This window comes from Pezoporus occidentalis, unplaced genomic scaffold (assembly GCF_034315485.1).
Source record: "Pezoporus occidentalis ecotype Australia unplaced genomic scaffold, CSIRO_AGI_Poc_V1 ctg87, whole genome shotgun sequence".
Classification (NCBI taxonomy): Eukaryota; Metazoa; Chordata; class Aves; order Psittaciformes; family Psittacidae; genus Pezoporus; species Pezoporus occidentalis.
Genome location: NW_026916231.1, coordinates 3,509,622 through 3,581,710, shown reverse-complemented (window position 1 = coordinate 3,581,710; position 72,089 = coordinate 3,509,622).

The following is a 72,089-nucleotide window of genomic DNA, read 5'->3' as shown; positions in this document are numbered from 1 at the left end:
TAGCTTTTTTTAGGTCCTCCCCTGTACCCTGGAGTATTGATGAAAAGACCACCTGAGCTCCAGAGCCCCTAGCCACCTCCGCCAGGGCTCTGTAGTCCTCCTTTATGTTCCCCAGGCTACTACTATCTATATCCCTAGCACCCACATGTATCACCAGGAGTGGGTAACAGTCCATGGGACTTACTAGCGCAGGCAGCCTCTCTGCCACATCCCTGATCCGAACCCCTGGTAGGCAACACACCTCTTGAGATGGGGTCTGGCTGGCAGACGAGTGCTTCTGTCCCTTTCAGTGTAGAGTCCCCTACTACTACAACCTGCCGCTTTTTCCTGGCAGCACCAGTAGAGATCTTTACCAGGACATCAGCCGGCTGTTTCTGGTTTGAGTGTGTTTCCTCATTAGCGCCCTGCAGGACAGCAGAACGGTTCTGCGTGGGGACAGGGGATTTAGGGAGAAGACCCTTGCTTTTGGTTGTCTTTTTTCTTCTTTTTTTTTTTTTTGTTGTTTTTTTTTTGTCACTAATTCCCAGTTTCCCAGGTTAACGGCCTCCTTCTTTCCTTCATGAGGTAGAGGTGAAGCTCGAGGCCCCTGCACAGTTTGGGCCAGGAGCAAGCATTCCTGCTTCCTCTCGGCTTCCCTGACATCTCGCACCCTATTGACCGCATCCCGCAGCTCAGCCCCTGCTGCAGGAGGACCTCCACCAGGGAGCACCGAGTGCAGCCCTGCCCATTGCGCACCCTCCCCTCACCAGACCAGTGCAGGCACTCTCTACACCCCGAGCTCTGCACTGCAGCCTCCCCTCTCATCGGCTCTGTCTGGGTGCCTACGCTGGCCACCGCCGGGGCAGCCAGAGCAGAGCTCCCGGACCGGGCCCTGCTCATACGACGAGTGTTCACCGTCCCGCCCGCCTGCCCGCGCGAACTGCCCCGCCGCGCTCCTGGTCTCCCGCTCCCTGGGGCAGGTTTTTAACCAGTCAGGGCTGGTGCCGCTGCTTCAGGCTCCGCCCCCTGTGAGTCAGCTGCCCACGTCAGCTGAGCTGCCGGCTCCTGGGCAGGTCCTGTTGAGGACTTGAGGCTCCCTCGGTGGCTCTTGCTGCTCTGAGTTGAGGCTCCTGGATGCTGATTTCCCCCCTGCTCCGGTGTTGAAGGGGTCCTCTCTCGAGCTACTCACCTCAGCAATTCAATTGAAGGTATGTCCATTTCAGGAGAAAAAAAAATAAAAATTAAAGTGTTTCTTATATTTCTGTAGTAAGACTTAGTTCCGTGTATTTCAGGTGCTGACTATGAAGGGATATTTATTTTCTTTCTTTTGGAACAAAAAGAAGGGTGATAGCAGTAGGCAGACTGAAATGGCCCAAACCTAATCATTGTATGCAGACCAGAGTAGCAAGAACTTTAGCATCTTCCTTAAGAAAATAATTACATGTTGCAAATGATAAAAATCAAAGTTGTTACAAGCTATTTATCTTCAACCAAGAATCTAATAATGCAATTATGTCAGGTATTGACTTTACCTGTCACTGAACAGCTGAGCCTGTAATTTATTTGTCACATCTCTAAGAAAAATATATGATTTCAGAATTCAATGAATAGTGAAGAAAGAAAAAAACTATCAGAATTTAGTAATGCTCAACATGATAGACTATAAAAAAAGGTGCTGAAATACCTGTTTTCTTACAAGTATTGGCATACGTGCTTTTTCTACAGACAAATCACAATTCTGTAGTGAAAGGAGTGTTCATTTGCCATAGCCAACAAGCTCAAGACCTATAAAAACATTTACCAAACGGAAAGTAACTATTGCAGATTATTTTTCTTTACTTTATCTAGTAATCCCATGCTACTTACAAATGTCTTTCACTTCTCTTCTTTATAAAAGATTCTCACTTATACATGTCTTGATGAAATGTCATTCTCTTTATAACTAGAAACTATCTGTGACTGAAAAAATAAAATTCTGGCTTCCAGTTATGTGTTAAAATCCACTTGGAATAAAAATAGGCCTATGTAATACAGCCAAAATGATGATTAGCAAACAGCATTTGCAGTTATTTTGTCATGAAATACATAAAGGGAAACCATAATCTGTAAATATTTATTCAAATACAATATTTAGGAAGAGACCCTTTGCTTCCTGTATTTCTAATGCTTAAAAAAATCTGGTTCATAACCTTTATTCCAATAATTTGATTTTGAACCTCAAAACTGTAATATTTTTTAGATGAGGAAAATGTTCTTGCTTATTATGACATTTTAAAAATAATGTATATGTCTCTAAGTATTACTAATGGCAGTGCTTAAATCTTGAATTACACATCCAATACGTGGTGTCTTAACTACTTCTGAACTTGTTAAAGCCTGATTCTATTTGAGGGAATTATCAGTCGAAAGTCTTAAATCTTTTTTTGTAGTCAAAAGTGCTACTGGAGTAGTCCAGAAACTACCAATATGAGTGTAAAAGAGTTTTTATGTCATTCTGAATTCTCTTACTCTGAGCAAAGATCTGACTTGCATTATGAGCATGGACAATAGAAGCAAGAACAATGACTGTTTAAAATAAATGTTAACACTGAAGATTCGAATCAATGACATGAACAATTGTATGTCTTGTGATAGTTCAAGTAGTGTCTTTTACTTTTTGGGAGAGTAACATTAAATGATATGTCAAAGTGGATATGAGCAGTCATATGAGCAGTCTTATCATCTTTAAGATCACTTCGAATGAATTTGTCAGTTTTATTGTTTACAGTTGCATTGTATTTCATGTATTTTTGCTTTCTGAAGCAGTTTGTTACATGCATGGTCAGCATTTCTGGGCGGTTAGAGTGATGTATAAATAAAACTAGTGCAGTGACGTCTAATGGATGTTGTAGTCCTACTGTAGACAATCCTTGTTTTAGATGCTGGCTTACCTGTCTCTGAAGAGCCATTTTTTTATTCTCTGTTATTAAATTTATTTAGATCAGTAATAGTGTCATGAAAGTAAAAAGTAAAACATATGATACTAATAATTTGCTTGTTTCCTGTAACTTTGTTTTGATTTGTGTCCCAGATTTTGTCTATGGTGGGAGAAGTAAAAATAGCTCTTGAGAACTTTTATGGAAATTTTGAGAAATGCATCTAGTTAGAACTTGGAAGATTTTAAGACTGTAACTTGTCCAATTGTGGCTAATGTGATAAAGCAGCAAAAAGGCAGAGACAACTGTTACCAGAACACCCACAAAACCACCAAAGCCAAAAAAACCCCAAACCCAAGCAACCAAGAGGATAGAGAATTGTTTAACATTTCTGGTACCCTTTAATACCCTGTTTCAAATATTAACTGTTAACAGTAAAAAGGTAGTGGGATGTGGTCTGAAAGGAACAGTTTTGCCTGCTGTACCCTACACCTCACTGCAGTTTCTTGTCCCTTCACAGACTTGAATAGCTCCATACCCTTCATTGGTGATCTTGGACAAGCTGAAAGCAGCATGACTTTTTGCATTTACTGTGACAGAAACAGCATTACATCCTTAGACTGTGATAGGCATTCATGCCTTGAATATAACTAGTTCTGGAAAACTTAACAGCCACCTCATAGCTGATTAAGAAACAGCATCATCCATTTCTTCACTGAAAATGAAGACAAAAATCTTAGTGCTGACAAAAATCATTGAGGTAGGTTTAAATCAGGCATATCAGGCTTCCATTAAGTACACATGCTACTTCCTAAAAAAGAAAATAAGACCACTGAACTGGTAAACAGGAAATACTGAAGGACTTCTGACAGGACAGCTCAAGGACATTCAGTTAGAAAGTTCAGCAATCTGTTCCAACTGAAACACCCTCTCACTGAACAGAATAATGGAATTATCAAAACTTTCTCTCTAGCTAAAGATCTTCTGTGAAGAAAAACTTCAGGAACAGAAGCCTGGGGAATAAATTACAAAAACATGTTTCTGAGCAGGATGAAAGAACAAATTAGCCTCCAAATCCGACAGTGTCAGAGACAGGAGCATGATCTAGGCTGATCTTCAGTCTGGCCTAGGATGGTGGCTTCAGCCTTCTCATGGAAGAAAAAAGTGGAATTTTGTAGAAAAATAACAATGCAGAAAAATGTTGCTATCATGAAGAGTGCCCTTGGAAATCAGCTTCCACATGTGTGTGTCCTTATTGCTTTTGACACAACACAAAGCTGCTGCCTTTTGCAACAGGGAGCTCCTTATTAATTTTATAAACTTGCCATAGGGACAACATGCCACTTTGCTTCCGAGAGAGCAGGAAATTCTGTCATCTCAGTGGAACAGTACTAGGAGACTTGAGCACTGGTAGGCATATACTTCCTTAGTGCTGTGTCCCTACCCAGGAATTTAATATTTCACCCCAAACAGTCTTATTGACTGTAAATAATGGTACTTTCTGTGATTGTCTATCTTGCCTGAATTTTCCTGGGTTGTGTTCATGTATTTATGAACTGGTGGTTGTCTTTTGTGGGAGATAAAAAATGAGAAATAAACAAAACTTCTGTATACTTCATTCACCTTCAATGTAAGCAGTGGCAGACTGCTTTCCAAGGATACTGAAACAGTGAGTAATTTAGATGCCAAGTAGCAAAAGTTGTCAAGAACATTTCATAAAGGTTGGCTGACTTTGAATTATAATGTTGTGTTTAATTGGTTTCATTACATAACCACTTCAGGAACACCTTTTATTTTGAACCTCCCTTGCATATTATCCATCTCTACATTTTTTTGGTAGAAATTTAGTAAAGGTAGGATATTTGTGCTAGCTAAACCAATAAGAAGTTCAAAAAAACTCAGTCTTTAAAAGCTATTTTCATTGCATAATTCCTGAAACAGAACTGCTTTTTTTTTCTTATTAAACTTTGATAATCTTAACTTATTTTTCTTCACAGAAAGTGAGTTTTCTTACACAGAATGTCTGGTTTTCAGAACACAGCCCTTAGGTTAATGGAAAATCTCATGAACGGTCGTATATTTCTTTAAAGTCAATAAATTGTGCATGTTCTATTGTTTATGGAAAAGCAATTGTTTGATGTTTCCCTGTGCAGTTTAGGACGGCATATGCTTCTGCTGCATTTTCACCTTCACAGTGGAGGAAAATGTCTTCTACTAAACGTTAGGCATGCAGCCCTCTGTTGTTAATTCAGTTTATGTTCGGGCAACATCTTAGACTCACATTATCGTAAAATTGTCCTTAGTGTACACGAGGCCTAAACACCCCTTCCTGAAAGAAATAAAAATGTAATTAAAGTCTGATATGATCCACTGTTGGAGATGGAGCATTAAACTAAACAGCTATTAGATTTAAGTCTGGTGTTGCCAAGTCTAGTGTAAATCTCATGATTTAACAACCTCACAACTATCTTTCTTTTAATTTTATTTTATGCAAAAAGCTAAACATTAATTTCTTCTTATTTATCTGCTATATTAATATCTTTATTGGTCTCTGGATTCGCATTTGTAACGTTTGCCTGTGGGAGGAGGTTTTTTTGAATGACAACTGAGTTTCTCTAACATAACTCCAGAAGCTGTGACTTGAGAAATATTACAAATCCTATTATCTCAAATTGTGTAAGCTGGTAGTAACTGCTGTAACAATTGCCATTTACTAGTCTGGATCTAGCAAAACGCACTCATGATTAAAGAAATTATGCTAAATTCTAGTAAAAGATTTTATTATTATGGTGCTCCTCTCAAAATTCCTCTGTGAATTTCTGGAGCACTTATTTATAATTCTAGCCAAGATAAAAGTCACTTTTGTGATAGCAATCCTTGACAACTTACCATGTGGATGAGGAAAAAAAAGTAATTCAAGGAAAAGGCACAAACATTCTGATACAATAAATTTCACCTGGAAATGCTAAACATCTAGAATTAATGGAGAAAAAAATAGATGTTTTGATATATTTTTCTTACATTAGGGAAAAATTCTTGAGAGAATAAAACATTTCTTATCTGCTTCACAAATTGTGGACCCATCACAATAATGCAGACACTAGTAGATTTGATATTAACTTATTTAAATGCAGTTTTCTAACTACAAAACTTTACATAGGAGCTTGGTGTTCACTACCTTACTGCAGCTAGTGGAGATCTGGGACTTGGTTTGGTTGCCCATTGAGACTGATTTGAGATCCCTATGGGAGTCCTGCCTGGCCTGCAGCCTTTGCTGTAGGGCATACCTCCTGTGTCATCTCTTGGCAGACCCGTGAGGATATTTGTGATACTGTAAGACATTTAAAACGACACCAGATGCTTATATTTTGGCACTTGAGCACTGTTTATCTGTGACATCACAACTGAGAGGATGAAGGAAAAAAGTTTTCATACCAGATGCTTGCTGAGCTTTTCTTTTTGCTTTCTTCTGCTTCTTCTTTTTCAATGACATTTCTTTTATTTCTTTGGCTTCTCATGCAATTCAAAAATTTAGTGGCACACAGTGCACAGGATATACACCTGGTAAATGTACCTAATTGTGAAATGTTAGTCATTACCAACACTGTTTTCATTTTCCAACACCACTTAGTTAACTGCATGAATAAAAAGATTTTTTTCAGGTACAAAAGTGAATCTTGGATGTGTAGAGATGGTTCATGCAATATATTTGATCCTGGAAAAGAGAATTTGTAAACAATTTGTTGCTGCATTATTTATTAACACTTCTGGAGGAGGGAATTAACTCTAAAAACACAGAAAATAAACAGTAAGGAATGTTCCTGTCACTAATTAATGAACAATGAAAATTTGCTTCGTATGCTTCAGTGCTCATCTTCACTGTATATGAGAAACATAAGAAATATACTTTTCAGCATTTGTTTTACTTTCTTTGGCACTATCCAGTTATTACTAAATGTTGAAAAGTTTACCTTCTGGCTGTATAGGGAAATGTATATACCTTGCATGTTCGGTAAGAGAAAATGACAAAACAGTGGAAAAACTCTATCAAAGACAGTTGTCATCAAATTATATCCCTGTAGAACACTGATGTAAATTTCAAAGCTGTTGTTTATCACTTTATGAAAGCATAGTCTGCCTGTCATCTTGGAAAAGCTGAATCAGAGTAAGGAGACCAAGGAGGAGAGGATATGGAGGGACTCTTCATTAGGGACTGTAGTGATAGGACAAGGGCTAACGGGTTCAAACTTAAACAGGGGAAGTTTAGATTGGATATAAGTAGGAAGATCTTTACTGTGAGGATGTATGAGGCACTGGAATAGATTGCCCAGGGAAGCTGTGAATGCTCCATCCCTGGCAGTGTTCAAGGCCAGGTTGGACAGGGCCTTGGGTGACATGGTTTAGTGTGAGGTGTCCCTCCCCATGGCAGGGAGTTGGAACTAGATGATCTTAAGGTCCTTTCCAACCCTAACTATTCTATGATTCTATGAATAGATGAGGAAACCACTTCTGTACAGTATGTGTTTTCCCATGTTTTTCTTCTGTCGTAAACACTTTTTTTTCCAGTTACTTTACAGAAAAGATCTTGCCATAATGTGTGATGTTTAGAATTATTAACAACTGGTTTCAACCCTCTTTTCTTTCGCTTGTAGAAAAAGTGGGAGATATGTTTTCAATATCAGCATTTCTGTGGGTGTTTCTGGGTCCAGCTAATATGCTTTGCTTCCTCCTCATGCTACCAAGTGACAGCCTCTTTGGGTTCATGTATAGGTGGTTCTGTAAAACGGCCTGTAATGGCTGAAGCCTACAATTTCTGTTAAGTGCTCTCTCAGAAACAGTATGTTCACATGAGCAGTATTTATGTTGGTGGGTCTGTTATCTTTTAACATGGATTATTTCTTAATTTAGTGAATAAAATTTGGAGTTTTACTGAATAAAGGATCTTGTTGCCATTATATAATCATCCTAGATCTCCATTCTTGAAGGATGCTTATACTTTTCAAAGATCATGCCACTGAACAGATTAAGTTATAACTCCTTCCAATGAGCTCTTGGTTGATTTGCGATTAGCATGTGTCACATTTCAGTAATGTCAGTCTGAACTTTTTACTCTAATTACAAGAAGTTAATATGATATGGCTTTTTTTAATAGAATATGCTTTATGGGGTTTTTTTTGCAATGACAGACATTTAACACTGAGCATAACAATGAAAAAGCGCTGTTATTAAAATAAGATAAAAGTAAAATAATATAGAACAGATAAGTCTTACATAATCAAAATAAAATAATGCTGTAAATTAAATAATATAAATATACTATTTTAGCTAATGTATCATGCTCTAATATAATATGACATGCAAGTAGTGTTAATGTCTAATATGAACTGACGTGATGTCTAACACAGAAGAAAAACAAATCTTGAAATGTTGGAATTTCCTGTGCACCAGAAGATCTGACTGCTTGTCTAGTTCCAAAGACAGAAGAATGGGAAGGGTATGAAGGGAAACTGAAAAACAGAAGGAAGGGAAAATTTGAAAGTAAGGGCAAGGTGGGGTGAATCATACTTTGGCAGTACTGAGATTCATCCCCAACAGAAATTTATAGCCATTGGTAAAATCTTTCTGTGTTTCTTTCCCCACTACACTGAGCATATGCTAGACATGCCAGCACCTGCCTGGTGTTGTAACACGCAGGAGCAAGGAGCATGCCTTTTCGCAAAAGCATGTTCTGCCTGCACAGTGCAAATGCTCTGGGCAGCCCCAGTGTCTAAAAACCATTAGAGGGTACCCTGAGACAAATACTTCTGTGCTCATCATTATAAACTCCTGAGAGCTCAGATTATGGGCCATATTTGTTAATGACCTAACTAAATGTGGTGAGCAAAGAAAAAGGAGATTTTCGAATTTCTGTCAGACAGATATCTTTCCCAATATGTCAGAAAAGCAGACCAAAGTGCTTATTTCAAGACTTAGGAGTAACAAGATAAATTTGGATAATCAGTTTGTAAATTCATAGCTCTAGAAATGTGCATATTAATGATATTCTTTACATCTGGGATGAACCTGCTTAAGAGAAATACTACTTAAAAGTAAAGAGGAGATGCTACTTAAGGAAATACTCTGAGGCATGAAAAGAGAGATAAGTTTCTCTGGAAATATAATGTCCAAGGTCTAGACTGTTAATAATCTCAACTTAAAAACGAAGAAGTCACATTTTCTGTCTAAATTATCACTTATGTTTGGTACATAATTTGTTCCAATTCACTTACATTGAGATTGCCTGTCAGTTCTGCAGTATGTAACCCAAGCACAATTACGTCCATTATATGAAAGCAAAATTAAACCTGTGTCCTGGGTTCAGCAGTAGCAGTCATTTTTCCCCTTCTTGGGAAATACTTCATTTTCCTTTCCTTTCCTTTCCTTTCCCTTTTCCTTTCCCTTTTCCTTTCCCTTTTCCTTTCCCTTTTCCTTTCCCTTTTCCTTTCCCTTTTCCTTTCCCTTTTCCTTTCCCTTTTCCTTTCCCTTTTCCTTTCCCTTTTCCTTTCCCTTTTCCTTTCCCTTTTCCTTTCCCTTTTCCTTTCCCTTTTCCTTTCCCTTTTCCTTTCCCTTTTCCTTTCCCTTTTCCTTTCCCTTTTCCTTTCCCTTTTCCTTTCCCTTTTCCTTTCCCTTTTCCTTTCCCTTTTCCTTTCCCTTTTCCTTTCCCTTTTCCTTTCCCTTTTCCTTTCCCTTTTCCTTTCCCTTTTCCTTTCCCTTTTCCTTTCCCTTTTCCTTTCCCTTTTCCTTTCCCTTTTCCTTTCCCTTTTCCTTTCCCTTTTCCTTTCCCTTTTCCTTTCCCTTTTCCTTTCCCTTTTCCTTTCCCTTTTCCTTTCCCTTTTCCTTTCCCTTTTCCTTTCCCTTTTCCTTTCCCTTTTCCTTTCCCTTTTCCTTTCCCTTTTCCTTTCCCTTTTCCTTTCCCTTTTCCTTTCCCTTTTCCTTTCCCTTTTCCTTTCCCTTTCCCTTTCCCTTTCCCTTTCCCTTTCCCTTTCCCTTTCCCTTTCCCTTTTTCTTTTTTTCTTTTCTTTTTTTTCTTTTCTTTTCTTTTTTTCTTTTTTTTTTTTTTTTAATTCCAATATCTTTTATTTTAGATCCTGTAGATCAGGAACATTGTATATATTACATTTTCCAACCAAAATTGCTTTGCTGACATTTTGGAATTGTAAAGATGCTGGGGAGAATTTGGGAATTATAAAGATTCTTTATATTAGGTTGAATTTTTGAGAGATCCTAGTTCCATCAGTATGAAGCTGATACTCTGTCTCTAATAAGAAAATTATCCTTTAAAACTGTTATTTATATATTCATATGTCCCTTTGGGTTATTGATAAATGGGACCACAAAAATTCAAATTAAAAAAAACCCCAAACATTTATTTAACAAAGTAAAGTAATTCACTGCTTGATCAATAGATAATAAAGGAAAAGATGGAAGGCCACGACATCTGAATGTTAAGGGTTTTTGCTAGGGGTTTATTTCTCTTAACAGTATCTCTTTGCACGCCATGACAAGAAGATCTGTAATAACAAATTCAAATGTTCAATGGAAGGCAATGAGCTTATATAGAGGTTGAATTCCAGCCAACAGTACCTACTTTAATGGGGTTTTTTGGTAATTAATTAGAAACCGTCTGATTAAAGTCTTAATTACAGTTGTCATACTTCAAACTATGAAGTAGAAACTTTCTTATTCACATTGTTTCTTAAACTGTAGCCCTTAGAATCTACAAAAAAATACTAAAATTAAAAAAATTTGGTTTTATTCACAAAGTTATATATTATGAATGTAATCCCAGTAGAAAAACTTTAACAGTATTTCATGTTAGTTTTATAACCCATTAAGCACCTAATTTGTAAAGCAGTGCTTGCTGATAGATTACTAGGTTTTGCAGATTATTTTTTTTTTATAGCTTCAGGATTAAAGTAATTAATAATAATAGTAACAACAATAATAAAACCAATAATGTAAGAAATAATATAAAGACTACTTTTTAATTTTAGGACGTATACATTTGTCATGCAGTGAAGCTTGCTCACATAATGAGCCATTAATTAATTCTAATTTACTAGTGTTCAATGTAACTAGTTTGGCTCAAAAAGGCAAAATTTCCAACTCGGAGAATAGAAACTTACATATATAGTTGACATTATTTAATACCCTATTTTCTCAAAGGGTTTCAATTACTGGAAGATATGGGCAGTATTACAAATTATGATGCCTGTATAGGATAATTCAGAGAAAGATAATTCCCTGCTTTTTGTGTTTCATCCAATTGATCCTGTATAAAATTTTTTCCAAGCAGGTGAAGATTTATCACACATTCAGGATTCAGAATCATTATTACCTGTCTCTGCATTACATTTGATTAAGCAGGTCTTTGCACACGTATCACTAAAATGAATTCCTGCTTAATGAACTCTAATGTTCAGGATTTGGTTACAGTTACAGATTCAAGCTGCATGTTAATTTTCATTGGCTTTCTTAAGAATCCATTTTAATATATATTTGATTTCAAAGAGTAATTATTTGAATTTTGTAACTGGCCCTTTCCAGTCAAAAATGTTTTGACAAAAGAAATTTCATGACTGTTTCTTTTGTTTCGTAACTTTTTATTTCTAAATAGAATTGTCTGATGAGTTTCTTTCTCAAAAAAAAAAAAAAAAAGTTACATTAAATTAGAAATTCTTTGAGGTAGAGAAAGTACATATTATGTGCTCAATAATAGCACAAATATTCCAAGTACTGTATAACATTGTTTATTTTGTTTTATATTTCCTCAGATTATTTCAGATGTTAATCTCGTACATGCAGGAAATTAATCTCCTTCTTTAGGTTCTGTTATTCCTGCTCCTACTCTCTGTATATTTTTAAAGAACATCTAATTTTGTATTCGAAGTGGTAACAGTTTTAATGCCTGCATACAGTTTTTCAAAATCGACATTGGGTGAAGTTTAGTAAACCAGAACATTTCCTATTCAATATGAAAACTGAATATTTTTATCTAAATCACTGAAATTTTCTTACCTGCTTTTCATACATCACTTCCAAATAGCATTCTTTTTGGTATAATTTCAGAAATTTTGGAGATGATTCCTTATTGTACAGTAGAACTTTCTGAAAAGTAATTCCCTTTAAATTTCTATAGGTTTTACCCCCAGATCTAGTAAATGAAATTATGCTGTAGTACAATGCCTGCATGATAGCTTTTAGATCTGAGTCACTTTTATGGCAGATGCCTTTATATTGTTTCCACTTTCTGCAGAGATCTGCAAGTTTATTTTCTTCTAATATAGCCCTGTACTGTCAGTACTACCCAGAAATTCTGTGGAAATAAAATACATTCAGCATACATAGTTCTAGTTCTTTCACACACATTTGTCTTCATATTTTAAACATGATACTCCACTAGATATACATCCAGTTAAAAAAAAGCACAACAAAACCAACAACTTATGTACGATTTTGTGAGTTATAAATCACAAAAATTGTTTCCTAAGCAAAACATTACTTTTAAGAGCATTCTTTAGTAAGATTTAAGAGGTTTAGCAAAAAATCAGATAGAAGATCAGTTAAATTAATGTGTTATCAATTATTTTATTGTGGGGGAAAAACAGAATTTAAAAAGAGGTTTGTAAAAATTAAAATACTGTATGCTTAACATATAAATAAACATTTTTTGGAAGGAAATTCCCTCAACTTGCTATGATGTTTCTCCCTCAAAAGAAGGATTGTTAATCTCGGAGGAGAATTGTATCCTGAAATGGTTTTGCTGATGTGTTCCTATCCTGTCCTGCTTTTGGCTGGAATAGAGTTCATTTTCTTTCAAGTGGCCGGTTTGGTCCTGTGTTTTGGAGTTAGTATTAGAATAATGTTGATGACACACTAACGTTTTAATTGTTTCTAAGTAGCACTTACCCGAGTCAAGGAGTTTTCAGTCTCTCATGCTCTGCCTGTGAGGAGGGACACAAGAAACCAGGAGGAAACTGAGACAGGACAGCGCATGATTTGAAATTTAAATACAGATTAAGCTGAATGCAGACCATAGCAGTAGCATCTATCTCAACTATATTAAAACTAGCCTGAACAAACAACACTTTAATTCAGGTATCGTTTATATTGATATCCTCAGCAACGTACTCTATCTGCTCATTCTGTGTTTGAGGGAACAAGTGTTTGCCTGCTTCTTTCTGCCTATTGTGAGTGCTTAGATTTTTAAGGGATATATAGACCAATTAATGTGAGACACAAAGCTATCCTCCATTCTCTGTAAAAATTGGTATTTTCTAAATTAAGTTATGCAAACTTTTTTAAATGACTTGTAGTAACATGTCCCTAAAGGAGAGAAGTTTTTTCAATACTTTGGTAATTTGAATTCTGGTTTTAGCTCTCTTTGTTTAAACACTTTTGTTATGTTGGTTTTTTGTTTGTTTTTTTCCAAAGACTCATAATAATCCTATTTTGGAAGTCCAGTTGGGTATTCTTTTATCTGTTTATTTATCTGTTTTATTGGGATGTAGTGCCAAAAAAAAAAAAAAAAAGGGAGAGAGAAAAATATCAGCTGCAAAATCAACATTTTTTTTCTAAAGCATGGCTTGTGCCTTGCATTTTACAGAATTAAAAAGGAAGAGGCATAATAGCCTTCAGTATTGCTTCAGGTGATAGCAATTCTGTATTCTGATAGCAGGCAACTGGTAATTAGTAGTAGTATTTATTTTCATTACAGCAAGATAAGTGTAGATGGCACATGCAGCTGAAATTCAGTAGCAAAGCTGGTAGGAAAAAGGAGTTAAAATGCCATATCTTTTAGACTACTCTTGTGAAAATTAGTTTGGAGGGTAAATATGATGGAAAATGAAAGAAGGAATACTTTAGCAGAATAAGACTATACAAAATAAGATATCACACACAATATTATGAGACCATCCAGCAGAAGAGGAAAAGAGGAAAGGGGAAAGGAAGGAAATAACACAAATTAGTAATTGGAAAAGAACCATTGAAACTACTGTGAGAAATGAATTCAGGTATAAAGAAAGGAAAAGATGAAAGAAAAAGAAAGAAAATATAGTTTAATTCCTCCATATAGATGATATTTAGTCAGAGCTCTTTACACTCAGCACACTAAGAAGTCGCTGAACCCTATGCCCGTGCTTAAACAGATACCACAGACCCAGTACCCTTTGTCCTCTATTCTCAGCACTCAACACAAAAGTCACCTACCTGCTTCCTTGTCTAACCTGCAGTATTCCTTTGGACACAGAAACCATATCTTTGATGATCTCAACAGTCTTCATGACCTCTGGCAGATATGCTCTCTCTCAAAGAAGTTATTACTTCCATTGCAGGAGTAAAATTTTTAATATTTCACTTTCTAATTGCCTAAACCATGTTAATGATCATCAGTCATTACCGGTAAAAAGGTGGAGGTGGTTGGAATAAAGACTTGGGGAAAAATGTCTCTGAGTGATATGACTCACATTCACCTTCAGAAATTATTTTCTTTCTTCTGAATGTGCCTGATTCCTTTTCTTATTCCTGAAAATGTACTTTTTAGCCACTGTTACAGAGAACAGGAATCCCAAAGGAAGACTCTTTCCGTTTTCCATTGTAATATGTTTTCCTGTTTAGAAACATCACTAGTTGTGTTGAGAACTCGATGTTTGTCTTTCTTTATCCACTTCCCACAGTGGATTACTTGTAGACCTATATATCCGTCTCTGAACTTGCATACCCATCTCATACTTAAAGGAGATGTTTTTAGGATCTAGTGTCACAAGAATTTCTAGAAATTGTCTAGTATGAGGATCTAGTCCTCAAGTGTCACAGAAATTTCTCCCTCAAATTGTAGGTAACAATGCTGAAACAAAATATGAGGAAATACTGCTCAGAACATGTCCAGTACTGACAAATGCATATTGATAAATATAGTAGCCTTATATTATTTCATTTATAAAAAAATCAGAATTAAAAAATTGTACGAGGATTATCAAGAATAATGAATACCGAGTTAATACATATTAATATAAAATTCAGAAAGACAGATTAAATAGTCTGCACATATCACAAACCAGCTGACTTGAGCCATTCTCACAAATAACATTTATGATTTTCAGTAACTCACAGAAGTCGCTTGCAGTGCCTTATACAACATGTAACTTTTTCACCTTTAATGGAGGTTAGTGTGATAAGCAAATGACCTTTTGTCATTGTCATGATGGATATAGAGCAGTGAGATAGTGTAGACATGCTCTTAATCAACTGCTAGATGCTTTTGACACATTTCAATTTGTGTTCAGTGAGTTTGACGGTTGAGATCTGTCAGTGTTTCCCAAAGTAATGCATATGGCTTCTTTTTCATGCAACAGTATCTGTTGATAGTATGACTGTGGTAAAGGTGCCATCACCATGAGGTTCAAAAGCTGCAAATGAAATGACATCTCTTCCTACTAATGAACTTTGAGAATGTATGATCTCCTACCTCCTTAAAATGTCAATATGAAGCCTTATAATTTCTCCTTTTGTATTCTCTAAACAGAGCAAACTCAGTTCTTTCTTCTTTGTCATGTTTACCAGACTTGTATTTATTTTCAGAGCTGTCCATTGGACTCTGTCTTCGTACTGATCAGTATTTTTATTTAATACAATATCCAAGGGTTACTCTTTTAGGGAGAAAATGATACTACATGTGTTATAAAGAAGTATTCCTTTTTATATATCCGTCTATGGTATTCACCTTTTGCCAGACCCGCTTATATATCTGTTCAGACCTTTATGCAGAATTGCTGCCTAGGTATTTATTTCTCATCCTTTGTTTTTCCTAGGATCGATCATTTCTGTCTAAATGAAGAATCATTGCCCTTGCTGATACTGACTGGCAACCTTTCTTCCCTTTTTTAGGTTGGTTTTTTTTTCCTTTTAAGGCTTTTTCTCTACTTTGTGGAGACATTTTTCTTTTTTTTTTTTGTTTTTTTTTTGTTTTCTTTTTTTTTTTTTAATTCTAAACTTTATTCACATTTTCAGCTTTGCAAAAATGGAAGCAGAGGAAATTGTAATCTGAAAAATTTGCTTGACATGAACAGCTATGTTGAAAAGTTAAATGAAACTACGCATCTCTTGGGAAGAGTTTTTAATAATTCATTCTTTTCTTAGAAGGGAAAATGAAGTTTTATTATTTTAGCTTTTATGTGGTTGGGGTGATTGCTAGAATGGTTTTCAGGTAATGAGAAATTTAAGTTGCAATAATAATGTAAATGTAGAGATAAAAATTTGATACAGATCAGTTCATAAATCTGTGTAATCCATGTTATGTGTGTGGTTCTGGGCCTCACAGTTTAAGGATGTTAAGAAACTTGAATGTGTCCAGAAGAGAACAGAGCTGCTGAAAGGGCTGGAAGGGATGCCCAGTGAATAAGGACTTCAGGTTTGTCTAGTCTGGAGAAAAGGAGGGCCATGTCATTGCTCTCTACAGCTTCCTGAGGAGAAGTGGAGAGGGAGGTGCTGATCTCTCCTTCCTGGTATCCAGTGGTAGGATGAATGAGAATATTCAAAGCTTCCCTTCCATTCCCCTTCTTTCTCTTCCCTTCCCCTCCCTAAAATGGTTTATGAATACATAAGGTACACAACTAATTTTATAGTATGGCTTTTTGTAGCTTATATGATGTCAGTTTTAATGTATCGCTTTTTGGACCTTATTTTCAAGATCTACAAGAGTAAAGAAGAGAGCGGTTAACAGATGTATATGTTATTTGCTGAACCGGCTTAATTCTATTTATTTCCACCTGGACTAGAAGACTTTACTCTCTTTTTGATAATGTAGTTCAGAATCCTCAGAACAGAGGGGATTCTAGCTTCCCACAGTGACTACTGAGCTGCAAGCAAATATATATATTTGAATGATAAGAGTTGTTCAATTCAGCATCATGTAATTAAATTTAATCATGCTGTGGACTCTTCCAAAAATGATGAAGCCCCTCTTGGCTTGATCAACTGAAAATTACTAAACCTATTCTGCGTAAGTTTTTAATAAAAAATATCTTAGTTTACTGGAGGTAGCAGACTTCATCTTAATACATCCTACCAGTCTGAGGGTGAAACACTTGTAATTAATATCTGAGTATACTTTACAGATGGTACTGCATTTACGTTAGTAACTTGTTTCATGTTTCCCTAGTACACCTATGAGAGTACAAGATATTGTAAAACATTTTGCTGAAGTGAAGCTGTGTGGCATCTACTCTCTTTTTTACCTACAAGACCCCTCACTCTGTCACTGAAAGAAATTACATTGATCTGAAACTATTTGTCTTTAACAAATAAAGTGGCTATTCCTTACTTACCTTCAATCTTTGCGTTTAAAAATAGTTTAAAATTTTTGCTCTGTTTTTGAAGAATTCAACTTAAATTGACAGATCTGTCGCTGTTTTTCTTTCTCTTCTTTCATCTTTGAAAGGCAGGTGGTATGAGAGATATTCACACTGCATCTCATGTAATTTTAGAATCTCATTTAGATGCCAGAATTGGCTTCAAATCGACTCAATGGAGAAGAGAAAAAAGAACCCAAACAAACAAAAAAACAGTAAACAAACCACAAAACAAAGGAGAGTAGTGCTTGAGAAAGCCTAAGTTTAGACTCCATATCTGCCTAGGAAACCATGTGAAACCATGTCTCTTCTCCTGTGCCTATACATTGCAGCTGGGAAACTAATTACCTGATTTAGACACTGTCCTGGGTTCAGCAGTGGCAGTCATTTTTCCCCTTCTTGGTAGCTGGTGCAGTGCAATGTTTTGACTTTCAGCTCGGGAACAGAGCTGATAACAAGGATGTTTTGGTTTGGCCAAGGACTTTGTGAGCCTCATGCTCTGCCAGGGAGGAGGGGGAGCCAGGAGGAAGCAGAGACAGGACACCTGACCCAAACTGACCAAAGAAGTATTCCATACCACAGCACGTCATGCCCAGGAGGTAACTGGGAGTTAGCCGGAAGGGCTGGGAGACTTAGGTATCCAGAGCTTGGTCGGGCTGGGGGGGGCGAGTTATCGGTCGGCTGGTGGTGAGATGATGTATTCTCTTCCCTTGGTATTTCCTTTATCATTATTGTCGTTGGTGGTGGCAGTGGTGATTTGTGTTATACCTTGGTTGCTGAACTGTTCTTATCTCAACCCGTGGGAGTTGCATTCTTTTCGATTCTCCTCTCCGTCCCTCCGAGAGCGGGGGAGGGCGAGAAGGGGGGGGGAGGTGAGCGAACGAGTTACCTGACTGGGTTTAAACCACGACAGACACCCATATGTATCAATATGCTTCTATATTTTCTATTTGTCAGTTAGCAAGAACCTCACCTGTTCTTGACTTCTCAAAGGTAATTGTGATTATCTTGGAGATCTTTTTGCCATTTTTTTTAAGGTTGCTAAGTAAGATAAAGCTCCTTTGCTTGTGTCTCTTAAAATACATTTTAAAATCTAGTAAGATATATTATTACCCTATGGTAGCCTGTTGCTTGTGTTGATCATGTTGGCTAACTGCGGTTCACCTTTTCAGTGAGGTAGCACAAAACACTTCGGCTTTTTGTTTTCTTTGATGAATAATGAGTCCATACCTCCCTTTGTCTTCCTCTTCTTATTGTATTTTTGTTTTCCTTTCTCTCTTACATGTGGCATGATATCTACCATACAGGAAAATCCTTTGGTCTTTCTGATTTTATTCTCCAGTTCTGATTTTTTTCTATGTTTTTATAAGCATTTTGAGTCAGTTTCCGCTTTCAGTAGACTTATTTTCATATGCAAATCAAAGCAAGACCTATTTGGTCGTGATGGTCTTTTGCAAGTTTTCCTATTCTTTACCCTCCACAACTGAGAAATCGTGCTTTCTGTTGCTTTTTGAGGGATCTAGATGTCCCAAACCTGGTCCTCAGGCAAAAGGAAGCAAACAACAGTGGAAACACATTTGTTTTATTTATACTTACTGTGTGTGACATAAAGACCTCTAACAAGCAAGAACTTATGTAATGTGAAGTGTTATATTAGAATTACATTGCTTTTTGTGTCCTACCTTTTCTACATTCACATTCAATTTTTTAATTTCTGAGTATCCTGTATATATTTACAGTAGGTGAAGGAACAGTTGAAGTGACTCAGCCCTTCTTGAGAGAGATTTTGCAGCTTAGAAAATGGCATCCTCTAACTACAAACTTCCTGTAGTCACAACTGTCTCTGCTTTTACACCTCTAATCTCATAGCTGCTCCTTCAAGATTTAAATAAATAGTACTAATAAATTTTATAAGACCTATACGAAAAACAACTTATCAGGTCATATGGAGAAATTACTTTTGCTAACTAAATCTAAGACTGATTTATAGCTACCATTCCAATATATAACTGATAGGCAGAGGGCACTCAGCCAGGTGTAAAATGATTGGTCATTGCTATGCAGCTCTCACTTGTCAGCCTATGTCAGAGGTCAGATGTGAAAGGAAAAGTGGCGGCTGTTCTACCAAGCAGGTCCCATACATGTATCTCCTGTACAGACGAAGCCCTCAACTGCTTTCTCAAGCTCTGGCTGAGTCTTGCAGAACTTTCAAAGCCGTGTAAACTACTTTCTATTTCATGGATAAACAGATAGCAGACTCAATTTGTTGGGACAAAATTTAGTGTAACTACTTATTATAAGAACAGCAATGATATAAAAATCCAACAGTCATTAAAGCAATGATGAAACCACAAAAAGGTATTATAGCAAGCTTTTAATGTGGTTATTTCTCCTGGAGTCGTCTCTGAAAAGCCTCTACGTTGGCTAGAGCAATTGAAAAAATGGTAGTTTTCTACTGTAGTATAAAAAATATTGGGATGTTATTACTACTATATTAGCTACTAGCATGCATGGTAAAGGAATCAATATGTAAGCACTTAACTGAGGACATGATGTGTGATAAGCAGAACAGTTTTGTAAAGAATATATAACATTAAAGCAATTACAAACCTGTGATAAAATTACTACCTTGGTGAAGAAATTTGTTAAATTTAATGCAGTTTATCTAGACTTTGCTGAAGGCTTTGTAATAGAGTCCAGACCAAACCCATAAAGTTAGGGTGATGCTGCCTTGCTGAGAACACCAAGAAGTGATTCATGAAGTGACAATAAGGAATAAAATCTCACTGGAGAGAGGTTAGAAAGAGGTTAACATGGGGTCTTAGCACTGCTATGGAAAAAGATATTTATCACATTTATTTGATTATCTTATTAAACAGGTAGAAATGGAGATGTGTTCAAATAAAATCAGTGATGTAACACTAACTTGAAAGCAGAAAAGAGAAATCAGGTTTAAGATTCTAGTGTTTTATGGTGCAAGTTGATGATTAGAGGGAAAAAGGAGCCTGTTAAGAAGCAATAAACAAGTCAATAAGGTAGATAATGCCTAAAATGCTGGGAAAAGAACTCACAGGACTTGATTCACAAGAATGTTTTTCTTCCGTGATTTCAGCATAATTGCAGTGTAAAACTAGCTTCGCACAATGCAGCATCAGCTAAATTGCCTCAAAACCAAAAGCAGTTAACTGATTCCCATCAAAGATAAAAAGATATGCATAAGTGAAGGGATTCTGGAACTAGTTTTTGTTGTTGAAATTGGCATTCAAACATCTGAAAACCTTGGGTGTTTATTTTGCATTATTTAACTTGCTCTGTTTTTCTGCCATTAGTTTATTTGCCATATGTTTCATTGTGCTCACTTACCTTTCTCTTATGGAGGAAAGACTAATTCAACTCGAAACTCAAAGTTTTGTGAAGTGAAAACTAATTAGAATAATTATTACTGGCATCAAAGTATTCCTTCCACAAATGTATGCCAGGATATGTATATACTCAGGGAAAGCTCATCTCTATTTCACTCTAGGTAACTTGGTAAATTGTTCAAGGTCCTCTGTAAAGATGAAGCAGTCATCTCATTGAGTTATTTTAACCAATTTGTTTTTAGAATGCTTATGAAAATTCTATACCTAAATAAGCTGGATCCCAGTTTGATTTTGGCCTGCAATTTCCTACGCTTTGCTTCAACTGACCATTGCTGATCCCATCAAGGATTAACTTAATCTTTTTTTATGTGTGCAATAGCAAACAGATTAATAAAAAAGGTCTCATTGCTTATCAGTCTATCCAGAGTGTAGACAGAAAAACCCCTCTCATAACCCTAAATTTATATCTCAAGTATCCTAAACACAGATATTAACTATAATGCTACACATTTATCTGATTAAAATAACTTAGAAAAAGATTACAATAAAGGATTTTTATGCCATTTAGATAGTTATATATCTTTTTATTACAGAGTAATACTAACTTTGAGAGTCTTAGTATTGATGTTTTTATTTTAATATAATTTCTCTAAATCTGTTAATTTAAGGTCAATGCATCTCTCATGTCCTGTTTGAAAAAAGAAAATGGAAGCAGTGAGGCTTAGCTGAAAATGTACTGACTCAGAGGAAATTTTTGGAATCTATACCCCAAGATGAATTTCAATTACACAGCAGGCTTCATTTTTAGAAGTAAAGGTTTTAAGCCAGGCACATCAGACCCAGGGCTTTCTAATTCATTTTAGTTCAGAATTTATAACGCTTAATTGTTGGAAATTTCTAAAAAAAGTGAAATGTCTGTTTGTGTTATGGCTGGTAGCTGTAGCACTGCATATAGTAAGACATACCTTGCATTTTCCATTATTAAAAAAGGAAATTAAATCACAAGAACATATGGCCAAAATTTCAGCCACGGTAGTTATTGTGGAATATCTGCCACACACTAAATTTACTCTTAAAAATCAATAAATGTCAATTTTTGAAAGTAAGTGAGGAGAATAAATTGTTTTTCCATGCTCAGTCATTATTTTAAATAACTATTTCAGTTGCTGTACTTCAGAATGAAAATTTGAATCTATCTTATGAATGGTTGTATGCAAAAAGCTATTAAAATATAGCTAAGTTACAAGACTTGAAAATCTCATATTACACACTATTCAACATGCCGAGTACAGAATTCATCCTTCTGCATCTTCACTCTTCTGACCAGATACCCATATACTCCTCCAAAGAGTAAGCATTGTAACCTCTTTAGCAGCTGTGGCGGATTGACAGTGGCTGGATGTCAGGTGCCCACCAAAACCACTCTATTACACCCCTCCTCAGCTGGACAAGGGAGAGAAAATATAATGAAAAGCTTGTGGATCAAGATAAGGACAGGGAGAGATCACTCACCAAGTACAGTCATGGGCAAAACAGACTCAGTTTGGTGAAATTAGTTTAATTTATTATGAATCAAACCAGAGTAGGAGAGTGAGAAATAAAACTAAATCTTAAAACCACCTTTCCCATACTCCTCCCTTCTTCCTGGGCTCAACTTCACTCCTGAATTTTTTACCTCTTCTCCACATGGATAATGGGGTTTGTGGTCAGTTCATCACACATTGTCTCTGTTGCTCCTTCCTCCTGAGGGAGAGGACTCCTCACACTTTTCCCTGCTCCAGTGTGGGGTCCCATTTGTGAGCTGTTTCTTGTATACTCTCACATACTCTCTTCAGGTGCGGTTTCACAGGTTTTGATTTTTTTTAATCTTTCCTAACTAGGTTATATCATAAGCACTACCACTGTTGCTGAAGAGCTCAGCCTTAGCCAGCAGTGGGTCTGTCTTGGAGCTGGCTGGCATTGGGACACACAGGGGAAGCTTCTGACATCTTCATTTCTACCCCACCAGGCTACAAAAACCTTAGTTAATAAAAAAACACAAAACAAAATCCTGGTCAAAGCAAGGATGCCTGAATTTCCAAAAATCTTCTAGGAGTTTTTATGAGACTTCTTATTCCCAACGTCAAACTGACTTTTCATTTCAACATTTTCCCCTCTTCCATCTAAATCTCCTTCCCTCACCTCTTTCTAGTCACATCAAATCCACTTCCCTACAACAATTTCTCTCCACTTCCTATTTCTTTCTCTGTAGTTTAATTAATCCTTGGATAGTCTCACCTGCAGAAATTATTTCAAATAGTTAATAGTGTGCTGATATCACTGTTGAAAAAAATAAACTAATATTTAAATAGATTTCATTGTCTAGTTAAACTGGAATCTTTTGGGGAAAGAGACTGTTGTATTACAAAGCTATTCCAAAGGGGACAAAAAGTTACAACATGAAAGAAAACTAGAAATTGCAAAGAAATAATGGTAATTCTAAAAATGGCAAAATGATCATTTCCTGTACTATCTTATATGCCTTCCTGTTTACATTCTGATAGACTATACATGATTCCATATGCCTACACCTCTCAAAGGCTGCATAAAAAGAAGTTGTTTTGGTATCTTTGTCTCAAACGGATATGTTAAAAATCAGGCCTCCCTGGCTTTTTGTGTATTTCCTATTAAATGTTCAAATGTTTAGACCCTTTGCAGCATTCTTACACTTTTAATACTACAGACCATGCCCTTCTAAAGCAGTAAGATCTTTAGCAGCTGATGACCTGTGCCGCATCTTTAAGCCCTACACTAACAATAATTTACAAAATATATAATAAAACCAAAATATGCACAAACTTAGACATGTACTACCACTGACGTACATTTAGACAGCTATCAATATTATTACTAGCACTATTGTCTTGTAGCTACTAATATTTAAGGTACTAATACAGTTTAAAAAATATTAACCAACATGATAAATCACTACAGAACTCTCAATTATTACCATGTCATTTTTATTCTTATGTTCAAAAGAATAATGCATAGATATTACAGTACAAGTGTAGGCCACAGCCCCACATCTAGTGTATCTTATGTGAAATCCCATCATCTGTGGGAACTTCCCTGTAAAATGATAAATTTCTTTTCAACTGTTTAAACAGATTTTATTTCTTTTGGCTTACTTTTTTTTTTTTGAAGGCTATTTCTTTCTTTTATTACAATGACTAAACTGAAAGTGGCATTGCTTGCCAGGAGTTGTGGTTTTTTTTTGAGAATAAGACATTCATAAAACATACTGGAAATATATCCTAATATTTTAAATACATTTCAAGGGGGTTTAACAGTTTTCAATGTTTTCTATGCTTTTTTAAAGAAAATCAACAACAAAAATGTTTCTCTTCTTCTCTATCTGGGGAAAAATTAAAATCTTTACCTAAGTAAGTTTTATGTAAGCTTCAGTTTAAGAGAGAAAGCAATTTTACTTTGATTTTTTTTAAACAATGAACATTTCAACAAGGTCTGATGCTGAAGCATATTACAAAGCAGAAAAGAGAATCTTATTCTGCTGCTGTCTGAGCTTCGTTTGTTACAGAAAATAAACCCAATGAGTCTTGTTATCAAGAACTGTGAGATTAACACATTTCTAATAACATAAAAAGACCGTAGACACTAGCACTCTACATTCTTGATGAGATTCTGCTATTATACGCTTGCTTCATAAATTGTCTGTTGGCTCAAAGCCACATTCAGCCTCCACTTGATGCTCTGAGCTTTAAATTGCCAGAAGACCTGAAATACAGGAGGATTCAGCAAGCTGTCTTCTGTTGTCATCCCAGCAGCTAAAGTCTGGCATGATAGCATGGCATTTGATTGGTAGATTGCCACCTAATAAATTAACTTAATAGATAATAGAATTTAATTGCTTGATATTCTCATTTCTGTAGCATCAGCTAACCTCATGAGTAGCTTACATTTTTGCTGACACAGTCAGCAGCTGTGATGGCCTTTACATCACTAATACCACTTTTTGGCCAAGTCAGAAGGAAGTTTTCAAGGGTTTACACCACTTCTCTGTTTCTGGCTCAGCTACCTGTATAGTCTTTGTCCAGGATCTATATCTTATACATGCATTCCTTGTGGAAACTGCTCCTAATTAATCATCAGTAAAAGAAGCAGAAAAACTATTTTTGGATCACTATGATTTGGAAGCCCAGTAGCACTCCTGCTGTTCCAAAACACTGCAAAAACATGACAGGCTCAAAGGGCACCTCTTTTTACAAAAAATGTAACAGATCCTCCTGTCATACTACATTTTGGTACTCTCGAGATGGTGTAAACATATCTTCACATTTTAAAAGGAATTACTTATGTCTTAAAAATTGGACTTTGTAACTTAGAAAGCGTATTATTTTTTCTTTTTTCCCCATTCGATTCCACACTTACCTCACACAAACATTGACACCTTTATATTTGGTCACTCCATCAATAACCTTAAAAAGAAGCTGCATATATGATATATAATACCATAGTCAGGAACCTTGATAAGGAAAAATATTTACCTATGTTTTTGAAAAGGAGCTTCTGGATATAGTTATGTTTGCAAACAACTGCAAGGAAATCTCCCTTTTCTGCTGCTGCCTTGAATATGTTGGCATTTGTCATTGTGCTATTAACCATAGAAGTTCAATTGTCAAGTATGGTACATGGGCACCTGGTACCAGGAGTTTTTGGTCCTAGTGGAGACAGCAGAATTTTCTTAGAAAATGGCATCCTTGTCTCTCCTCATGATATTTTAGACCACAACTCATTGCTGTTGCTCTAGCTATACTACATTTCTGCCCTTCTCTTTATACCCTGAACGCACTACTCTTGTGGTATGTTTGCTAGCTATTTACTAGTAGATGGACCACACACTCTCTTTCTATGGGAACTGGGGTTGTTCTCAGATTAGTGTAGAGAAAAGGCTTTTTCACACTGAAATATGAAATAAAACCAATTTCCAGTCAGGTCTTAAACTAATTCCTTTAAGACATTTTTGTAAGTTAATCAAGTTTTGTTAATCTGAAAAATCTTTAATTTTTGTCAGTGTTACAGGAAGCAGGTCTTTAGCCCAACATCATGTGGAATGGATACAACCTCCTCCTCTAGACATGAGACAAAAAAAATCTACTGAACATTTTTGTCTTCTGGTTTAGAGTTCTTGTACTTAGATTTTTTTCTTGTTTGCTTTTATAAAAGTTCCTTTAACAAAATTTTACCTGTTTACTGCTATTTTCCAAAAAAGTGCAATGAGTTGTAGAAACACCTCTTCTGTTATGTTGATTTCACATCACTTACATGAAAATTTAAACTTTCGTAAGAGTTGTGAGTTAGCCAAGGTAGCATGGACTTTAACACAGAGATCAAATATTGTGACCTTTATGCTTAATGTCAAAAGTTGCAAGCCCTAAATGGCTTTTTTTTTTTTTTAAATATTTATCATAATTATCTCAGTTGTCTGATTATCATCTCCGTATCTGGGGCAAAGGAATCATATCAGTTGTTCAAAGTGGTTACTATTGAAATGCAGCCTTCAAGGCAGGGTTTGTGAATATTGCCTAAGACATTCAGAAAATCATTTTTACCTCTCTGTTCTTCAGTTATCTCATCTGAAAATAATGGATATAATAAATACATTTTCCGCACTTCACAACAGTGCTAGGCAAGATTTAGTCAATAGACTTCTTAGTAGTTTTAGAAGGACAAGGAATATATCATGAAAGGCATAAATAAACCACATCAGTTATTAGTATTCATTTATATTACACATTTAACTTGCATTACACTTTTATTAGCTGTTTTAAAAGAGGAAAACTGTTGTAATTTGATAACCCATCACTTATGTGTTCTTCAGTGAGCCCTATACAGGCTGAAAATGTAGTTTTCTCTTTTTCAGGATTAGAGGTCTATAGGGAAAAAAACAGATAAGTACTGTAAAACTTCACATCAGTGCAGAAAGATGTAGAATTGTGGAAAAACTCACTATACATATATATATATATATATATGAACGTATCTTTGAATTAGTTTTTAAGTTCCCCATATTATAGGTGGAACTGCTTTGTGATGAAGCAATATAGTAATAACCCAACTTTATAAGGAAATAGTAGGAAAGAAACACTCCAGCAGTGTATGGACAATACTGGGACATGGCAATTGCCAGAATCATTTATGGATTCTATTTTTACAATATTCCATAATAAAAGGAAGTAACAATGCTTTTATAACTCAGATGAAAATGTAAAGTGTTACAAGAATTTATATGAACAGAAGCATTATGGTCACATCAAGTCTTAAGAGGAAAATATGATATTATGCTTAACAGTAGGTAATAAAAAAGAAGTCTCCAAGATTTTCTTACATTATATGTTTTTGCTAACAGCTACCAAGAGCTATTTATCACTTTTAAATTACGTTTTTTAATCTTTCTACTGGTGATATTCACATCTTGAATATCTGATATCTTTCTAACTTTTAGTCTGTAAATAAAAGAATGAAGAAGCTTCTATATTTATGGATTACTTAATTTAATCTATCACAGTGTAAGGGCAATTTGAAGCAGTCCTAACAGCTATACAAGAGAAGCCTTGCACTGCAGTGCTGATTACTGCATGAAAGTACAGCAACAATGTGTCAGTCTAGTTCTGAGTTTCATGCTGCTCTAATTTATCCATTTAAAATCACTCAGAGCAAACCCAGCTTTATTTTGAAGGAAAGAAAAAAAAAAACAAATGTTGTCACAGGACTTAAAATTCAGCAGTGGAGTAGGAAATGTAGGGGCATGAGATTCCATCACTAATCAAGAGATGCCATACAATCCATTGACTACTGTAGGACTGAAAAGTTCATCATATTTACCATAGTAGATATTTTGAGTTAATAAGAAGCTTTTTGCTGGACTAGGAAACATGCTTTCTGGAGTTCAGCAGAAGCTACCTAAAGTGCTCTCTGAAATGATGCTGAAATGCTGGTTCAAAGCTAGGACACAGCTGGGCTGCAGGTCATATTAATTTCCCTTGTTATATAATGTCTGTCTTGAAGGACACTGTGGTTATAATGCTCCGTTACAGTCAGAAAGCAGCAGCCTTGTGACCAATATTAGAAGATATAATAGAGAAGTTTTTCCCATATCTGCAGAATAAGCATGAGGTTTTTTTGCAAGAATAATGGAGGCAATTCCACACACTAGCAAGGCCCTTGAGTATCTGCAATTGCATGCAAAGCACACTGAGTGCAAAAGTAGATGAAGTTTTGATCCAAGAGGAATTTTGGAAGTGGCTAAAAGGAGGCAAATACAATTTCTGGTGTTAATTTCTGTTTTAAAAGAACATTAAAATCTCAGTGAAAGCATTGGCTTGGATACTCTTATTTGTTCAATGCATTCTTATGCCATTTAAAACTAAGTAAGTTATATCCAAATAAGAACTCCTAATACTTTCTTAAATGGAATTCTACTTTTTTGCTCTCTGCAGCCTATCCCACAATCATCTAATTTTTACAGATGTTGCTCAGATAGTTCAGACATGAACCTCTGGTTTCCCATGTATATATCAGAATATATGATATAGTTAAACATATATACATGCACACACATATATATAATATTAGAATAAAACAAATTAGACAAAAAACTGCTAATTATGACAGTTTTGTCATCTGCTCCAGGCAGATGATGTGTATTAGAGCCGTTTTGCAATTTTTTAACAGTCAGTGCATGCTGCAGTACCACTACATTGAGGTTTTTTTTCTATAATACCTAAGCATATAAAAATTTCATAGAAAATAAAAATAAATATAAAAATAATCATATAAAATCATATAAAAAATGTAAAAATAATCATATAAAAATTATATAAATAAATGTAAAAATAATCATATAAAAAGGGCATAGACGTGAGGTTCAGAAACTTCAGGCGCTCAGCCCCAACCTATGTCAGAGCACAAAAGGCAACTACAATTGATATAAACTTTATCTCAGACTTTTTGACAGCAAGAGGATCAAATGAGCAGTACTCTTCAACATACATACACTGGAGTTTCTAAATCCTGTACCGGCACTCATCCTCAGACAGAGGAGACACTACTGGTTTAATGGAGCTTGTGCTGCTTCCATTAACATCTGTACTACCTATTAAGGAATAGGAATATGAAGAGAATAAAGCAGGCGAGATAATCTAGCTCAGTACTTAGAAACAAAGGAAACAGAGTGTGATATGGATGCTTTACCACTGACCAGGGGTTGGGGTGGATTTCCTTACTTCAGGTTTCAGATGCATGCATTGGATATGTCCTAAGTCTTTGTAGCTACAGCGATGACAGAGACTCCCTTTTACAAGGAGTCACATGGAAAAGATGTGGGGTAATGGGCACAGGTTACTCCCAGTAAGATTCTGACTGGGTACAAGACAAAATATTTTAACAGTGAGAACATTCAGTCATTGGGATAATCTCCCCAGGGAAATGATAGATTCCCTAATGTTGGATACTTGTAAGATTCGGCTGGACAGAGTGCTGGAATATCTAGTCTAGGTTAGACCAGATGATTCTTCAGGTTTCTTCCAGCCTTCTATGATTGATGTCAGTGCCATGAGGCCACTAACAGGTTCCATAGCCTCTTCCCTTCCTTGATGGGCTTTGGTGAAGCTATATAACCCGGATTGGGCAACTGTGAAAAGACCTCTCTGAGAAAGTTGTGACAGGTATCATCAAGGGTTTTCCCCTTGGCCCATCTAAAAAGTCGTATCTTAACCTCCCCTTCCCTTGCAGAGTAGCTCAGACACCTGAGAAAAAAAAACTGAAAATCTAGAAATATGACAAAATTTCTTGTACCAGAATGTGTACCTTCCTCCATGGTCTGGTGGTTTTCTTAAAGAAAGACATATAGACATATAGCATCAGTTTCTGGCTATTTTTTATTATAGACATTTTTAAGTTTTATCCTGATCTTTTATACTGGTTTTACACATTCAGGCAATCTATTTCCATTATAATGGACTATAATATCTACATAAAACTGTTTCCAAAGAATTCTGCCAATCTGAGGTATTGATCCATCATCAAGTGACAGCTTTAGTGTTCTGAGTCATGTTCAGCATTTTTTTCCCTAATCAAATGCCAGATGCAGGAATTTCAAGACAAGATAGAATTATTTTTTTTACTTTTTTTCCTGGAAGGGAGCTAGACTACTTTGTTCAACATTTTTTGTAAGAATGTGATGATTTCACTGTACAAAAAAGTGAAAAAAGTATTAAAATGATTACAGCTGGACTTTTAAAAGGCTCTGTCATGGAAAGTAAAGTGCCTAGCTGCTTGCTGCTGCATTTAAAATTGCCCACATTATTTAGGTCAAAAACGTTTCTAAATATCAAGTTTTTTCACTATTCAACTGTCTTTCTAAGTCTTCATTCACTAGGCTGCTTTTTAGCTAGCAAATATGAGTGTCTCAAAGATAAGGAAAAAATCCAAACATGAAAACATAAAGATCATTCTGAGGGATAGGACAGGGGGTGATGGGTTCAAACTTAAACAGGGGAAGTTCAGGTCAGATATAAGGAAGAAGTTTTTTACTGTGAGGATGGTGAGTCACTAGAACAGGCTGCCCAGAGAAGTGGTAAATGCACCATCCCTGGCAATGTTCAAGACCAGGTTAGATGAGTCTTGATCATCATGGTGTAGTGTGAGGCGTCCCTGCACATGGCAGGGGGGTTGGAAATTGATGATCTTAAGGTCCTTTCCAACCCTAACTATTCTATTATTCTGATTCTATGATATCATAAAATATATTTTATGTCATTATAAACCAAATGTGATGCTCTTCCGTAACTGTATTTGTCTAAGTTACAAAGGAGTAACAGTAAGAATAAAGATTTACAAAAGACACATAGACTTAACAATCCAGCTGTTGCACAGCTTCAGACTTTGATATAGGTGGCTTATGTTATACAGCCGAGAAAAACAGCAACAATATGTTGAAAACAAAAATGCTATTCACACTGTCCCCATTCCTTCACATTGTCAGCCTTGAACAACACGGGAGTGGTAGGGAATGGGGGATTATGCTCAGTGCAGAACAGTACCTCCTCACAGTTTGCCTTTGCACAAGCGTGTTCCCTCTCCATGGGCTGCAGTCCTTTAGGGTGAACCTCCTCCAGTGCTGGACTCCTGTCTGTGCTGCAGGGAAATATCTGCTCCACTGCGGTCTCCCCTTGGGCTGCAAGTGCTGTCTAGCACTTAAAGCACCTCCTTCTTCTCTGAACCTGGTGGTTGCAGGATTATTTCTCACTGTCTTTCCACACTTCTTACTGCCTGTGCAGAGCTTTTACAGAGGTGCCATCATTTTGGCTGATGGGTTCAGCTGTGCCTTGCAATCGGTCCACTGGGCACTGCTGAATCCAGCTGTAATCAGCTGTGTCCAGCACAGAGCAGCCCCTGGCATCTCCTCACAGAGGCTGCCCTTGCAGCCCTCCTATTGCCAGCACCTGGACACAAGCAGACAGTCACTGTGTGCAGGAGACTTCCACTAAACTCTCTCCATTTTGTTGGTGCCTTTGCCGTATTGAGAAGAGGCCCAAACCTAAAAGATACCTCATTCTTCCCTCCTTTCCAATATTTTTTATTTTGCTTTTCCCTGATTTTCCTACTTTTTTTTTTTTTCTTTGATAATGATCAAGCTGAATGAATATGCTGCAGACCAGGCATGGGAACATTCCAAGTACGAAATGGGACTTTAGCCATCTTCTTTAACACCAGTCAGCTCATATCACTGTACTACAGGACATGGTGGCTATCAAGCTGCTCTGGAGCCCTCACTGGGGTTGATGGCTAAGCAAATACCAAGGAATACTTAAAATACAAGGAATATTTTGTCCTTGGTGCTACATACAAATTAACTAGCATCTCAGCTACCACATCTCTGATGTAGTAGATACATGACAGCCTGTTCAAAGAGTTTCATGCCAGAGCTAAAAGTATTGCCTAAGTCATTGTGCATCTCCATATTTTAGTCCCAATTTTGAGCTAAGAGGAATATTAGTAAAATGACCTGGACTGTTCCTGAAAAGCATTGTTGAAAACAATAGCCACCGAAAATATGCAGGAAGAAATTATCCTAAGCCTCCATTAAACACCTGTTCATGTTTACAAGAGTAAATCAGGACTACATGTAAACAATTCTACTAATATAAGAGCAATTTTATAGCACTTTCCCAGTATTTATTTACTTAGCAAAACAACCTTCCTTTGACTTCAGCAGAAGATTAAAGAATGTGAAACTTCATACTACCATGGAAATATATAAACAGTGCTTTTACTGAGTCTAATAAGACAACAAGGAAGCCCTCCAAATCCCAAACATGCTAATAAACTATTTCTTAAAAAGCCATATTCTTACAGTGACCAAAAAGATAATTCTGAACTGTTTTACTGAGATTGAGCTATTTCAAAAGCAAAAGAAAAAAATTATCATCTTCAAAAACTGGCAAAGATGCAACATTTCAGCTGTGAGGTTGTCTTTTCCCCCCACATCATTCCACTTTGCAACATTGACAACCAAGATGTTTATAGTGCTATTAATATGAAACCTGCATATGCAGAGTGATCTGGGGGTTGTTTTGATTCAAATTCTGTGGAAACAAATGTGCTGAGAGCAGGAAAAATAAAATTGGAAATAAGATGTAATTTTCTAACATTGAGAAAATCTAACCCTTAGAAGAGTACACTAAAGCATGCAATGCATTCTGCAAAACTAAGAATTCTTGTTTAAGAATGGATTTCTTTCAACAAGTACTTTAAAGCTCAGCCATATGTTATTTGCTTTGATAATGTTCATTTACAAACAAGGAAAGAACAGTTGTCTTCACCTCAGAAATTGCTAGGTGAAAATGTTTACTAATCGCCTGTCCTGGGTTCAGCAGTAGCAGTCATTTTTCTCCTTAGTAGCTAGTGCAGTGCTGTGTTTTTGACTTTAGGCCTGGGAACAGCACTGATAACACTGATGTTTTTAGTTGCTGCTCAGTAATGTTTACTCTGACCAGGACTTTCTGAGTCTCATGGTCTGCCAAGGAGGATGGGAATCCAGGAAGAAGCAAGAGACAGGACACCTGACCCAAACTGACCAAAGAGGTATTCCATACTACAGCACGTCATGCCCAGTATATAAACTGGGGGCAGTTACCCAGAAGGGCTTGATCACTGCTCGGGTTTGGCTGGCCATTGGTTGGCAGGTGGTGAGTGGTTGTATTCTCTTTCCTTGTTATTTCCCTTATTATTATTATTATTGGTGGTAGCAGTAGTGATCTGTGTTATACCTTAGTTACTGGACTGTTCTTATCTCAATCTGTGGGAGTTACATTCTTTCGATTCTCCTCCCCATCCCTCTGGGAGCAGGGGGGGAGGAAGGAGGGAGTGAGAGAGAGCGGCTGCGTGGTTCTCAGTTACTGGCTGGACTTAAACCACTACATCGCCTTAGGGAGACAAAGCAAACCCCTCCCTTCTGAATAAAAAGTCACAGCTAGAGGTGATCAACTGTAAATACTGACTTTTCAGCAATCTAAACAAGGACAGTGGGAAGGATAAACATCTCTATCATATCATTAATTGTTGTTTCTATTGTTACTGCTACATATAGTTTGATTCTCTGTAATGAACTTCACACTGTGTTAGACAGAAAAGCAAATACAGACATAGTCCTTGTCCTTGGGAGTTAAAGATCCAAAAATAGCCCACTCAGTGAAATGTTTCTGCCAGGTGAGAGCACTAGTAGGTGGTAGCAGAGAACTATTCTCTGCCATCTCTGAACTGGATCAATGGATAGTAAAGAAACTTCACTCTGCCAGACTGAAGGTCTAGCACAGTTTATGGGCATTAAAATCACACGTGGATATTGCAAATATTTAGACAGCAGGATACTGACTTGCTTTAAAATATCTTTGGTACTGTTTTTTTCAAAAATGAACTGGAGTACATGTGATGCAAAAAAAGTGAGGAACATGAAGACTACTGTTTGGAATTTTATTTTGTGTCAGGAAAACAAAAATAGTAACATTCTAAGTGTCCAATTTCTGCTTTGGTCTTTGCATGCTACACTATTAAATAATGTAAGATATTCCTTTGAGATTTTACTGTGTTTTGGTCTGCTCTTTGTCCTTCTGAGCATTTTTTCACTCACCTTTAATGTGAATTTTTTGTGAAGCTCATTTGGGGAATTTTGTTCTCTCATTTGTCTTTCCAATTCTACTTCTACTTAACTGCTAGAAGAAAAGAAATTTTTCTGCTAGAAAAAAATAAAAATATGGACATCAATTGCTATAGGTTATTGAGAACTCTAGAAGTGTGCACATTTACATATCAAAAATGCATTATATTGTATGGCTCATTTGATAAGAGATTATTTGCTCTTATTCAACAGGTGCTTGCCAGTCATAGAGAAATTTTGATGTTTTTTCTTTGTAGTAATGAAGAAGACAGGGAAAAATCTCCAATCATAATATATCCTAATACTTTTTTCTAACAAAGGAACATACATTCTAAGAATTATTCTGCTTTTGCTTTTACCTATTATCAAGCACAATTATAAAATTACATTGTACAACAAATGCATAAAAATGCTATTGGTTTCATGCAACAGAATTTTATATCCATCTCTTACCAGTGAGAGATAAAAAATATGTGGTCTTTGTTTTCGTTATAGATACCCAAATAACCCAAACAGAGGTATTATAATGGTGCTGAGGAAATTAATGGATTATAAAACCACATTTTTCCTTCTTTGATACCACTGCCAGAATAAGTCAACAAGGTTTCAATATTCAAAAAGCAGGGTAAGAATTGAAAACTGATCAGCTTTGGTTAGTTTAATTACTCATCTTTTCACTATTAAGTATAAAACAATCTTTAAACAAGTATTTTTTTCCCTTAGATTACAATTTATGGCATGAAAGTGGGCTTCTTAAAGACCCATTATAACATAATTATACCTTAGAAAAAAGGCTGTATTTGTTTGTAATGTATCAAGGGTATTTACTTTTATAGAGGAAGACTGCATTCCTAGTGGCCCTATTTTATATGATTGTCCCTATCATATGAATTTATCAAGGTCTTTGAAGTTAAATTCACGGAGATCACAAAGGGAATTATGCAGTCATGTAAAGAGGTTTTGTGTTGATTTTGTGAGAAGCTGAGAAACCAAGTGCAGCACCCACTGGCAGGAGACAAGCAGTATGAATTTGAATGATGCAAGACCCAGAAATGCATCATAGGGAGATATTTAGTAAAAAAAAAAAAGAAAAAGAAACTTTATATGAAGGTACACAAGCAGCTGTGAAGGGAGCCAAGAAAACACTGGAAGGACCCATAAACATAAACAAGGAAGAATATGTCATTATTACCTGCCTTCCTGATTTCATTAGTAAAATTAGTTAAGGCAGTGCTGCAGTTTGCTCATGAAAGTCTCTACCCTGAGTTTACAGCACTCTTTGCAGAAAGTGAGAAGTACAGTCAAATCAGACTCAGATGCAATATTGTCTTTACATAACCAAGCCAAAGAAGATGATCAGCTGTAAAGAAATCAAATCCAAGAACTACCTCTCTCTTCCACACACAGTTACTAGCCCTAAGCATATTTTTATCTTTCACAAAGTGTGAGCATTTCAGCATGTCCTGCAGATCAGGAAATATTAGGAAGCAATTTGCTCGCAATGGAAGTGAATGCAAATCAAACCACTTGAGTAAAAGTACTTTGTGGAGGTGGTGTGGGAAAGAATTTGCCTCCATCTAGAAAAAAACTGAGATGTGGAGGCTTAATTGTGTACTTCTTTTTCTCAGACTGCTCGAGTTTGCAGTTCAAAAGGGGTGGCGCTGCATCCCACACTGCCTCTCCTGCAATCTGTTCATGCAAGGACCGTCCATCTGCTAGGTTTAAACAGACCCCCAGTTGCTTATGTGTTTGTTCACAGATGTAGGTAGGAGGTTTGACTGCAGGTTTCTAAAACTTGAATCCAAGATTATGAGACACATTTGCAAACATACTTGCATATTGCAGTCTTATCTACTTGCTGGGAAATGCTCTATTGTTTGAATTGCAAATCAGTTCCATTTAAATTGAAACATGGTAGTGATATTTATGCATATAAAATTAAATTTGCACAATATCATTTCAGTTTAGTCAAGAACTGTGAAATATACAATGACAGAAAACATTCAAGACAGCAGCCATGAAATTATTATATGTGAAATAGAATTTATTTGAGAGGAGAAAGATTTGCAAGGAGAGATTGTTTCAAAGAAAGCAATTTCTTAAACTGCGGAAAGTGCACCACTTGAAAATAACATTATAATTTCAGCTGATTCCTAAGGGTCCCCTACAAGTAAATCAATTGCTCTATTTTTAACAATGGGCTGAATTTGCCTCTTTATAACAAAATTACAGATTACTGAAGCAGTTTGATTGAAACTGGAAGTCCTTTCTATTTTTTTCAGTCTTTCCTCAGGGATCTGTCTTTCTCCTAAAAGCCAGCTCTTGATATTGGAAAGTAAGTGTGGAATACAACAGAGATGGTACAGAACAAAATGCACCAACACATGACTATCCCATTTGGCAGGAAGATACATTGTAGGAAGATGTTACTATGTTATTTAACAAAATTTAAAGTGGGACTTTCTTCCTACTCTACCAGCTGCAATAGATCACTAGATTACAGTCCACAAAAAAGATCTGGGTTCACTTGCAAATGAAACTTTATGGGATAAAGCTAATACTACTGTTATTATTGGGGCTTATGGTTCATTATTTGACACCCTCTATGAGCACAATTTGGTTTAGAAAAAAACACTTGAGCAGTGAATCACAAATGACCTATGTACATATGGATGATTTCACTTTTGTCCTAAACATATGTTTCTATCTGTGTCTAAAGGAAAAGTTCCTCATCGTATAATGAAAGAGCAGGTTCTCAGTTCTCCCTTTAGTTTTTCATCACATCCAGAGTGATTCAGCTGCTGAGCTGCAGAACAAGCCCTGCCTGGCCAGCATCCCTAGAGCACAGTTATGTACCCAGACACAGTTCTGCAAGATAATGGAACAGGCAAGCTGGAGCACTATTGTGAGTCGATTTTAGGTATATTGGTTGCAAAATAAATATTAGCTTTTGTAAATAGTTTTAAAGGATTCCAGGGAGCACTAATTCTACTTCACACTGTCCTGGTTTTTGCTGGGATCAAGTTAATTTTCTTCCTAGTATCTGGCACAGAGCTGTGTTTTGGCTTTAGTCTGAGAACAATGCTGATAACACACCTATGTTTTATTTGTTGCTAAGTAGCCTTACTCTGACCAAGGACTTTTCAGTCTCTCATGCTCTGCCACTGAGGAAGGGCAAAGGAAACTGGAAGGAAGCAGAGACAGGACATGTGACCCAAACTAGCCAAAGGGTATTCCATACCACAGCACATTATGCCCAGTATAAAAACGGGGGGGGTTACCTGGAAGCCCCACATCACTGCTTGGGTTGGGCTCTGTATCTTTCGGCAACTGGTGAGCAATCGTACTGTGCATCACTTGTGTTTATTGCTGTTTTTTTCCTTTCCCTTTTTAGTTTTATATCCTCTCCCTTTGCTATTTTAAATATCATTATTATTACTATTTTTATTCCTATTATGCTGTACTTTAATTATTAAACTGTTCTTATCTCAATCTGTGGGTTTTACACTCTTTCAATGCTCCTCCCCATCCTGCTCAGAGAGGGGGAAGAGGGAGGTGAGGGAGCCGCTGCATGATGATGAGTTACTGGTTGGGTTTAAACCACAACATCTTAACATCTTCAGGTTTTTACTGATGCATTGTTCTTCATGTGACTGAATTTAAACCAGGATTTAAATCCCAGCATTGCTAGATACTAAGCATACCTGAGAACTGATTAATATCATATCTTACCAATATAGTAGGACCTGGCCCATTTGCAGGTAGAAGGAGGAGCAGAATATATGCAAGATTTATAGCTAAATGCTGCCCATCGATAGCTATCTCTAAGAAAATCCTAGAATTTTGGCTACTGACTTTTCATGGAATCATAGGATGTTTTGGGTTGGAAGGGACTTTTAAAAGTCTTCTATTTCAACACCCCTGCAATGAGCAGGGATATCTTTAACTAGATCAGGTTGCTCAGAGACCTGTTCAGCCTGACTGTTTCCAGGGGTGGGGCATCTACCACCTCTCTAGGAGCCTGTTCCACTGTTTCACCACCCTCATTATAAAAAAGTTCTTCCTTATATCTAGTCTGAACCTACTCTCTTTTAGTTTTAGACCATTACTCCTTGTTTTATCACAACAGGCCCTTTTAAAAAGTCCTTCTTTATCTTTCTTATAAGCCCCCTTAAAGTATTGAAATGATGGAATTAGGTCTCCCTGGAGCCTTCTTTTCTTCGGGCTGAGCAACCACAACTCTCTCAGCCTTTCCTTATAGGAGAGGTGTTCCATCCCTCTGATCATCTTCATGATCCTCCTGTGAATGTGCTTCAACAGTTTCATGTCTTTCCTATATCTCTTGACTCAGTAATCCAGGTGGGGTACTCCAGGAATGGAGTAGAGGGGCAGAATCACCTCCCTTGACCTGCTGCTGGTCATATATCTTTAATGCAGCCCAAGATACGGTTGGCTTTCTGGGCTGTGAGTGCACACTGACAGCTCATTTCCAGCTTTTCATCCACCAGTACCCACAAGTTCTCCACAGGGATGCTCTCAATCCATCATTTCCCAGTCTGTATAGATATTGGGGGTTGCTTCAACCCATGTGCAGGACCTTGCACTTGGCCTTGTTGGACCTCATGAGGTTCACATAGACCCAGTTCTTGGGCTTTTCTCGGTCCCTCTGGATGGCATCTTATTCCTCAGGTGTGTCAAACACACCAATCAGCAAACTTGATGAAGATGCACTCAATCTCTCTATGTTATTGATGAAGATGAGCTTCCTGGATTTGTATCATGACCCTGGGAGCTGTCATTAAGGGGCATGATTAGTAGATTAAGGTTGAGTAGGTGTGGGAGACTGACAGAAAGATAGTTAAAAAATAAGTGAATCCTTGCTCCTAGGAGGACTTCAGAGCAAATTTAACTGCATTTTTGCTTAATCTTGTTTTTGTTTGGCAATTAAAGTATCTATACGGTAGACAAACACATTTGCAACTCATCAGTTGTCCTGTAGAGCCATACAAATATAATTTCAGAGAAGCTGTGCTACATCAAAATCAGGTTACCACCACTTATTTATTCACAATCAACATCACCTTTATTTCTGGGACATTCAAGGCATACTTTAAGTAGGATTTCTCTTTCCTCTACTCTTCTGTTCTCCTCCTGCTCCTCCTTCCCATTACCGTCTACAGTATGGTATCATGTATTTTGGCTTATATCTGGGTGGGTTTTTTTTCAGATTTTAGACATCTGGATCAAGAAGGAAATGCATCTCTGGAATAGGTCCCTACATGCTCACAAGTGCTGATGAAAGAAGTTGTGTTACTTCAGTATTTCTGTGCTTTCTGTGTCAAAATATACAGGAACTGTCTTTCTGAGAGTTCATCTATCAGAATTTTAATTGACTTAATTTCATGAGTGACAAAAACAAATATATTGTCCTTAACAAATTGGCAAATATTATTCCAAATACATTCATAACTCAAATTGTATGTTACCAATTTAATTTCACTTGTACATGGTTTGAAAGACCCTAGTTTGCCTTTACAAGAAAAACTGACATAATCAGAAAAGAGCAGTCACAGAAATAAAAATTAAAATCCTCAAAAAATAAAATCCTTTGGTAAGACCAACATGCCTGAGTTAGAGTCAGAAGAACTACGTGTTTACATGCAATAGTCAGACTTTCTTCACAAAGCTGTTTGCAAACTTATAACGAATCTGTACCAGAGAAGTCAAAAGAGGTGTATGTTTGAAGCATTTTTGAACCTGTAGTTGATTGGATCCAAGAAGATCCTTTGAGGCACTGACTGTTCATAAGCACTGGGTAATTTCTGCCCCTTTCAAATGCATCCTTTGCAAAAATGCTGATGAATATTTTCCTAACTTCCATCTAACTGTCACATATAGTGGAATATTTTGTATTGCTGTAAGCAAAAAAAAAAAAATAAATAAATTGAGGGATGGGATAATTTTCAATATTTTTGATTTAATAAATAGTTTTGAAGAACTTGAAGTTCAGTTAGCATTTTTCAGGGAGCACTGAATATGAGCTGGGTAGCTCTGCATCTACAGGGGAAGAAACACCACACAAAAAAATCCTACTTAGGATGCAGCTAGGTTGTTCACTGTAGAGAACAGCTGTGTAAAATAGCTACTGTGCAGTAAATTCCCATCCTGGCACTCTAACTTTCCTGTGTAGATAACCCCCATAGCCATTCAGGCAGGTCAATGAAGCGCCTGCTTTTATTGCCATTAACGTGAGTTACAGCTGTTTACAATTGCTGCAAGACAGTCTAAATGGAGAAAGCAAACATTAACAACATTAAAGGACGATACCATTATGAAATATGTCTCTGCAAAAATGATATTTGAAGTTCAATGTCTGTCATGTTTTCTAACTTCCCAGTTCAAATATGTTTAGCTTAAAAATTAAAAAGTTTGTTCCATCTGCCAGCCCTGCATATCCAATTTCAAATTTGTAAGTGAGGCTGCTTCTTTTTGGCTCCAATATCACTATGATGTAGATTGCACAAAAGAAATTCTCCTTACATTTCTGTTTATGATGGCTGAATCAGAATACTGCCTCTGTGTGTGTGTTCTGTGTAAAAGGAAGTGAAAATGAAAAGAAAAATGTCATTGCTTAAGTAAGCAGACATGCTTTTTCTCTCTCACAAAAGCTAAGCATTTGCTATCAATAGCCATTTTTTAAGAACAAAGATTTTTGGATGCTTAGCTCATTGTAAATTACTGTGACAAATCCTATTTTAAATCATCTTTGTCAACATCAGACTCTGGATCCCACCCATACACAATCTCTTGAAACAAAAAATCAAGTTTCTGCTTTATTTGACTTCATTGAGAGAAGTTTCCTCAAAATGCAACAATACAACTTTTCAGTTTAGAACTCAGACAATCAACACTAGGGCTAACATTAGGGCTAAGTGTTGTAACTTGTCTTGCAGAAGACAGAAGACCATTTGTAGTTCTTTTGGAAAATCAGAAAAATTGGGCTTTTTGATAATTATATTTCCTTTAAGGAAAAAAGCCTGTTGCTCACAGTAATGAAGAAGATAAAATATTGATGAATAACCCTTATTTTTTGACATAATCTTGTCTTAATGTCATGAACAATACAGTCATGCTACAAGAAAGATTTGGAGATGACTGTTGTGTCAGTAGGATAATGAAAAAAGAAGCAGCGTGTATAGACTGAGTGGCTGAGGTCCACTCTATTATCTTGTTTATTTTCCTTTTGGCTTCAGAGCAATGAAAAAGGTCAATATCTCAGAGGGTTTCATTTCCCCTGCCTCTAACTGGCAACTACAAAAGTCTGAAGAAGTGACTGGGAAACAGTATGTGATTCTGATGAAATGATATAAGAAGACAAAACTGATAAAAAGCAAGCACCTCTCACTAAGTAAAGCTTCAAGAAGACACATTTTCAATTTCATAGCCAAAGAGTGAAAGTCAGGTTATAGTAGTGTCTAGATGTAATAAACACAAGTAGTTAAAAGCAGCATGTACAGTGGTGACACCACTTTACTTTTTAACTAAACAATATATGCTGAAATAACCATCACCTTTCTCCTGTACATACTCAGAAATAAGTGCTGATAACACCAGAAGAAGACAGACTGTGTGAGCAGATTATGAAAAGGGAAGTAATGGTAAAATGGGCTGCCAACTCACTCCCCCACTTCTTCCTTCCCCCACCCCCGCAACCAGAGTGATGGGGAGGAGAATCAAAAGAGTGTAACTCCTATGAGTTGAGATAAGAGCAGTCCAGTAATTAAGGTATAGCACAAACCACTACTGCTACCACCAATAATAACAATAATGATAAGGGAAATAACAAGGGGAGAGAATACAACTGCTCACCACCCGCTGAGTGATACCCAGCCTGATCCGAGCAGTGATCAAGCCTTTCCGGGTAAGCCCTCTCAGTTTATATACTGGGCATGATGCGCTGTGGTATGGAATACCTCTTTGGCTAGTTTGCGTCAGGTGTCCTGTCTCTGCTTCCTCCCAGCTTCCCCTCCTTCCTGGCAGACCATGAGACTCGGAAAGTCCTTGGTCAGAGTAAACATTCCTGAGCAACAACTAAAAACATCGGTGTTATCAGCGTTGTTCCCAGGTTGAAAGTCAACCACAGCACTGCACAGGCTACTAAGAAGGAGAAAAAGGACTTTTACTGCTGATCTCAGGACACTGTTCTAGTCCTGCATCCTAGAAAGCAGGTAATGTATGGGCTGTATGAATGCATCTTAGTTAAAGCTGCCAATCTCTGTTTTCATTTGAGTATCAAATATTTTAAATCCTACAATCCGCAGCCCACGGCCTGTGTTGGCATCATTTTCTGGATAACTTGAAATAAATAATATTTGAGAAAGGCATAAATTGCTCACAGACATTTTAGGAAAAGATACTGCATATAATTAATTGTAATAATTAAAGATGACATGATTCAATACAAATTATTAAATCAGAAGTGCTAGTCACTGTTAATATAAAGGCTCCATTGTTTGCAGCTAAGAAAAGATTGAAACTAGGACTTTGGTGGCTCTGGAGGTTTTTTGCTTCTTGACTACAGTTTGTTAACTGTTGTCTGTAACAGGCTATCATTTAACAGACATACAGAATTTGGGACAGGGAGGGATTATGACATGAACTTTGATAGCTTGTAATTGTTTTACTAAAAGTTTGTTAGGCAACATTGCTGGTAATATGAATAATTTCCCCCCCCCCCCCCCAAAACGATCTCATATTTATGAGAATGCCTTTAGAAAGGGGTAGTAAGAACGATATTTGTGTCTCTGTACCAACTTTTCAAATTTTTTCTGCCTTTGATGTTTCTAAAGGAACTGAGTTACTTTCTAGGATGAGAAGAGACAGATGATAGGGTTCTCATTTTCTTTTTTTTTTTTTTTTGTTACCATTAAGCAGATCTGTAATGATTTCAGGCAAGAGTTCCGTTGCTGAAATTATTACTGCCTTAATTTAAAAATTTATAAATATGTATTCCTTTATTTTAAAATGATTACTTATCTGGAGAAATGTATGACTTAGTCAACCATTATAATTTGTTATATATTAATCTGGTATGACAAAGCATACCAGACAAACAATAGTAATGCTGAGATAATAAATAGGTTAATAGTCTCTTCTCTTTCTTTCGTAGAACCTGGTGTACACTAACTCCAGGAGATGCAGAGTCTAGAGGCAGGACTGCACTTATGATATCTAGGCTGCTCAGGATCTAGATGATACAGAAATGGTTATCTGCACGTGTTTCATTTATATCTTCCAGTGTTCACAAGGATCCTGCCAATTCAGAAATAAATAAATTGCAGCATCATATCCCACAGGCCTTGTTGATAGACAGGGTCTAAAATTCAGAGACTGTCTCACCACTGTTGAGTGGAAAAAGCTGAAAGCAAACATGTCACCATTTCTTCCCATGTTAGTCTTCCTGCCGCAATTACTCTATCATTACTAGCAAATGCCACGTGAAGGTGGTGTAATTCTGCATTGGAAAAGGACCAAACATAAACAGGCATAGAAATTTTAAATAATGAGTTCCAGTAGTGGTTTTGAAAGTCTTCCTCTATAGGGATCTCAGGTTCACAATCACCTACACTGCAAAACAGAGCTAAAGACTGTTTTCCAGCTTGCAATCAGATCAAGCCTTTCCTCAGAGGAAACATGACTGTTACAGATGTATTTGCTTCAAATTCTGTTTTCCTATAGAAACCTTCTCACTGCATCCTGCTTTCTTCAGTGGCTGAACTGATGGAGTCAGGAGAGTCCACTTGCAGCCCAGGAAGGACATCTGCCTTGTGTTCACTACTTCAGCACATGATGGGAAGAAGGAATTCACAGAGCAGGTCAACAGTGTACTGTGGGTGAAAGGAAAGAAAATCAGGCTTGGGTATGTTTTAGAGGTGCAGATGGTTATTGACCATCACAATCGAGTATGTGGAACTGCGGCCATGGAGTAAAGACCAGGGGCACAGTAGTTTCATTCTTTGTTTGTGGTCAGAATCTTAGCCTGAAAACTTGGCAAAGGATTTCCTGTGGATAATGACAAGTGAAAAAGAAATCCATTATGCTGAGTTGTTTGTAAGTATTGAGCTAGACAGCTCTGACTCATTCTGTTCTCATATGCACTCTGCATACACCCACCGTATAGTGGCTGAGCACAGCCATAACCTTGCAGTCATGACAGTCATATCTTTAACCCATTTTTACTACCCTTACTTCATTGATATTAAAATGTCAAAAGAACTTAACATGGACTATAAAACAACAACTTTAGTATAAATTAGACACATTCTAGTCTACAATCACATATGCCAGACCAGACTATGACTATTTTCTTAGGGTGTATATTGTGACTCTTTGTGTCTTTCAGTAATTTTTCACTCCATCTTCAGGAAATGCTTATGATTACAGTTTCAAGTACTATCTTCTAGAAGAAAATGCAACTTTAGACCTGTTTAAATGTGGCTAGTCATGTTCAACATTGCTGATAAAAGGTAAACCTCATTTTCATGGCATCTTTTACTGCTATGTAAATTTAGGGTCAAATTATAATCTCAAGGAAGTAAATAATGTTTATTTTGGTTTAGGGTTAGGGTAAATTCTTTTTCCATCACTAGGGAAAACATAATTATCCTGGCTTTCTGTAAGCCTGCCATATATATACCATGTACAGTTTCTCATGTCCAGGCCATATCCAAGTCTCGCAGACTTTCTCTGAATAATTCATCTAACAGATATCCTTTCCTCTACCTAAAACTTTTCTAAACAGTCTACTCAACTTGTATTTAAATGACTGAAAGATATTTTTTATTCATTGTCCCTCAAAACACGATTTTTACTGATTTTTTCCAGAATGCTGTTGCATAGGTATATTTCCTGACATATTACTGTGAGCTATTACATGATCTCCTTCCTCAACTTCCTAAAGTCCTCACTTATCAGAAATAATTTGCCTTTTTTTTTCAAGGTTTTTACTATCTTTCCTCACCTTGAGCCATCCAGCTTGAGATCCTGAGAGGCTGACTCCTGCATCTGCCTAACCCATCCTCTGTCACTCATTTCTTTAATTTTCAAACCATACCTTTCTTTCTCTCACAGTTCCCTTTATGCTTTAAAAAGCTCACAATGTTACCATGTAACCTTCCTCTTATCCTTGCATAGAACTTACCACTTATAAGAGGTCTGAGGAAACTGTTGATCACAAAGATGCTTCAGTCTTCTGCCTTTACCGCTTACCCTGTTGAAAGCTTTTGTCTTCCCTTGTCAGTATCCTCTTGTAAACCAAAAGTGCACACTCCTTCTGTTTTGTGTTCAGCACCCAACACAGAGATCCCTAATCTTTAACTGGAATTCCTGCGGTCTGTGGTAGTAGAAATAATAAATGATTAAAACAAAATAATAGTTTCTTGAAAGTGACAGGAAAATTAACTCCTGATATTTGTATAGGAAACAAGGGTTTTCTGAGATGCATTATGAATCACACAGCTACTCTACTGAGTTTGCTTGTGCATCCTGTGCTGTTTTGTTTTTTTTTTTTTTAAATCTGTTACTGAAGATAATTGGGCAAATACTGGTTTTTGAGCTACAAATAAAAAGTGTCTTTTATGTGCCCAATTTTCCCAATTTATTGTAAGAGCCTTACAATAGTCTGTTTGTCAGATTTGCATTTCATAAACTAATTTGTTAGTTAAAAAAAAAAGGAGTCTTACAAATTTACCCCTATAATAGCTTATTAGTTTACTCTTCTAAACATTCTGAACCACCAGTGTATCCCTGCAACTCTAAAAGCTAACGGTCAAAAGTGACAGTCTCCAATTGCATAGTATTAACATTTTAATGTCATTTTTTATTTTATACAAATTTGTATCAGAGTAAAAGCTATAAAATTTTCTTTTTAAATTGTTCTGAGTAAACAAACCAAAGTGTTTCTTATCCCATTGCATTTTTTCCTTTGTCTAATCTTTTTTACTTATTAGAGGTGCCTTTGTATGGTATGGGGTCATTTGTATTGCAGAAATAGTCATAGCATATTCTACAAAAAAGGTAAGCCTGGCATCTCAACCCCTGCTTTTCTTCACAACCCTTCCTTCAGCTTTAACACTTCTGTAATTATTATTCTTCTACTTCATTACCATTTAGCTTTGGACTTTAACATGTACTCATTTTCTCCTCATTCTGCATACCTGAAAGAGACTTTCATGGGGTCTCTGTTACACCTGCACCGTTACAGTAAAAGTGTTTTACCCAGAGGTGGACTACTCATATTTCCAAGAAGTAAGACTGGATGAATTGCACCAAAATAAGGGCTACTATGCACCACCAGATTGGTCCACTGGTCCTTCAGTGAACTGGTTTGTAGTTAGCATTTTCAAAACCTGTTTTAATTTTGAGTTACAACAAGTTACAATGATTGTATAACTTACAAGTAACTGTACTGTGTCAATCTGAAACAGCAAAACAAAAAAGGAATGAGATAATGACAGAGGTTAGGTTGGTAGACAGAAGCAAAATAACTTTTACTGTGATTGTAGCTGGAAATGAACAAGCTTTCAAACATCATCTGAAGGAGAAGCAGCAAACTGGAAGCTAGTAATGAAAGGATGAGTTCCAAAGTACTTTGGCTTTATCAGTGGGTTCAGCACACATTATATATTTGAACCAAATCTTTATCCTTTATTTCTGTCATTAGGCTCAGAGCCCTGCTTGAAACTTTGTGTGGAAACAGGACTGTTAGGCAGGAAGCAATGTTTTTTGCTGCAGTTTCTTCACTTAACTGCAATGATTAAACTTAACTGTTTAGTGGCTGTTGTGCTGAACAGGATTCATCTTCTCATTACCCCTTGTCAGATCTGGCCTGTATTCTGGGTGCTGCTCACTCCAGCACAGCTATGGTCAGATAAGGAAAGCTAAGACAACATGAAAGGAATGGTAAAGGGAGTTGCCTGATTCAGCACTTTGTCAGCCCACAGTGGTATGAGTAATATAGGTAATAGGCTTTTTCAGACAGGGAAAGAAATGAGAAGAGGAACGATAAGACTTGAATCAGGAAGGGATATTCTTCAAGGAAAGTTTGAAACAAATAGGAATGAGCAAAAAGAGGCTGGAAAGAAAAATAATTTCATTGGAGAGAAGAAGAAGGGAGAAGAAAATTGCAGCAGTAAAGAATTTTGAGATGGCTCAGACTGAAGGGGAGAGAATCTGAGGGAAAAAAATCTGTACAGAAAAAAAGCTGAATCAAAAAGTGAACAGAAAGAAAAGTACCTTCTTTTCCATACTTTTTTTCCCTAACATTTAAAAATAAAAATGTTTGTTTCTGTTGAATATTAATGACCTATATTTATTTCTATTGGCAGCAAAAATAACATCACTGATCTGGACAGGTTTTCGGCAGTTATCAATGTTTCAAACCAAATATCTACGTTGTAAACCTGTTGAGAATATCTATTAATTTTAATAGAAAACGTTGAAAGTTCAGTGGATTTTGTTTGTTTTAAAGTACATGGTAAATTACCATTTTCTCAATTCTGAAAATATTGACAATATCCAAGTAGAACCCTTTTACAGTCAAAACTTTTCTGTCTCTGCTCAGCTGGTTCTGTAGATGGTGAATATGGAATCCCATAAAATGAAATATTGGCAAAGATTCCCCTGACACAAAGATACGTGCATTTGCACAGAGGCAGGGAATCTGATATACCAGAACAAGTACAACATATGTACCTTGAGTAGGCATCTTGAAATGCTTAATATAGCATAAATTTCCCAGATTGCTAAACACACAGTATGAGTGCTTTAGAACTAATCTGTGTGTAATCTGTTCATTTGTTGGGGGAATATGGACATGAAGCAGCCTTCATAAAAATGTAGCCTGCTATATGTTTGGAAGTTCAAACAAATTGCTGGTATCTTTTTTGTTTGTTTTCTTACTGGACAAAATTTTCAGAGTGAACGTATCTAAGGAAACCTGTAGGTATTCACCCACATTGAAACCTTTCCAGGGATACAGTCCTACATGTGGGGAGCTGGAATTAAAAAGCAAATTGCAATTGAATGATAGAACTCAGTTTATAGCATTCAGCCACATGGTAGCATTTGCATATATTTCAGATGGACTCCTTGATCCTGCATTTAACATGGGAACTGTTGATAGAGGAAAAGAGAACCATGACTTAAAAATGTTCTGTTCTCTTTTTACTGCTTCCTGCTATGTTTCTCTCCTGCTTCCCACAAAACCGTCCTTTTATTCAGCTTAAACCCAGAATGAAGAAAATGTATCAAAATAACTGGATTGTTGGGCTGGAGTTGTAATTCTGTAGCACATATCTGAGGATTGTCTCAGGTTTGGGGATTTTTTTAAAGACATATAAGTAGAAAGATAGCTTTCCACACCACCGTGCTGTACTTATGTACTTACGTACAATGTGCAACAGTATAATCTCAGCTCAGGAGCAGCCATATAAGATTTTGTGTCAGAAAAAAAATCCGCATTTAACATTTTCCTTCCACCAACAGTAATTCTGTTATTCTTCCGCTCTTAAATTCTATAGATAAGTTTTGCTTTTTGATGTAAAAACTTAGGTTCAGAAAATGTGACCTTTCACCTGTAGACTAAGCATACTGGACTATGGCAAGAAATCATGGCAAGGAGTGGAATATCTCAACATAGGAGCAGTTTGGTGCAAAATGATCACCTTGATAAAATACCCGTAAAGTACAGGATTTGCTGATTAAGTGCTCTTCTTGTTTTGTGCACTTAAATATTTTGTATGTCTTCATTCACTACTGCAAATGTGAATGCCAATTTTTTTACTCACATGGATGTAACAGGGCATTTTCCTTCTTATTCCCAATTTGTACGAACTAAGCTGACATTTATTTCCATATAACCTTGTGCATGCTGCTCTTTGTGTTGTAGCAAGTGAAAACTGCAGTGAGGAAAAAAAAAATCATCAGAAAACATCACTATTTTTGTTTGTTTCTCTAATCTGCTCTGTACTTACAAGGCCTGTGAATTCTTTTGCTTTAAATTAGTATGCTGCCAAGAGCTCAGTCCCCCGACAACGTAAATCAATAAGGCTCCAGGATAAAAAACTTCGAGTACTACAGATTTGGGATTTTAATTTAATTTCTATTCTTTCACATCAGTTTCCAAATAACCCATCTTTTTACCTGTTTAATATTTGTTTCTCTGAGGCCTAGACAATTTCTCCTATATATCAAATCCTTACCATGCTCTTTGACAAGGCGTTCCTAACAAGACGGCCAGGAAAACTACCATGAAGATGAAATTGCAGAGTCTCAGTTCTTGCTGCTGTTCCTGAGTTTTCTGACAGAATAGATTGTCATAGAGAGAATGCTGATTTAAGATAATTTAAATTATTAATATTAACTGAATGAAAATTTGCTTCTTCAGGAGACAACTTATATCTCTGAACTCCCATTTCCTCATAACCTGACCACCAGGCGCAGGCTTGATAGTGCTTTCCAAGCTCTGTTGACACCAATTTTCCTTCCTTTTAGATCCCAATAGGAAAGTAGAGATCTCAGAGTTTCTAAGCATTACATTTACCCCCTGACTGATTTTATCAGTTTCCTGTCTGAAGGACTTCTAGGCTTTCCTGGTTAATCAAAGGACCTGATGGCCAATTTTTGTTATTGCTCAAGAGGTTACTGTCAAGCCAAGAGAAAAAAATCAGCCTAGATGCCCATGAACTCATTTTGGTTTCAAAATTTACTGTATCTTATGAACTTCTTTCCCATGGAAAATATTGCCTCTCATCCAAGGTTACAATTTCAACCTCATCTCTCCAGAATTCAAACCCACATTTTTTCATGGAAAAGAATTACCACATTTTCCTTTATCAACCATTTTCCATTATATATAATAGTAGCAAACAAGCAGCCTACTTCTTCATTCATTTATGACTCTCCTTTAAATTTTTTACTCTTCCGTGGCCAGATTTATCCCCTGTAATCTTATATTAGTTAACAAGGAAATCTTTTGCTCTTTGTACTTTCTGCTACCTCAGGTATCTTTAATTTTCAGCCACTCAATTTCTTCTTTTAATAGGAGAGACATTCTTTCAATAACTTCTCCCATTTTAAAATGGATGTATAACTTTGAATTTCAGAACACCACTATTTTTTGCTCACATCTTGATAGGCCACAAGTTCAAGTGCAGGTTCCCAACTTTTATTCAAAGGGCCTTTCCTTTTATCAGGTTACACGGTTGTTTGAGCTCAATATTATTTTGACTTGCAGACATCCCTTGCCATGACCCAAGTGGACTTTTAGTGTAAACTAGGTCAGAGAACTGGATTCAGCTTGTTGGCATTAGCCTTAGCTGCTAAACAATTAGGACTCAGTAAGTTCTGCACAGTCCTGCACTGCTCCAGTGCCTTATTGTCTTCTGAGAAAGCTCACATGCATTAGTTGCAGTTTTGTGTAGAAACACTTATTTCTAAGAAGAGTTTGTCTACATTTATGATCAGAACACTGAGAAGACAGGTATTGATCTAGGTACGGTGGTTCTCAAAAGGTTCATAAGGCCCAGCTAAATTAAGCTTCCACTTTATCTCTATTAAATATGATTGTTTTATAAAATAACCACTAGCTTTGCCAGTTAAGCACTTGACTATTTCATACTTGAAAGTCTGACATGACTTCGCTATACTTGCTATAGCATAAAGATTGTTATGTCACTTTATCAGAACTCTTAAAGTCTTATCCCTTATCTATATCTGAAACTGAATTTGAAGAATATAATTTCAGCTGCTATGAGACCCAAGCAAGCTGGTGACTCTCTGCCATGTCCTTGAGAATCAACTCCATATTATTTCTTTACTGATAGCTGAAACTCTTGCCCCAGTTCTAGTTATACTTCTGTGCGGAATTCCTCACCCTTTGGTGTTTAGTTGTTAGATTGCTGTGTCCCTGGTGAGTAGTTAATCTAGCTATGTGTTCATAATTATTATATTACAGTATGCTAGAGATTGGAAGGGACCTCAAAAGATCATCTAGTCCAATCCCCCTGCCAGAGCAGGAGCACCTAGATAATGTTACACAGGAATGTGTCCAGGCAGGTTTTGAATGTCTCCAGGGAAGGAGACTCCACAACCTCCCTGGGCAGCCTGTTCCAGTGCTCTGTCACCCTCACTGAGAAGAAGTTTCTTCTCAAGTTTAAGTGGAACCTCTTGTGTTCCAGTTTGTACCCATTACCCCTTGTCCTATCATTGTTTGCCACTGAGTAGAGCCTGGCTCCATCCTCATGACACTCTCCCTTTATATACTTATATACACTAATAAGGTCACCCCTCAGTCTCCTCTTCTCTAAACTATAGAGACCCAGCTCCCTCAGTCTTTCCTCATAAGGGAGATGCTCACTCCCTTAATCATCTTCGTTGCCCTGCGCTGGACTCTCTCCAGCAGGTGCCTGTCCTTCTTGAACTGAGGGGCCCAGAACTGGACACAATATTCCAGATGCGGTCTCACCAGGGCAGAGTAGAGGGGAAGGAGGACCTCTCTCGACCTACTAACCACCCCCCTTCTAATACAACCCAGGATGCCATTGGCCTTCTTAGCCACAAGGGCACAGTGTTGGCTCATGGTCATCCTGTCATCCACTAGGACCCCCAGGTCCCTCTCCCCTACACTGCTCTCTAACAGGTCATTCCCCAACCTATACTGGAACCTGGGGTTGTCCCTGCCCAGATGCAGGACTCTACACTTTCCCTTGTTATATTTCATCCAGTTATTCCCTGCCCAACTCTCCAGCCTGTCCAGGTCTCGCTGGATGGCAGCACAGCCTTCTGGCATGTCAGCCACTCCTCCCAGCTTAGTGTCATCAGCAAACTTGCTGATAGTACACTCAATTCCCTCATCTAAATCGTTGATGAATATATTAAATAATACTGGTCCCAGTACTGACCCTTGAGGCACTCCACTAGTTACAGGCCTCCAACTAGACTCCGCCCCATAGACTACAACTCTCTGGCTTCTCTCCTTCAGCCAGTTCACAGTCCACCTCAGTACCCGATCATCCAGACCACACTTCCTCAATTTAGCTGTGAGGATGCTGTGGGAGACTGTGTCAAATGCTTTGCTGAAGTCAAGGCAGACCACGTCCCATGAGAAGGGAGCCCCAGGGCAGTAGGGCAGGAACTCACAGCAGGCACACATTTCACTGCCTCATCAAGGGAACAAGACATCTTGGGGCAGCTGGAGCAGCCCTAGCCAAAGGCATCTGGCACCTTCTTGGGGACTGGGCTATGTCAAGGCCAGGCAGGGCTGTTGGCCCACACGTGGAAGTCAGGATCAGTCCTGGGGAGGGGAACCCGAGTCATACACAGCTGAGAAGGGTCATGATGATATTGGTGCCCTCAGGGCCCTGACAATGAATTTGTTATTGGGTCCTGCCCTTTCATTTGCCCATGTCTTTGTGGTAACACAGGTGATCCTTAATGAACACCATATGCCAAATTTGGTTGCTGTGTCAGTGGCTTAATGTCTTTTAGTATTCTTCACAAAAATATGGCAGGGCTTCGTTTCATGCAAATAGCGGTGATATTTAATGCTGAATTTGTAACTAATAAGGATATTTCAATTTCTTTGGGTGTTGCATATACAGAGTTTTAAGTATATTTGGGGTTATTCCTCTCCAGAGAGTAAGTTTTTACAAAGTCTATTTTTTCCTCCCTTTCTCTCAATTGAATTTCTCATGTCAATTTTTTCAAAAGAGCTTCAGGTTATGCAGAAAGAACAATATGGAAACTATAGTTAGTTTGAGATGATAGTTTTTTCTTGTTAATTGGTGACAGTGAGACATTAATCTGGAAAAAGCTGGTGGAGAAATATATTTGAGTAACAGTAATTCCACTGAAAATTGACTATTATAAATAAGTTATGTATCAATCCAGCTCATCTGAAAGCAAATGCAAAAATACACAGGTTATATGGTGTAACAGTATACTTCTTAGGGTTGTATTATCTGAGGATAGTAGAAAAACCTTGACTGCTGGAACAAAGAATTAGGCTAAAATATTATGTTTCTGTTCTCTGTCCTCAAACTTTGACCACAAAGTCACCTGGCCAGTTCGAGTTTCGTTCTTGAACTGTAAAATATTTTATCATATCTGTAAAACATGTTAAAATGATTGTAAAGGATGTAAAGCATTTCCAGATCCCCACCTGAAAGATGAGAAAAACTGCAAGCTGTTAGTGATATCTTATCCAAGTACCAGCCAAAATATTCACAAATGTGCTTAAAGAAAGCTTTGAACAGTGGACACCTTTAAACATATGCAGGAAGGAAGTTCTTAACAAGACACTGAGAGGCTAAGGTGATGAATGAAGCATGAAGCTGTAGATAACTGAAAATTATATCCTTATGAAATCTACTTTGCATAAGGGAAATGACTTACATGTGAGAAGAAGAAAAGTTGTATTGTTTTTATAGGTAGAGGATTCATCATATGATTTATAAAATGCAAATTCTGTGAAGGCTCAAGTAAGATTGCATCTGTGCAAGGTAACCTATTTGGTAAATGCACCCCTTCCTTATTATGCAGTCATGAATCCTAATTTGTTAATACCCCATAAAAGTAATAAAATGCCTCTTTACAAATATACAATGAAAATAATTTCTGTCTTTCAGTGAGATTCCATTGGGTCTGCATACCTGATCTCCGCTGAATTTTCAGAAGGCATATATTAAAGCTGTCATGATCATTTAAGAAAACTGGTATGTTTCAAACCTGTGGTCTGAAGTCCTAAAAATTTAAGGACTATGTTTTTGATGTCTGTTGTCTAAAATGATTGATTCAAGGACAGACTTCTTTGGGATACTACATGCCAATAATTTCTCTATTAACACCACATATGTGGTTTGTATACGGATAAGCAGCAATGAACTGCCACAGATGAAGTTATGAGGCTGTGAGCTGAAGCTAGTCAAGGTGGACCAGTGGATAATGGCAGTCTCCCCAAGGAGACACTCTCATGTAGGCTTATGTTGATCAGATGCACTTTGAAGTCAAGTTTAATTCCATAATTTGCATGCAGTTCAGATGATCAAGACCTTCTCGGTCTGGCCCCCCTCAGGCTGAGAGTGAGATATCCAACATTTAATCTAGAAGATGGGCTGCAAAGAACACTCTAACAGCTAAGATGTTATGCTAGTAGCAGTCACCTCTCAGCCAAATCCATTGGTTGACTATGTTAGCACGCATCCTCTAGTCTGGGGAGAACCAAAGCGTATAACTGGAAGACCCTTGTGACTTAAATACTTGCATCATTGCTGGCTTGTGAACACTGCTTCACACTTTTGTAATGCAAATGAAACTAAATCACTTTCCTCTTTCATCTCCCATGGACTGGAACAGTCTGAGCAGAGATGCAGCAATTCATAGACAACTTCTGAGCTGGTGTAGGTCCCATGGTTTCAGAAGTATCTCACTACCCCACTTGCTGCTTGTTGGGAGACCTGTCTAGCCAACACTAACCTAAGATACTGCAGGGGAAGCTGAAATCCTAGAAACACAGGAGCTCAGGTAAATAACAGTGTTGAGCAGACAGCCACCTCTTTTAAGGATGAAAACTCTGAAAATAGGCCTGGTTAAAGGAAATGGTAGATCACAACCTGGCGGTTTAACCTAACTATTTTTTAAACTAAATCTGAGGAAAATCACAATAAAATAACACACAATAAATCACAACAAAAGCATGGAATTGTGTTTATTATTGAAGGCTCAAGTTTGAAAGCCTGTTAGCATTTGTCATCAAATTGAGACCATGATGCCATAAAAATAGTCTTGTGACTTCAAATATCATTTTCTCAAGCGTATCACTGACTTCCTATAAGCTATTTAGCCCCATATTTCTACTTACAAGGGGCAGTTAGAATCTCTAATGCATTTTTCCCCACTAGAATGAATATTTATTGATGCAACCCTTTATTTCTAACTTTGTTGCTGAAACATCAAAGTATTTCTAATGAGATTTTAAATAACTGCCTCTCACAACACAGATTTTAATGTATATATCGAATTACCTAAGTACAAAACCAATGTGCTAAGCAAAAGCAAGCAACTTCTTCCTCTTTGATTCCTAAAAGAAGATTGTAAAGCTGCAATGGATTGCTGCAATGCAATGCAGATGCCTAAAACTACTTCCAAGACTTTTACACTAAGGTAGCTTTATTGTGCAGGAAGAATTTAGCTCCTTTGTATTTTAGATAAATCAAAGAAGCAAGCTTTTCTATATGAAATTAATCCAAGTATTTACAAGTATAAATAGCAAGATGTTAATGCTGCAGTTTCAAGAGTTTTTTAGAATATATTTGTTACTATGGGGATCTGAATTGGAAAAAAAACCTAATACACAAAACTAAGCCTGCCTTTGGAACTCTAAGTGCATGATTTCAGGGACTGTCATTGAAAATAACAAAGATAGTGGTTCATCTGATGACAGACCTAATCACAAAATTTCAGAAATAATCTCTTTTTAAGGTTAGATTTTTCACTGACCTAGGTAAATCCTGAATTTCCCATGGAAAATACTCTTTGACTAAATATAAAAACAATTTAACCACATTAGCATGCTTCTGGCTTTGAATTTATAATACTTTCATGTCTGAATTGAAATATGGAAATCACTATTGATGTCCAAACTAGTAAAGAAGGGGGAGGGAGAGTTAATAGGGATAGTAAAATCTCTCCTTCTTCTGTGTTCTCTTGTATGAGGAACTTAACCCAGTTCAAAAAATCACAGCATTAGTTAAATCCACATTTATTGCTGTGGTTGTCCCCAGACAAATTCCTAGGGCTAGTATACTTGCAATAGCAGGGTAATTCATTCTACCTTCACCAGAAGGATGATCTCTTTGAACACAGACACGTCAAAATAGCTTCCTTTTTTCTACGTGATAAACTCTGTTCTACATCTATCCCGCTTTTTTTGAGATATCCGTAGGGCATTTGAACTGTATAGTGATGAAACAAATCTAGGCAGTTGGGAAATCACAAGACAATTTCAGTGATGGCAATGAACATGTGGATGGATGCCTTTTCTTAGCTGTACCAATATACATAAACTAAGACATTTTTCAGTGGACAGAGATGATATTTCTCTAAATTATTCATAAGGTGCAAGCCCATATAATGGTGGGTTATGAATAACTCACAAAAAAGCACTAATGCCCATCAGTGGCTTCCATTTCGTAAGGTTTTGTCTCTCAACTTTTGCATAAAAGCATTACTAAGTTTTTCTCTTCATCAGTAGAAAATATCAGAATTTTCTGACTGAACACTTATCTGTGATTGAATAAAACCCCTCAGACTTACCTAATTGATGCATTATATAATGGTGAAAATTGTCTAATTGATACATTGTATCAGGGCATCCAAATGTCAATATTTCCTGTATTAACTTGTTTCACGGGAAAAAAAAATCCTCACAATTTTTATGGAATCCATGTACCTCATGAAAAAAACACGTTTAGTCAAACTCCAGTTATAGACAGATAAACAGTTTTGACAGAAAATATTGATTAGCCCCATTTATCCATCGTTCATGTTTAATGTTAATTGAGCATATCTGGAGAAAATGCTGTATCTGAATTTGGTATCTTTACCAGCAGCATTATGTAGCTCTGAAGCTCAGTCAGTACTCAGCCTCAGCTAATTTTCCCCCCAGAAATGAGTTTTACCTCCAAGGATCAATATGGACTTTAAGTTAACTAAAGACAAACTATTATTAATGTATCTTGTATCTAACATGTCGTCCATGCTTTTCTTATAATTCAAATGATTTCACATGTTTGAATGTAGCCACCTATACTCAGCTAATAAAAGAATTTTGAATATAATGGCAATATCAAACAATTCTGGAAAGAAAATTTCCTTCCACTTCAGGGAAAGGAAAAGTGCTTCCCTGAACACTAGTTAAGATTCAGATAATTTATACATATAAGTTAGGAATTTTACATTTTTATGAGAAACAGTCATGTTACAAAACTGTGGAACAGGAGTGCTTGTTCTATTTTTTTATACAACCTTCTTGTGCTAAACCTGCTTCTGACAATGTATTGTAGTTCTTTATCACAAAATCGTATATTAATCTTTCACAGGAGGCATGCCTCATTCAGGAAGAATGGAGAAAGTGGTACGGAATGGATCATAGCTCTGTAATAGGTAATGTTATTAGACAACAGACTGTTGCATTGTTTGTTAGAAAGCTGGGACATGTAATGCACAAAGCAGGAAGTTTTATGGTTATAGTATTCTGGGATTTAGATTCTAAAGACCATTTTCTCAAGTAATTGATGAGTACTTCTTATTTTCCTGGAACGCAGCCTCTGAAATACATGAAATCCATTGATAGTGACTTATAAAAGATAAATTCATTGATCTTTGTGAAATATTTCTTCGAATGACAACATAATGGAGAAGCCTAGGTGGAAATGAATAGTTCGGTATTTAGTGCAGAAGCTTGATTGGTGAGCTATAAATAATACATGGAAATACACCCTGACTGAGGATAAAAACTATTTTTTAATACTGTAATTGCTCATTCAATGCCACTAGTCACTGTGTGCCCTGAATGAGGCAGAAGTTTTGTAGAAAGAGCAATATGCAGACAGAAACTTAAAATCTGTGTTAGTAAACACAGGGGGAATTAAAGTTGACCAGATCATCTGACTGAAGTTGACTCACATCCACCCACTATCCTTTACAGGGAAAGCAGACATATGCTTATTTGAACTCATGCATATATAAATATCTTCAGTGTTCTCTTCCATAACTGGCTTAGCAATCTGCCAACCAGCATAGTAAAACTTTTTTGCCCCTTTAGCAGGTTTAATGAACGAAATAACAAAGATTCTCTTCATGGAAGACCAAAGTTTATATGCAGAATTCTTTGTCCTCTCAGATGGTATTAAAGTTTCAATCTGCCTACTACAAATATCTTACATGTGAGTTTCATCCATTTCAGACTCACACTTGCGTTTGGTGGGTTTTCGGTTTGTTTTTCTTTTTCAGGCTTATGGCTTTGGCAAATATGAAAAGATTTCCTCTTTTGCCTTTTCCAACAGATGGATACTTCTTTAAAAAGAAATTCCTAATTCCTGAATGCATGCATTTACAAATTTTGTCATTAGGTTTCTTCACATCTCTATTACTTCAGTGTTGAAGAACCTTCTTTCTTCCTTCTATGACATGCTTATTTTCTTTCTTATTGTGTTAATCCTGTAGTACTTCCTGCTCCTTTGTGTATAGGTCTTTCCTGAAGACCAACAAACACGTTATTTCATACTATGCAGTTCTCGAGCGAAACCTCATCCTGTCTATATGAACCAATAATTTCTAATATAGACCTACTAAAAACATTTTAATGAAATCCAAATATATCACATCTATTTCAATTCCTGAGGTAGAAAAAAATCCAATAATTTTATATACAGTGAAATATTGAGTAAGCTTTGCACAGTATCTTCTGTAAATCACAAAAGCAACACCCTCATTATTTTAAACCCTACTATTTTATTTCTGTCTGAGTTTAATTTTGTCATTTTCTGCTACTACTTTATGAACTGAAGAATTGTTTTCAGAAGTGTATCTTTTTTATTTTTTCTTCCATTTACACCTCATTCTCTTTCTTAAAATTAAACTCTATCCTTTGCCTGTATATAATGTATGTAACATTATCTCCTTGAAAGTAACCTTGACAAAAAAAAACCAAAACAACAAAAAAGCCCTCAAAAAAATGTAGGCATGGTTCTGGTGGGTTCTACGACTGGCTTCTTTGCTGACTCTAATGTTGGCTTGATTTCATCGTCTGCAATGTTTTGATTGCTGTTGTCTAAGGGTCAATTTGCTGTAGGGCTGTCCTGTCCTTTCAGATGGCATTTCATTTTCAGTTGTATAAAAATGTTCTGCCTCTTGCATGGTATTCTACAAATGCCTTATGACATCTATCCTCAATGTCTTTTCTGGTGAAGCAATGCCTGGCTCTCCTATGTCTTTATTTATTACCCTGTAAAATATCTGTAGTGCATTCTATCCTCTGCATGTGTTTTGCATGTTAATAAGTACAGATCAGTTCATTTCACGAACTGTGCAAGTCAGAATTTATATATCATTCTGTCATTGATATCCTGATAATCTGTATGCTTATAGGCATGGTTGTGACACCTTCTCACTCTCTTTTCACTTATTCCATCAATTCATGTTACTCACATTCTTGTTTAAACATATATTTGTAAGATACAACCATTATACTACATTTTCCTATTTAATCACTCTCTATTGTTGTCATATATCATATGTTAGCTGTGCTGGCAATGTTTTACTGTGAAAAATCTTTATGGGTAGGCCCACAGGGTGAAAAGGCTACAATATAAAAATACATTTTGATTAAAATTCTGTAAAGCAGAATGTCACTTTCTTTTTTCATGTAGCAAATCATTGTGTAGAAGGCCAAACTTGTATCTTTGTTGTCATTTCCATAAATAAAACTGTACCAGCCTTTTAAGATATATTTAAAGTAGCTGTGTAAATTATAAAATGCTTTCATTGAGAGGATTTATTTTTCTCTTCACCGGAAAAATTGGTAGAGAAAAAAAGCTCAGTTACACTTTTTCAAAGTTTTACTTGTCTACTGGAAGACACTAGAAAAACATTCATTTTGTCTCTTTTTAAAGTCCTGAATTGTACAGCATCAACTTGATGATGTTCTTGATATGAAATGCTAAGTTCAGGCTGGATAGCTCTGATTCTTTCTTCAGTAATAATTAATATTATGGTATTGGGAAAAGCTGGATCACTCAGTGACACTGAGTCAAGCTCAAATTGCTGCAGTGGCTTAAGACACTGCAAACCTACACGATTTTTTTGTCATCTCTCTTCAGAGCACACTTGCAGTGAAATTGACATGAAGTAAGCAGGTGTTCAACAGTTTCAGTGGAAAGTCCAACAGTTTAGGTTAGACTTTTCCCAGCATTGAGTTGAGCCAATCAGATACTGTTGTTGAAAACCGTTTACATACTTCATTCTGCAAATATGCATTCATGGGATGACATAACAACAGCTGAATGTCTGCAGTTGCATGTAAGTACTGTATTTTTAGCCTATGACATATCTAAAGTAACAGTACCTTGATTTAGATCTCTTTTACTGAGATTTAGGTAATTATAAGAGGGGATCAATGGGGCTCACATTATTACCAGACATCAGGCAATAATTTCTTGAGCCACTGCAGCTTGATTGGTGTGGGTGTGTGAAAGCTCTGCTTCCCTACCTGAAAAACAGAGATAACATTTCATCTCAGTTTTCATGAGGATACCATGAGGATTAAAGTTTGCACACTGCTTCAAAATGTAAAATACTACATAAAATAAATCAAGCACTAAAATGATGCCACCCTTTGGAAAAGATAAGTGAACACATTCAGCCTGCAGGGAAAGCAAAGCAGTCATGCACAACATGAATATTTTCTCTTCAAAATGTGAAAGTGTGGTGTGGATCTCTAAAGACTAGAAAGGTTAGGGAAAGGGTGAAATCTCTAAAGCATGAGAAAATAAACAAGACACATTACAATAATTTCTCTAATTAGGTGTATATATCTTTCATGTGCTGGTATGTGCATATATATGCAGTTGTATAAACTTTCTTATGAATTCCTTCCTGATGAATTATCTGGCAGACAGTTTAATATTGCTGTGGAAGTGAACTGAACTCTGCAGACATTCTGTGAACAGCAAGATTTGTCATTTATCAAAGCTTAATATATGCAGTCTGTCTCAGAAAGAGCACTAGTGAGGAAAGGGCAGTGAGCAAAAAGGAAAGAGTATAGCAGACCACAGTTTATGCCTTTGAAAGTGTCCCAGCTTTACTCTCTTGCTCTGTTAAAAAAATGATCAAAGGTCTGGAAGGGTGGCTTCCTTTGAGAGTTGCCTGGCAAGTGCTACATGATGACTAGCTTTTGTGTTGCTCAAGCAGCAGTCTGTTCTCTGTACTATTTGAATTCTCATTATTGCTCATCTGTCAAACCTGCTGCTGTGAAAAGAGCTGGGGTGGAGGTCAACTTGTAAAGTAGCAGCAGCAAAAGCGGAGAGATATCCTCTCCTCTTTGGTGAATTGGTTGTCAGTTCTCTTCTAATGCCATTAATCGACTATCCAGCAGCAAGTACGCCCTGAGTTGTTTTCTTCCTTTGCACTCTGACCTGTCCACAAGAGGTGCTAAAGGAAACCATTTATTCCCAATGACTCCAGGAATTTGTTGGGATCCTGTAGCTGAGGGATGACAAATGGATGTTATTGGTCCTTTTGAAAACTCAGAAGAGTCAGGCTGCTCAGAAACTTTCTTTCTTCAAGATTCAAGAAAAACGAAAGGTCTGACAAAGGTGTATGTGTTATTTATCACAGTCTGACAAGGTAGCTTCATATGCTGACACAAACTCATATCAGAAGGTTACAGAAAGAAAGGTCTCAGTGAATCACTGAATTGGTTCCTCTGTACAAGTTGCTTAAACCCAGCCATTAAACTCTGCACCATGCAGCCGCTTGCTCACCCCACGCCTTCCTCTCCCTGGGCACGATGGGGAGGAGAATTGAAAGAATCTAAAACCCATGGGTTGACATAAGAACAATTTAGTAACTAAAATAGAATATAATAGAATACTAATATTACTCATAATAAAGGGTATGATGAGGAGAGATATATAAAACTAAAAGGGGAAAAGGAAAATAAAAACCAATAAACAGCGGTAATGCACAACACAGTTCTCACCACCCACTGATAGACATCCAGCCTGACACAAGCACCAGTTGGTCCCTTCTGGGTAATTCCCCCCAGTTTATATACTGGGCATGATGTGCTGTGGTATGGAATACACCTTTGGCTAGTTTGGGTCAGGTATCCTGTCTTTGCTCCCTCCCTGCTTCTTGTGCCCTTCCTCACTGGCAGAGCATGAGACTGAAAAGTCTTTGACAGCAGTAAGCATTACTTGGCAATGACTAAAAACATCAGTGTGTTATCAGCATTGTTCTCAGACTAAAATCAGAACACACCACTGCACTGGCTAGTAGGAAGAAAACTAACGTTATCCCAGCTGAAACCAGGACAGAAGTTTAAAATATATTATTTTCCACAGAGCTTATGTCACTATCTGCTGATCAAAATGCTGCTCTGTCCCATTGGAGGACATCTAAGAGTAAATCTGTTTTACCATAACAAGTGTCACCTAAATTTTATCACTAAACCCCTACTCTCGCCCTCTCAGTGAGATCCACTGGGGTCAGTTAATATCTTTTTGAAGCCTCCTGCATATTCTAAGCCAAAGACTGAATTATCAACAGTAGTCTAGGTCTCGATATTTTTATAATCAATCTTTAAATGTTTGGAGGTTTTTGTGTTTGGCATTTTGCCTGTAAGTAATTTAAATTTAAATATCCATGGGAAGTTATCTTTAAGTGAAAATGTAAGACTGAGAAGTCCTTTTAAAGTTTAACGTGTTTTATGGTTTCTGGGGAAGATGTATATTACCTTTTGATAACTGGGCATTTTTGCTGACAAAATAATTAATCACTTGAAAACTGAAAAACACCTTAAATTTTTTGAGAAACCCAGAATCATTTTGAGTCTCAAATGCTTTATCAGGGCATTGGAAAATAAGCTGAGAGCTCCATTCTAGTATTAACTGTTGCAGAGAGCTTGTTGCCAGGCTTCTCAAATTTTTTTGTCTGAAATTTTTATTACACATGTTATGTTGATTCAGTGAAACAAAATTACTTGTCAAGTTTCTGTTGATTTCAAGAAATTGTTCAAGACAGTGTTGTGTAAATAAAATAAGGGTCTTATTTTATCAGGGACTTTGATTTGGCCTAAACTGAAGGTTTAGCTTAAACTGAAGATCTGGCTGATGTGAATTACATTTGCCTCTTATGGATTAAATCGAACGGCTAAATGATTGTGATGTTTTTTGCTAGAGGGCTTGTTGGTAAGACACCTAACTGGAAACCAAGCAAAGCAGCATCCAGATGCTTCCCTAGACTGTGGCGCAATATTATGAGATGGTATCTGAGAACAACTATAACTTATTTTTCACTTGGTCTGACTACCCTATATGACCAGGTGTGTCATATTTCTTTTTAAAAAGTCAAGGAATCATCACCTCTTCCATTTTCTCACACTGTATAGTAGCCCCCAACAGGATCAGGTTTGTCTAAAATTAGAAGAAAAAGCTAAAACAATTTGTAAAGAAATTTGTTTCTTTTAACAATGCCATTTGATTCAACCATGTTTAAGGTTTATTTGAAACTGATATCCTACTAAAAAATGTCTGTTTCTAATTTTAGTTTTCTCCTTTTTTAACTGAAATAGGTGAAATCTTCATGTCTCACTTGAATTAACAATTAAGCAAACATACAATGAGGAAAAGGGTGAGGGGGAAAGGAACTAGCATCAAATGCTAAGAAATTAAAAACCTGCTACACTTGCAAATTTGATGAATGTGAGAGAAAACCAGAGATTTTGGACAAAGAAATGAGTCTTTATTTCTATACCTTGAGTGAAGTTCCAGACCTCCTTTCAAGCACATTTTATGGCTCTACGCAGAGAAGAACTGTAGTAGGGATCAGATGGATGGCCTTTTCTCCTTCTTTTAGTCATTAATAATTACAGGCTGTAAGCCTGACCACAATCTGGCAGAAGGCACAGGTTTTATTCCAACTGGGGTTGGGAGCTGGAGTTCCTGTCCTTTGGGGAATACTGCTTTGGGTCCCTGACACTATCATCTACCCCTGAAGCTTCCTCTACCAGACTGGGGCTGGGCAGGGTCTAGGCTGTACCACTGTTCAGGCTCATAATTGGTGGTTGAGGTGAAATAGCTTGTATTTAAAATTTATTATAAAAAAAAAAAAAAAAATTATTCCTTCACACTAACACATTTCACAAAGTTATCTTGATGTCTACTGAAGTTTGTCTGAAAAGATTTCTTGGGCCCAGGATAGATTTTGTGAGCAAAGCTCCACAGACATATTGCCACAGAGAAAGCTGTTGTTTTTACTTAGAACATAGAAAATAGGGTGTTAAGTCTCATCCCCCCATTCACAGACGAGAATCTAAAATTTTCATGCATGCTATGAGTATCAGCTTCTCTGAAATTGGCTCTTTCTCCCTTTTCTTCCCTCAGACTCTTGAAAGCCTGTTTTGTTCACTGAAACTGAAAAATGCCAGAAGTCTGACATTTATCATAAGATGGAAATCTTGTTTTCCATACAGCCGTATTCAATACTTCAGGGAAAAGAGACAACAGGCATTCATCTTATTTTTTATGTATAAAGTGAGAATGTGATACATTAAAGAACTATTTTTCTAGATACTTATATGGGCTTTGGAGTGGTCAAGAGGTATAGTTAATGCTGTCTGGAAGAATCATTCTCCAGAGAAAACTGAGATGAGTAATAAGCTGCCTTTATGATTTATTTTATATAACTAAAGACTTCTGTTATCACAGCTAGCTCTTTCTGAAGAACTCGGGTATAAAACACATTCTGGCAAAGTATTGAGATAGAATCGGACAATGTGACTCCTTCAGAATCAATGGAGTTGTGCCATTTTATGCCAAGTTGTCGTGGTTTAAAACCAGGCAGAGGGCTCATTCACTCACTTCCCCCCTTCTTTCCCTCCCCCTACTCCCGAAGGGACAGAGAGGAGAATCAAAAAGAATGCAAATCCCACAGGTTGAGATAAGAATGGTCCAGTAACTAAGGTATAACAGAGATCACTACTGCTACCACCAATAATAACAATGATAAAGGAAATAACAAGGGAAGAGAATACAACACCTCACCACCAGCCAATCGATAACTCGCCCCCCCAGCCCGACCAAGCTCTGACCGATACCTCCTCCAGCCCTGCAGTCTCCCAGCCCTTCCGGCTAACTCCCAGTTACCTCCTGGGCATGACGTGCTGTGGTATGGAATACCTCTTTGGTCAGTTTGTGCCAGGTGTCCTGTCTCTGCTTCCTCCCGGCTTCCCCTCCTCCCTGGCAGAGCATGAGGCTCACAAAGTCCTTGGCCAAACCAAAACATCCTTGTTATCAGCTCTGTTCCCAGGCCGAAAGTCAAAACACTGCACTGCACCAGCTACTAAGAAGGAGAAACATGACTGCTACTGCTGAACCCAGGACACAAGTCAACAGCTGTCTCCTGTGTCTGGTGTCTTGCTGTTTTAATGTGGGCATTTTGAATATTGCTAAGTTCAGGTGTGATGGGTTACTCCAAAGCTTGTCCTTTTTGTGGAGTATGATGGCAGCAAAGTTAGTCTGAGAAAATAGTGCTAGAGCTCCACAAATTCCCAAGGGCAGCCTGTTCTTTCTTTTCCCTGAAAAATTCTCTTGCTCATAAAGATAATAAAGAATCATGGGTGTGGTCCACCCTGTCTGCTCATCAGAGTTATAGGTACTGTCAGAGACAGCTCCCTGAGCAAATATTTCAAAGACTGATGATTAAAAATTCTCTTACCTGAAAATTAGACTTTTGCAGTTGCACATGTTGTTTACTTACCTGAACAGTGTCCTGGGTTCAGCAGTAGCAGTCATTTTTCTCCTTCTTGATAGCTGGTGCAGTGCAGTGTTTTGACTTTCAGCCTGGGAACAGAGCTGATAACAAGGATATTTTGGTTTGGCCAAGGACTTTGTGAGCCTCATGCTCTGCCAGGGAGGAGGGGAAGCCAGGAGGAAGCAGAGACAGGGCACCTGACCCAAACTGACCAAAGAGGTATTCCATACCACAGAACGTCATGCCCAGGATGTAACTGGGAGTTAGCCGGAATGGCTGGGAGACTGCGGGGTTGGAGGAGGTATTGGTCAGAGCTTGGTCGGGCTGGGGGGGGGCAAGTTATCGATTGGCTGGTGGTGAGGTGATGTATTCCCTTCCCTTGTTATTTCCTTTATCATTGTTATTATTGGTGGTAGCAGTAGTGATTTGTGTTATACCTTAGTTACTGGACCATTCTTATCTCAACCCGTGGGAGTTGCATTCTTTTTGATTCTCCTCTCCGTCCCTCCGGGAGTAGGGGGAGGGAAAGAAGGGGGGGAGTGAGTGAATGAGTTACCTGACCGGGTTTAAACCACGACAACAGCAACAGCTATCTTTGTAAAGGTAGTCCAAATGCATAAGTCTTCTGCCTATGAAATGAACAATTAACAAATATCAGGAAGAATTAGAGATATTTAACTCAAAAAGCAGTAACTGACAGCTGGCATCATTATTTTTTCTGGGTGAGAGCTCTTCTGATGTGCCTTTGCTCTTTCCTCTATAATAAAGTAATAGTAGGAGGAATGTTAATTAAAGAGCATAAATCATACTTTAGTTAGAGTGAAAAATTTACTTGAATTCCTATATCCCTGATTTTAGAAATATTGAATAAATCTGCATAGCCTCTAAGTATTAGCTTGCTTTTAAGTATTTGCACTTATTTATCTTCAATAGAAATTTAATTTCTGGAGGATTTTATTGGGAAATAGCATGTCATTAAAACAGAAATCTGATAAAAAATAATAAAACATGATACAAAAAAGCAACCTTATTTTTCTGTTGTATTGAAAACAAGCACAAATCAAAAGTGACGTTGTAACAGTCAAAGACTAGAATACATTATAGGAGGCAGCTGAACTTCATCAATCATAGAATCATAGAATCATAGAATAGTTTTGGTTGGAAAGCATGTTAAGATGATCTAGTTCCAACCCCAATGCCACGGCCAGGGACACCTCTCACTAAACAATGCCAACCAAGGCTTTGTCCAACCTGGTCTTGACCACTGCCAGGGATGGAGCATTCACAGCCTCCCTGGGCAACCTATTCCAGTGCCTCACCACCTTAACAGGAAAGAATTTCTTCCTTATATCCAATCTAAACTTCCCCTGTTTGAGTTTTAACCCATTATCCCTTGTCCTGTCACTACAGTCCCTAATGAAGAGTCCCTATAGGCCCCCTTCAGATACTGGAAGGCTGCTATGAGGCGTCCATGCAGCCTTCTCTTCTCCAGGCTGAACAGCCCCAACTTCCTCAGCCTGTCTTCACACAGGAGGTGCTCCAGCCTCTGATCATCCTCGTGGCCCTCCTCTGGACTTGTTCCGACAGTACCATTTCCTTCTTATGTTGAGGACACCAGAACAGCACACAATACTCCAAGTGAGGTCTCACAAGAGCAGAGTAGAGGGGCAGGATCACCTCCTTCAACCTCCTGGTCACGCTCCTTTTGATGCAGCCCAGGATATGGTTGGCTTTCTGGGCTGCAAGCGCACACTGCCAGCCCATGTTAATTCTCTCATTGACCAACACCCCCAAGTCCTTCTCTGCAGGGCTGCTTTGAATCTCTTCTCTGCCCAACCTGTAGCTGTGCCTGGGATTGCTCCGACCCAGCTGTAGGACCTTGCACTTGGCATGGTTAAACTTCATAAGGTTGGCATCAGCCCACCTTATAAGCATGTCAAGGTCCCTCTGGATGGCATTCCTTCCCTCCAATGTATCAACTGAGCCACACAGTTTGGTGTCATCCTCAAAGTTGCTGAGAGCACACTCAATCCCACTGTCCATGTCACCGACAAAGATATTGAACAAGACCAGTCCCAACACCAATCCCTGAGGGACACCACTCGTTACTGGTCTGCAGCTGGACATTGAGCCATTGACCACAACTCTTTGCATGCAGCCATCCAGCCAGTTCTTTATCCACCAAGTGGTCCATCCATCAAATTGATGTCTCTCCAATTTAGAGACAAGAATGTCATGTGGGACAGTGTCAAATGCTTTACACAAGTCCAGGTAGATGCCATCCGCTGCTCTACCTCTGTCCATCAGTTCCGTAGCCCTATCATAGAAGCCCACTAAATTGGTCAGGCAGGATTTCCCCTTAGTGAAGCCATGCTGGCTGTCACCATCACCTTGTTGTTTTTCATGTGCCTTAGCATGCCTTCCAGGAGAATCTGCTCCAAGATTTTGCCAGGCACAGAGGTGAGACTGACTGGTCTGTAATTCCCTGGGTCACCCATTTCCCCTTCTTGAAAATGGAGGTTATATTTCCCTTTTTCCAGTCGTCGGGAACTTCACCTGACTGCCATGATCTTTCAAATATGATGGCCAGTGGCTCATTTGCCAGCTCCTTTGGGACCCACAGATGGATTTCATCAGGTCCCCTGGACGTGTGCATATTCAGATTTTTAGTGTATTCTCGAACTAGATTCTCTCCTACAGTGGGACTAAGGTCTTCATCCTCACAGTCCCTGCATCTGCCTTCCAAGACTTGGGTGGATTGGTCAGAGCCTTTGCCAGTGAAGACTGAGGCAAAGAAGTCATTAAAAACCTCAGCCTTCTCCAAATCCAGGGCAGTCAGCTCTCCCGATAGGTTCCGGAGGTGGCCTACGTTGTCCCTAGTCTGTTTTTTTATTTGCTATGTACCTATAGCATCCCTTCCTGTTATTTTTCACATCCCTAGCCAAGTTTAATTCTAACTGGTCCTTAGTTTTCCTAACCTGGTCCCCAGCTTCCTGGACTTCATCCTTGTATTCTTCCCAGGCAGCCTGGCCTTGTTTCCACCTTTTGTAAGCCTCTTTTTTCATTTGAATTTTCCTCAGGAGCTCCTTATCCATCCAAGGAGGTCTCCCTGCCCTCCTGCTGCACTTTCTTCCAGTTGGGATGCAACACTCCTGAGCTTGTAGCAGGAGATCCTTAAATATCAACCAAAAGTCTTGGGCCCCCCTGCCCTCTAGGGATATATCCCATGGAACCTTACTAAGCAGGTTCCTGAAGAGGCCAAAGTCTGCTCTCTTGAAGTCCCGGGCAGTGAACTTGCTACACACTCTTCTCACTGTCCTGAGGATCTCCAGTGTGACCATCTCATGGTTGCTGCAACCAAGGCTGCCCTGGAGCGTCACATTTCCAACCAGCCCTTCCCTGTTGGTGATCACGAAGTCAAGCATGGCACCTCTCTTTTTCGGCTCCTCTATTACTTGACCTCTCAACCATATCTCCGTGTTTCTTTATTACCTACAGAAATATCTCCTATATCTAGAAAAATAAAGTTGCAGATGAAAACCCAGTGATCTATCCTATTATGTCATTGCAATACCTCTATGGGTATGCAAAGCCTTGGGGATCTGATGGAAGTTCCTGATATGAGCTGTTGCAATTTTATTCCAAAGTTGAGCATGACACTGTTAAAGGATTTAAATAAGTGTTTCTGATTGTAACCAGCTCTCCCAGTGCTAAAATACCAGGTGACAGTCAAGGATTCTTATATATGGAGTATGTTCCTTTTGTCTTCCATAAAAAGAAAGGATAGCACAGTAAGTTTTTTGCAATATATTGTGCAATGTAATTTCAAATGGCTAAGGTTTTTTTCTGAACAGGCTTCTTTCCTGTAATTGTCCCTGGTGCCTTAAGCATTTGGGAATTGATAGTTTATTTGGGCCTCTGAACACATGCTCCATATACATTTCAGCAAGTGTTTCGGCCTTTAAAAGTAGAAGCAATGGGATTAATGTTTCGGTGTTGGGTTGGGTTTTTTTCCCCCTTTTTATCATATGTGAAAACATCAAAGGCAAAACGGTCACAATAAGCACACAGTTGTAATTTAGTGGTGTTTCTCTTTAAAGGCAGTTTTCAACAAGTTTGTATGCAGCAGTCACTGAGATGCCAATAAAGGAGTGATGTGGTTCAGCACAGAACCCTCTATTGACAATATAAAATATAAAAATTGAATATTATATGGAAATTATAGACTTTAATGTAGTAAGTGTAAGTAAGCAATTACTTTTAATGATGGATCCTGAATTTATGGATTTACCTCATCTCACAGATACAAATCAGGTGAATTATAGCTATTGCTCTTTCTTATCTGAAAGGTCTGTAATTATGGAAAAATGCTATTTCTTACTATAGTGGTATTGCATATTTGTCCAGTAATGTTCTTCATATTCTGATTCACCTGTAAGAAAACCATAACTGAGTCTACAGGTTGTCCAGATTTCAATTTTTGTTGAGATAATTAACAAAGCTACCTGTTTATGAACAAATTTCATTGCGCTTCTTGTGTCTGCTGAATTGGTACCACAGTAAATTAAAATTCACCTAAATTGTAAAATCATAGCGTGGTTAGGCTTGGAAAGGACCTTAATATCATTTAGTTCCAACCCCCCTGCCATGGACAGCAATGTCTCACACTAGACCATGTCACCCAAGGCTCTGTCCAGCCTGGCCTTGAATACTGCCAGGAACATTTACCACTTCTTTGGGCAACCTGTTCCAGTGCCTCATCACCCTCACAGTAAAACAGATCAAGTATGATTAAGTATAATATTTTCTTGGTGCAGCTATTCTGTAACTGTTATACCTTTCAAACATGAAATGTTTGCATGGTCAGTCCTGCAAGTCAAGGGACTTGAATTTCTAGATCACTGCTTCAGTTCTGCAAGAAGAGTCAGTTATCTAAGAAGGAGTGAAAGAAGCTTTAAAATGTCTTGGTCTTACAAAACTGAGACTGGAATTTTCCCTTTCTAACTAATCACAAATTTTCATGAAACTCATAGGAATAAGAGAGACAGTTCCTTTTTTTTTTTTCTTGTTTGTTGCCACCAGTGCTAGTGATTTATCTTTGAGGATCTCAGGTGTATCGCATCGCTTTTTGTAGAATCATGTGGTCAACAAAAGCATGAATCACACTGACTTCAGGTCATCATTTGCCAAATGGAGCTAGACTTTGCCAGGAACTGTTGATTGATGCTTAGAGTTATTGCTGCGTGAATAAAACAAAGGTACTAGTAGGCTGACTGGGTAATGGGATATTTGAAGATGGCTGCACACCGAGTTGTGAAAATAATGAACTTTTTTTTTGCTGTGGGGCACTTGTTTTAAAAGCGCTAAAGCGAAACTGTAAAGGAAAAATGAAAGGTCTTTTTCCTCACCAGAAATGTTTTCCATATGAAACACAGGCCTACAGTTTGTCTGTAACCCATTCTTTCTCCCTCTCAAATTTATATTTTTCAGAAAATTGATTTCCTGATAGTTGAAAACACAGTTCTGCCTAGTAATGTTCAATGGTCTTGCAGCTAATAGTCTTTCTTTATTCAGAACATTAGCTAACCACACACAGTAATAATAGATACAGCTAGATATGTTTCTTTTAAAATTAGTGAAGACCTCAGATTTCACAGCCATGTTACTGAAAGTGGTTTTGCTAACTCAGTGTTTATACTATAATTTATTCTTTAACAGCAACCCTGGAATCCTCCCTAATGAAATGTGCATTCAACTAGATGCACGATAAGCTAAAGCTGTTTTTGTTTGCTCAGTAGATCTGTTTAGCCTCTACATGAAAATACATTCAGTAAAGCTCCTCTTATATTTACAATAAATTGGCTGAAAGTAATTCACACATCTATCTGTCATGGTCTCCTCTGAGGCAATTATGAAGTCTGCAGAGGACACCTATGAGGAACAACTGGACAGTGCAGCTGGCCTATCCTCGAGGAGGCTTTGGTAAGGTTTTAGTTTATGTGGTATGTTCTATTAGATATCTTGATGACCTCTTCTTGACATCTAAACTTTATGAATCTTTTCATTCTTTTCAGCACAATTTTAGTTTTCTCATCCCTAGTCTTAACATACTGCTTCCTAAACTAGAAGAAAACAGGCAACACTTTTACAGTTGGTCCCTTTTCTCAAACCTGCTTCCCTCTTCAAAGACATCTTCAGGTCACCCTTCCACTTCTATTTCTGTCTCCTCTCATCCTCAGTCAGGGACTTGAATTTCTGTCTTCTAAACCACTGAGTTGCTTCCTCCTTTCAGATTTTTCCTTAAAGACGTCTGCTTTTTCTAGTTTATGACTCATTCTGGATAGAATATTGTTATATTTCATTTGAATTCCACTACATAAAAATAAATGGCACTGCAGAATATTATTTGCAAGGGGATGCATTGATGCCCTTTTCAGCATTAGTAAGAATGTACAAAAAGTCACTTAATGTCTATTTTTTTGAAAGTGCTCTGAATATCTAGAAAATATTGATATCAGAGCACAATGGCAGTGTGTTCATATTCTTAACTATAATCAAGCCTTGATTACTTAACTTTGAGAATATAAAATTTCAAATGTAAATAAACATAAAGTAGTTGTCTTGAAATTGTTTTCAG